General features: G+C 35.6%; 1 long non-coding RNA gene across 2 annotated transcripts; it reads left to right on the top strand.

The window, feature by feature from the left end:
- The first annotated feature begins 13759 nt into the window (after nucleotides 1-13759).
- LOC140509280 (uncharacterized) lies at nucleotides 13760-53514 on the top strand. 2 transcript variants are annotated; one of them, XR_011968626.1, is made up of 5 exons: nucleotides 13760-13845; nucleotides 28947-29098; nucleotides 41015-41117; nucleotides 45116-45278; nucleotides 53346-53514. It is a non-coding gene; the product is annotated as an uncharacterized lncRNA (long non-coding RNA). The 2 variants fall into 2 exon arrangements; XR_011968627.1 differs by lacking the exon at nucleotides 53346-53514 and having other exon boundaries at nucleotides 45116-45488.
- Nucleotides 53515-72089: the final 18575 nt, after the last annotated feature.

Consider the following 72089-nt stretch of genomic DNA (forward strand, 5'->3'; position numbering starts at 1 on the left):
ATGGTGACTGATGGTGAGTCTTAAATATTTAATGATAACAAGAAAAATCAAATTACTATAGAAACTACTTGTAAGGATGATCTCCTTAGAGACAAATACTAGCTAATGATCAAAAGTATAAATCATCTTTTCCTGAGTATTTTTAAGGACAAGATCAATAACTAGCTGCTTATCATAGAATAGATGAAATATTATTTGGTATGATAAACATGGTCTAAATCAGTGTTATTCCAGCCAGTATGAACCCGAATCAATGCTTCTCCACCAGTGTTAAGGTGGTTTGCTCTGATTGTTAGACATTGCTTTTGGGCTTTGAGAAATTATGTTACAATTTATTATTAGATTAAAAGAAATAAAATTATATTCCTTCATCAATAGTAATCATTATAACAATCATTACTCTGATTATTTGTATTGTGTTGTGCCATTGCACAAGTACTTTATACTCTTAGAAAAATTCTAGGTCAGAGAGCAATTAATCAGCATGTGAATGTAATATTGGACAGTTTCTACAAATTCTGGTATCAAATTAAAAAAAATGCTCACATTAGGAAAAAAAAAAGAAACTGTAGTTAAAACTAGGTGTTAAATCCCTGGACCTAAAGATGTTGCTCCAATCAGACAGACAGGGAATTAAAACCATGGGTTTTAGGAAATGAAAGTATTTTGCCTCAAGGAGACCGGAGAATAAAGCCATTGGGAAAAGAAGGCAGCTGTTGCTGCTAGGAATCCTAATGAAGACATCAGCCACAATCCTAATCTATCTATAAGTAGCATATAAAAGTAGGATAATCGATACCTTGGTGGTTGATGCTCCTAAGCCAGTCCTTGTGCTACATCTGCAGACCTGACTGTGTTGAGAGGAAGAGCAGGAGAGATACATGAACCTTCATTATACCAGAATTAGACAGCCTTAGGTAGTCTGTTTACCTGGTTAACTGACTGGGTATTTGTGTCCCTCATACAATATGTGTGTCCCTTCATCATAGAAAATACCAAAGTCCTGGATGATAGTGACTTTCTGTCACAAGTTCATCAAGTTCATCCTTGACAACACTAATGCCATGATTCTGTGAACTGAACCTTCCCCATTCTTTTGGGTATACCTCTATCAGAGGCTATCTGTCATTGCAGTCATAGGCCCATGATACAGAGTGTCTTCACTGATCTAAAAACAAAATTATTGTCCCTCCTCATAGACAGCTCAATTGTAGAGATATCTAGATAGATAGAAAAGGAGATAGATAGATTTGAACATTAAGTGGTTGCTATGTACAAGGCCAGGTGCTAAGCGCTAGTATACAAATAAAAACAAACAAAACAATCCCTACCCTTGAGAAGTTTCATTTCTAATGGAAGAAGACAACTCACAAGAAAAAAGACAAGAGGAAAAGAAAGAGATTGGGGAGGGGAAAAGAGATTAAGAGAAACTGTAGAAATAGATAGGGGAAAGGGTGGGAGTGACTTGTTAATAGATTATATTTGGTCCATGAATTTAAAGAGTCTTCAAAACAAACACTGGCCAGCTCAACAATTCACTAAGAAGGAGAAAAATAAATCTCACACAGACATCTTTCCTTTCTTTATCTTTCTTTGGTAGGATTGAAGCAGCTGCTGACTGGTTATTTCATCCTATGATCCAGGTCACCCATTTATTTAGGGATTAAATGGGAAACTCAGCAAGATAAGGTCTTTTAGTCTGGTTGGAATTTAATACAGAAAGTTGACTTAATGCAGGGCCTTGACCTTGGGGTCACTTAGACTCTGGATGTGGCTGAAGACAGCAGGGACTTGGAAAAGAAGCTCCTTTCTGATATTCTTTCTGGGTTGCCCTCTATCAGCTGTGCTTCAACAAAGTAAAGCTTTGAACAGTTTCCATGGGAAGTACTATCAAAGTCACTGAAACCCTGGGGCTTAGTGAATAATAAATAAAAAAGTACTTCTTCTTTAGCAAGTGGTTCATGGTTTTGCTTATAAAGTATCGTGCTGGGCAGCCAGAAGGGGTATCATTGGGGCAGCAGGGCTTGAAATTTTGATTACTTTGGTACCCTGAAGCAACATTTTGAATGGGGCAGGTATTTTCAAAATCACACTTGCCTAATAGGACCCATATTCTTTGTAGCACCCTTAGCAGCTTGAAAACTTCCTGAATCGGGTTTCATTACTGGAAAAAAATTCAAATGAAACTTCTGTTTAGAGAATATAGCAGCAACAGGGGTTCCTGATGTGGGTCTGTAATAGAAAGGAAAAGAAACTTAGATCACAGCAATTTCCCAGCACCTGCTCTGTGTTCAGTTCCCTATATCTGAGAATCTTCTATCATATCTCTTAAGATTATAAGACTGAAAAGAGATATGCAGAGAATGGAGTATTTGGGACAAAGGGAGGAGAGAAGAAAGGATCAGAGGTAAAAGGTATTTGGAACAGTTATGAAAAATATGTAACAAAAGTAAAATACAATCCTATTGGGAGGTTAGTTTTCAGTTTATTCTTTGAGTCACAATGGTATGTTGTAGATCATTAACAGCAATGAATTAAAAGTAATTTGTTGGTAATGGCTTTTACTGGTGCTTCTTTCCATTCCACTATAACAATTTAGTGGACACATCCAGATTAGGAGATTTCACATCTTAATGTGAGAATACATTTCCTGTTATCTCTAATTCTAGGGGCCTTTGCAAACTGAGAATCACATCCCCCCTCCCTCCCCCATTAACTATTTTGTTCACTCCATATCGCTTTGAAAGGCAACAATTGGGAAGCATAAACTCACAGTGAAATACACTGCACATTTGCCTTTGGTTTTGATGATGGAAAGAGGGAAGATATTTCAGCCAGTGTGACCTGGCTGTGACTACTGCTAAAAGTTGTGGGCACACTCCAGTAAAGATAGCAATGGAGAAATTCTCAATTTTTAGCACTGGATTTGAAATGTATTTTAGAAATTTGAAAGTGAAATGGCAGAGAATAAAATAGAAACCAAAAGTGGTCATGTTTCCATCTAGTTCTTTTCAGCTGAAAGTATATTTCTAAATCTCATTTCTATGTGATTGTCAAAAGCCATGGCCTTTTAGGAATCACTCTAGGAAAAAATGATGAAGTGGGTAAAGTCTGTTTTTATCTCTTCTCCATTTCCTCATTCATCTCTTCTTCTTGCTCATCAGTCCAATATCCACCCAGAACTCTTACTTTTGTCTCTGTTGAATTAGGCAATGATTCAAAAATATCCTTCCCTTTTCTTTGAATCAAATATTATTTTTACTTAGTGTAGTATTCATAGCTCACTTTTAGAAAATCATTTTCAGCTCCAGTCAATTATTAATTACTGAAAATGAGGATAATGTATTACTGATGACTACATAGAATCAGTTAGCAGGTACCCTAGAGGTCATCTAGTCAACCTAGTACCTGAAAAAGAATAGCAGAGTCTTTGAGTGCATGGAAAAAAAGTACTAAGCTTATAGTCAGGACAAACCTGGGTTCTGTTTCTGCTCTAGCTTGCTATCTGTATAATCATGGTAAAAAAATAACTTCTTTGTTATATCTGTAAAATAAGATTGTTTATTTACATATATGTCATATATTAAAATGTCTTTTTTTTTTTGGTGAATTAGCATCATATGATGAAAAGTGTTCTGGATTTGGAATATAGAAGACCTGGGTTCAAATTCCATTTCTTTCTTTTTCAGATTCCATTTCTGCCACTTATTCACCATGTGACCTTGGGCAAGTTACTTAATTTCTCTGATCCTCAGTTTTCACTCCTGTTTAATGGGAGCGTTTGATCAGATAGACTCTAAAGTCCCTTCTAGTTCTGGAGTTAAAGTCCCTTCTAGTTCTGGAGTTATGCTCTTGTGATCTCTCTGTCTAGAGAATTAGTTATCTCATCTCTATCTGACAAATGTTCAATAAGGAAGGAAACATCTTGAGGCAACCCATTTCACTTTTGGACATCTCTAATTGTTAGGAAGTTTTTCTTTATATCAAGCTGAAGTGCAGTTCTACCCCTTACCTGAAGTTCTGTCCTCTGGGCACAGGTATAATAGATCTAATTTCTCTTTAACCTGACAATTCTTCAAATACATGACAATTTTAACATTCCTCTCATTCCTCTTCCTCAGGCTGAACATGACTAATTCTAACACTTGATCCCGTTTTGACATAATTTTGAGTGCTATAACTATTCTGGTTGCCCTTTTCTAGAGATATTTTACCTTATTGATGTCTACTCAAAAATGAGCTGTCCAGAATATCTCCCTTCTAGATATTTATATGTTGAGACATGGCTCTTCAACATATGGTATATATTTTCAAAAGAATGTATATTTAATTGGTAGGATTCCAGGCAATGCAAGAGGTTAGTAGGGAAGTTTGGGAGAACTAGGAGGTCTTTCCAACTAAACCATTTAGTTGACTATTTATTTTTCTTATATATTTTTCTTACATTTCTTACATATCTTCAATTCTTTCTCTTCCCACACACCCACATAGCTAATGAGAAAAATCTTGTTGACTCTCCACAATTTATGTTGCATCTGTTTTCTTCTCTATATTCACATGATCACCACTGTGGTTCAGGCCCCTCCTCACTGCTTATTCAAACTATTATAATAACCTCCTAATTGTATTCCCTGCCTCCAGTCTCTTTAGACACTAATCCATCCTCTATACAGCTGCCAAATTGATATTCCTAAAGTACAGTTCTGACCATGTCACTCCTCTATTCAAGAACCTTTGTTTCTAAGATAGAATATAAACTCCTGTAATTGCCATTTAAAGCCATCTGCAACCAAGTTTTAATGTGTCATTCTAGACCAGGGACTCTGTAAACACATGCCCCCAGGAAAAATCCCTGCTGCCTGTTTTGGTATCTCCATTGAGCTAAAAATGATTTTTGCACTTTAAAATAAAAAAAAAAACTTTTTTAAAAAATATAAAAGAAAAATTATTATTAGTTAGAGGAGGAACAAAAACAGGGAGCAGACTAGGTTTGTGCTTCAGGCCACAGTTTGTTGACTTCTCTTCTACACTAATTTCACATTACTGCCCAAAAATACTTTGAACATTTTTTCCATAATAAATGGATATTTTTCTTTCCTAGTACACTGCATCGGTAAGTTAGTCATGGGTTACATACACACGTAACATCTATATGCAGCTTAAAGAAGAGAGAGAGACAGAGACAGAGACTGATAGAGATAGAGAGAGAAATAGAAACACAGAATGACAGACAGAAAGAGATAGAGAGAGAGGTAGCCAAAACAACAATGCTTTAGGTAAAATAATTACATCTCTTTAAGGAATGGAAACTCCCACAAAACAGGGCACTTAATTTTATGGCTCCAGATAAAGAAAAGAAAGAAAGTAGGAATCTGAAGTCCTTCTTCCCTCTTTGTAGCTCCTGGTATCTCTGCTGCTACAGTGGCAGCAGATGCTTTGATGCTTTCATCATTTAGTTCCAGAGAAGATGAGTGAAAAACCCTTGATAGATGCTATAGGGTCAAATCTAGACATGAAAGTTGAAGGGAGATTAGAACAACTTTCTTGTGAGGTTCAACAAATAGCAGTCACCCAGAGTATGTGCACTCATAGGCAGTCCATGTGGAACTATAATTGCAGGGTCAGAGAAATGGGCTTTTATACACAAGGGCAAAGAAGTGAGGGGCTTTCCAGGTGGCTCTTCATTGTCTCATGATTATCAGAAATATATACATATATATGTATATATATATATATATATATATATATATATATATATATATATATCAGAAATATAATTAAAACATTGCATATTGGAGGAGAAGATATGGCATCTGGTCGTAAGAACTTTGGCTGTTGTAACACTCATGGGACCATAAAAGGGGTCAGAACCTTTAGAGAGATAAAGACTAGGGACAGGATGGTGGTATTTTATAAAATGGAGCCATTTCACTTACTTTAATACCTATAATTCCCCTCTTTGAGGCAAGTAATAGTCTCACAATTTGTTTTAAACAGTTCCCAAATCACCATCATTCCAAGCACAAATGATATACACCTTATGGAACAGGTGACAGGTCCATAACACAAAACTAATAAAGCAAACAAAATAACAATAAGATCAATAATGAAATCCAACATAACTCTAGTTTTAGAAGAATGTCAGATCAGTTGGCAGCATCCGTGATCTTCAGATATATAGAAAGCATGTCCTCTGTGTTTTTAAAGCATCTGTGGATGGCTTAGGGCAGGTTTGTGGAGGCATTTTCTTGACCATCTCTAGGTTCCATGTTACTTGTGGAGATTCTCTAGATAATGCCATCTAGTTATAAGACAATATAATTTAGCAAAACCGGACAAAATCTAATCAAATTGGCCTTCTAGTTATTAGTTCATGTGGTAAAAAACCATTCAGACCTTATGGAATGAATCTTATGAACAACAGAACTAGAAGAACATCAAAATACCCAATAAGGCACCTTATACTTACCATCCCATTATAGAAATTCAGAGGTACTAGGACACTGCATCAAGATTCATTTATAAAACATTACAGTTTTATATTCCATGGTTAGAGAGATTTGCTGTGAAAGGAAGGAGAGAAAAGGTTGTAACAACAATAAAACTGTTTCAGGCCTAAATCAAGGGCACAGAATAACAACATAGAAGTAACAGGTTAGGGCAGTCTTAATTTTATTTGATTTCAGGTCGGAATCACAACTCAATTTTTGGAACAGCCAATCATTTAACAAAGTTCTACATTATTCACAAGGCATAATAGCCAGATTTAGAATTAACCCAGTAATAAATATTCCTGTTCAAAAATGAAATAATACAATGGGGCAACTGAATCAAGATAATCTTACCTTCCGCTATGCAAGGTGATCTCCTCAGCTTTCTCAGATATAGACATCCATGCATACTAGCAATCATACTTCATTTGGTAGCTCATGGCATTTTCCTTGGATGGTAAATTATTAATTTAATGATCATTCAGATAATTATAAGTGAATTCAAAATTGAGAACAATATCAACTTATAGTCCTAAAAGATTTTTACCTCAGCCAGTTCATTATTTTAGGACTAGATACAGCTATTTTTTCTCTCATGTTGTAATAATGGTTAACAATAAAAAGTTTACCAGGCTTTAAAAAACAATCACTCAACATCTTTTTCTTCCTCACTCCTCTCTCCATGCTTTCTCTTGAGTTTAAAGTCATCTTGGCATAAAAATCAGTAATTAGAAATTAACATAATAACACATCCCGGAATTCCACATGAATAGTGAATATGTGATAGTTCAGTCAACCCCTTCCCCACCAAAACAACAACAACCACAAGAACAGCAGCAGCAACAACAACAACAACAACAACAATCCACTGGCCACTTTCGGTAAGTGTCCAGAATAACAGATATCCGTCTCTTAAGGTATTGTATATCAGCCTTCTAGGCAAAAATAAATCTTTAAGACCGGAAACTGTCTTATAAGCAAACTTGAAAGTCTTCCCCCTATTTCGCCAGTGAGTAATTGGGATGGAAGAGAGAATTCCAGTTTCTAAGTAAACTAGCATTTCACATTTCACATTTAGCAAATTCTTTCCTAGGGCTGATAAGATTTTGCAGCCTTGTCCTAGTAGAAAGGTCTAAGGAACCTGGCAAGTTTACAGGTAAGGAAATTTTACAAGGTCTTTCTCTTCTTCTTTTCTTTTGTTTCTTTACTTTTTTCTCACAGTTAGCAATTTTCATTTTTCCATTTTAAAATATGCCCATTTAAATACCTGATAGGTTTTAATATTATTTCAGGAACTTATAATAATTTCCCAGCATTCATGTCAAAAAGAAGTTAAATATTCAAATGACACAATTGCATTGTCCTCTTATATAATTAGTTTCCAAATTTGCAGTACAAGAAAATTTAGAAACACAATAGCAACATACAAAATATCATGTACTTAAAACATGAAAGAAAACTTTTTCCAAATGATATAAATTCATTTTAATGAATTGTCTTACACAGAAAATCACTTCATTTCATCAGTTTTGGCATTCTACACTGACTACATTCAGGACCAGTGTAGAGTACTATACTTAATATAATAATAGCTAACATATATAATGCTTATCATGTGTCAGGCATGTGCTATGCCCTTTATAATTATTTTCTCATTTGATCCTCACAACAACCTTGAGAAGTAGATGATATTATTATCCCATTTTACAGGTAAGGAAACTGAGTCAAACAGGTAAAATGACTTGTATAAGGTCACACAGTAAATTAACTGAGATTGGATATCAACTCAGCTTTTCCCGTTTCATGAATTCTTCCAAGAATGTTACCTTAATGCCAAATAGCAACTGTATTTTTCATTAAGAATCTGTTTTATCAAAATTATCCTGAGAGGAGAACCCATATCATTGTAAATGATACCATATTATAATTTATTTTCAGCAAAACTTCAACAAAATCAAGTCTGTATTTACAATCACTAATGGTAACATTAAAAACCTCAATCTTCTCAATTTAAATCATAGGGCCTACTATTTTCAGTTAGTCTACTGCCCCAAATTTGAAGTAATATGCTTATGTTCTCAGGTCCCCTTTTTAAGGCTTACGAGGGTTTTATATTCCTCACATATTGACTAGATTAGAATATACCCACCTAATAGTTCTTCAAAGACAGAATTTTAATATGCTATCCTCAAATAATTCAATACTTCAGTTCTATTTATATATTTTCCATATCATAAAGAATAACCACATAAAGCCCTTCAAAGCAGAGTTTTCTTATTACCTTTTTCATATCCTTCTCTGACACCTCACTTACATTCTTTCTCAATTTTCTACTATTTATTTCCAAATACTATCCCAGACTCTCTGTAGAAACAATCCCCTTCACTCCATTGAATTTAACACATTTTCTTTTTTACTATAAAATGCTGATTAATTATAATACTTCTACTTTTGGAGGAGTTCTTAAAAGCTTACAAATGCATGGTTCCTTTCAATTTATTTTAGATAACTTTACTTTTAGTTTACCTAAACAATTACATTCTGTCATTCACAGAAGAAAATACATAATACATTCTCCCAAATTAAAATTTACTTATATTCAAGTTACTCTGTGATTTGAACAAGCCTTTCTCTTTTCATGGTGAAGAGAAAAGTTCATGACAAATGGTTCTTAAGTACAAGATAAATCTGAACTTCAGACTGCAAGTTTTTTTTTATTTTTAAAGAGTTCATTATTTTCCCCCCACTTTGGAACTTCACTGATACTTTCAAACCCAGCTTGACTTCTTTTTGTCAGTGAAATTACCTTTCTCTCTTGCACTTAAACAATATCTCTGTCACTCTCCAGGGAAACAGTGATAAAAGATCTAGGCACTGTTTCCATATAATTTTCACTCTTTATTTTTATTTTTTTTCTTAAAACAAATTCTACAGTGGTACCCCAGAACTCACCAAGATATTTTAGCATTTATTTAGAAAAAAGATTCATAGTGGAGAAATTGCATTTTAGTCACAAATTTTGTCTCTAACTAGTTTCCAGTGCCATAAATTTCTGCATACTGGGGACAAAGATGGCTTTCCTTCTTATCTATATCTTTTGTTTGCCTCTCCAACTTGACTAGAATTAGACAGACAGACAGAGAGAGAGAGAGAGAGAGAGAGAGAGAGAGAGAGAGAGAGAGAGAGAGAGAGAGAGAGACTACTTTTCTGAAGGCTTTGAAAGTTCTGCAGGAATGTTTTCATCACTTTTTACACTAAAGAAATTGAGGGCATTAGGAAAGCAAGTGGTTAATTGTCGGAATTGAGTGAACTACAGTGACTCCATCTTGTGACTCAGTTGTAGAGAGAGCTTAGATTCCTTTTAAGTATGATTCTAGTCTGAATTCTGTCTTGTGAGAAAACTTCATTCAACTGTGGGAACTGGGAGAAAACCTTATTATGTTGTTTGAACCTAGCACTGCATGGCTTGAAAACTGGGCACCTCTTCTGCTGTTTAGAGACTCTCAACCAAAGATCTAAGTTATGATGACCCAGTCAGATTCAAAGATCAAGGCAAGGAGTTTTTTTTTTTTTCAGAATTGTACATCACAAGCAACCCATATGTCTTATCTGAAAACTGACCCCATATTGATATATCAGTTATTGCTTCCATGTTCAGTTGATTGTTTGCAGACCTTTGGGAGATACCCATTTTTCTGAATTCAAGCACTTGTTTGCTCTCCCTCTCCAAATTTGGAAAGTCTCTAATCTTTTAGCCAGTTAGAAATCAGATTACCTAATTATTGTTTCCTTTTAATTAATTGTTTTTAACGTATAAAAGTCTGTCTTTTTCTGTACTTGCTATTTAGGGTTAAATTGAAGAGGTCTACTCCCATTTTGTTAGGCAGTTGCCATGGATTACTCAATAAATTGATATGCTCAGAAGATTGAACCTTTGTTTCCTCAATCATTTCATCTTTCACCAGCCACAACACTCTTCCCTTTGACTGATGAGGCCACGGGAAAAAGTCAGTTTGGATTTACCAAGACATGGAATTCAGACGATGCTTACAATATACTTGACAACACAAAAATGAAAGTTAACACTTTAACTTCCTGAAGCATACCAGATTGGCCAGTTGTTTTTTTAACTTGTTGCTCTAAAGGATTCCCAGATATACCTTTGAATATTCAGATCCCCAAATTATGTAAAGGAAAAAAGAAAATGAGAAAATCCTGAACAAACCAATAAAAATGTTACCATACTTATTAGATTTTTCTTTTTTTCACTGACAAGATAGGAATATTAGTTCCTATTTCCCCAGCTCCTAGATTACAGGTTTTATTTTTTTTTTCAGTCTAGTCTTTACGCAATAGGTATTTTCCAAAAACATTTGGCGAATAGCCCATATCCTTCTGTTTTATAACGGTAAGATCCATTTCCAAATTTCCCAGTTTTCCTATAACATTTGAACTAAAGGCCCATCAAGTATTTGATATTTGCTGCAGCCCTAGGAAGTCTTCCTCTAAAGGAGGTTAATTCCCACCAGGGCTAACCCCCAGACTGACAAATAAACCTGCCAGCTGCTCTATCTGTACAGAATACAATGGCCTCCAGCTTGCATAATAGGGCATGTCCTAATCTTAAGCAGTGTGCCTACACTCCAAACAGATACATGATCTAGGTATAAAGACTAAAAAATTTAGGTGAGCAAGGAATAGTGTATTTGTCAGACTTATGGAGAATGGAGAAATTTATGACCCAACAAGAGATAGAGAACATTATGAAGTATAAAATGGATAATTTTGATTACATTAAATTGAAAAGTGTTTTCACAAACAAACCTGATGCAACCAAGATTAGGAGCGAAGCAGAAAGCTGGGAAAGAATTTTTGCAACTAGTGTCTGTGATAAAGGCCTCATTTCTAAAATATATAGAAAACTGAGTCAAATATATAAGAATACAAGTAATTCCCCAATCAATAAATGATCAAATGACATGAACAGGGAATTTTCAGAGGAAGAAATTAAAGCTGTCTATAACCATATGAAAAAATGCTCTAAATTACTATTGATTAGAGAGTTGCAAATTAAAACAACTCTGAGGTACCACATCACACCTATCAGATTGGCTAACATGACAAAACAGAAAGACAATAAATGTTGGAGAAGATGTGAGGGAGTTGGAACACATTCTTTGTTGGTGGAGCTGTGAGCTGATCCAGCCATTCTAGAGAGCAATTTGAAACTATGCCCAAAGGGCTACAAAAATATGCATTCCCTTTGACCCAGAAATATCGCTTCTGGGACTCTATCCCAAGAAAGCATAGAAATAGGAAAGGATCCCACATGTACAAAAATATTTATAGCAGCTCTCTTTGTGGTGGCCAAAAACTGGAAATAAAGGGGATGCACATCAATTGGGGAATGGCTGAACAAGTTGTGGTATATGAATGTAATGGAACTCTATTGTGCTATGAGAAATGATGAACACGAAGACTTCAGTGAAGCCTGGAAAGACCTACATGGACTGATACTGAGTGAAAGGAGCAGAACCAGGAGAACTTTGTACACAGCAACAACCACAGTGTGCAAGGGATTTTTCTGGTAGACATAGTACTTCATTGAAATGCATGGACTTAAAAAATTTTCAATGGATTCTTGAGGCAAAATGCCATCCACATCCAGAGAAAGAACTATGGAATTGGATCACAGATAGAATCAGACAATTTCTTTCTGTATTATGTTTTCTTTTGTTTTGTTTTATGGTTTCTCCCATTCATTTTAATTCTTCTATGCAGCATGTATTTAATAGGAATGTATGTGTAGAACCTATAGAAGATGGCAAGTTGGTCTCAGGGAGGGAGTGGAGGGGGAGGGGACAATGAGGGAGAGGGAATGAAAAAAAATCTAAGATATATGGAAGTGATTGTTGAACAGTGAAAACAAATAACATAATTTAATTAAAAAAAAAGAAGTGTGCCTACATTTCTGGCTTGTTATATTTTTCAGCCATTATTGACAGAGGAGACCCCAACAATAACCTGACTAACCCCCAAACAGTGATTGCTATAAAAGAAATTTGCCCTTCCTATCCCTCAGGGTTCTTGGGATTCTGCCTCAGCACCCCATTGGGGAAAGTCAAGGTAGAGACTTTTTCAGAAATCACAAGGTCTCTTACCTGCCAAAAGTGTTGCCACTTTATCACCTTATCCCTTCCTAGCATCCAGCTACCTCACCTGAATCCCACTACTGCTTTCAGAATTGTAAGGCCAAATCTAGACATCAATGTTGGAGGGAAATTAGAATGATTTTGTTATGAGGTTCAACAAATAGCAATCAACTACATTACATGTGTGCATAGGCAGTCCACATGGGACTATGATTCCTGGTTGGGATAAAAGAGCTTTTTTACATAGGGGTAAAGTAGTGAAAGACTTTCCAGATGGTCCCAGGCTGTCTCATGATTATTAGAAAAGCATACAATTAAAACATTGAATGGTTTGGGGGAGAAATTGTAGCATCTGTTCAAAAGAACTTTGGCTTTACCTGCACCCCTCCTAGCAGCTTGAAGCAGGCTGGACACCACGAAGAGCTTTGGCTGTTGCACTACTTATAGGGCCATGAAAGGGATGGGACCCCAAGGTAGATAAGGACCAGGGATTAGATGGAAGGACTTTACAAAATAAAGTCACTTTGGTTACTTTGATACCTACAGCACAAAACTTTGAATATTGACAGCCCAGAAAATTGAGCCTTATGCTCATGAAAAACATGAGACCTAACCAAATTGAAGAGAATATAAATCATGCTATAAGACTTCTCTATTTTGCCTTTGGGGAGCAATAATTACTTGTCATGAATTTACATCAAGGCCATTCATTGTTCCTTGCTTTGACATGCCCACCAAATTTTCCTACTTACTCTTCACTATTTGTAATATTCCACAGCTGGAATATTTATATAAAGAATTTCATATGTGGTTATATATAGAAAGCCCTTTCTACTTACCTCTATATTATTTCTATTTCTTTTCTAGGCTAAGCTCAAATGTCAACTTCAATAAAAAGTAGTAGGGTTAATGGAATATAAGATCTTCCCTATTTATTAATAGGCCTCTGTGATTACATGTGAACCCCTTTTTCCTTGGAACATGGGCTGTGTTCTCAGGTCTAAAGGTACACAGGTATTTGTCTTGCTGCTTTGCTTTCCAGCCTGCTTCACAGCTGTGACACATCCTGAGTCATGTAGAGCCCATCAGGTGAAAACTATATATTCAGGGAGATTTATATTGCCTTGGGGAGGAACTTGCCTCAGGGGAAGCTTGCTTACTGGGAGATTACTTTCAGGAAGGCTTTCGCACCATATTGAGAGGTTAGTATTTTACTCATGGGAAGAATATTTCTTTGTGATTTGTCCAGATGAGACTGAGTGTAACCATTGTTAAGGAGCGCACCCTTGCTTTGTGAATGCAGATGTTGGTACTCCCTAGTCTGGCAATTAGTTATCTATTACTCTGTTTAGATAGTAAGAGTTCTGTCTATTGGATTCTTTCTTGGATACTCACTTCTTTCTATGTATCTGACTACATTGTGTAATTAAAGTAAGATTGTGGACTCCTTTGAAGCTAACTTTCCTTTAGAAAAACAGATCAAAATACCTGTGCTAACAGACCACCCTACGTGCTAGTGTGGTTGCTAATACAAAAGCATTCTCCCCCATTTATTTATGATAATTCCCTGAATTTTTTCTCTTATTTCCTTCCTTCCTCCCTTCCTCCCTCCCTTCCTCCCTTCCTCCCTTCCTCCCTTCCTCCCTTCCTCCCTTCCTCCCTCTCTTCCTCTCTTCCTTCCTTCCTTCCTTCCTTCCTTCCTTCCTTCCTTCCTTCCTTCCTTCCTTCCTTCCTTCTTTCCTTCCTTCCTTCCTTCCTTCCTTCCTTCCTTCCTTCCTTCCTTCCTTCCTTCCTTCCTTCCTTCCTTCCTTCCTTCCTTCCTCCCTTCCTTCCCTTCCTTCCTTCCCTCTCCTCTCTGTATCTGTCTCTATCTCTATCATTCTCTCTCTCTCTCTTTTTCTCTCTCTCCTTACATATTTTGCACCACTACATTGTAGTCTCCATGGGGTCAGGAATATTTTCATTTTTGTCTTTGTAACCTCAGCACCACGGGTTTCTGACATTAAGCTCTAACCAGATTTAACTAGCTTGGAAGAATATATTGTTAATTCTCAGAGTGAACTTTTATACCTCATATTGTTAATCTAAAACTCAAGGCTTGATTTATTGTTTTGTTGATTGTTTAGATTTAAGAAAATATTAATAATGCAGATTAAATTTAAAAGCATAAGTGCACACATTCACCCTGTCCTCCCCATTCCAGTAGTTGGATATTTAGCAACACAATCCTGTATTGCTCTTTAAATATTGCTTGAGCAAACTCAGAAGGAATGCAATAGAAGACTCAGGAAATAAAGTCATCACCAGACTGGATGCCTGATGACTGGAGACTAATAATAATAATAATAACAATAATAACTTTCATTTACATAGAGCAAAGTGCTTTACGTTCGTTCTCTCACATGAGCCTCACAATACCCCTTCCCAGAAGCTAACACTATGCCTGGCACATAGTAGATACTCGATGCTTGTTGAATGTACTTGAATTTGTAATTCTAGTTTTGATTTTAGATCTTTCTAGTATCTAAACCCTAATTTACTACCCTGCCACATGGTTTGGGAAAGATATTTAAATTCTACAATTATTTTATTTTATCTTCAGTATATGGTACTCTTTCAAAGGAAACTTTTGACAGATATTTGGAATATATACTAATTTTGAATATATTTTGAAATATATATATATATATATATATATATATACACACACACATACACCAAATATATGTATATATTTATATGCACACACATATGTATACACACCCACACATCCACATGCATATATATATATATGTATGTATATTTCCTTCCCAATAAAATGTAAGCCCTTTGACCACAGGAAGTTTTTCTTTTTTACCCCCTTTTCTTCTTATCATCTAACACAGTGGCTTACCCTTGGTAAGTGACAGTTGATTGATTTGTTGATTGGTTGAATGATGGTAATGTGTGGTTCGAGAAAAGCTAATATAATCCTCAAAGAGGTCTAAGGGCAATTCTAAGCTACAGTTCAAACAGAAAAGTCACTTTTCCACTGAATATTTGAGTTACATTCTCAACAAGCAAGAATGAAGTTATCAGAAATCTAGTTAAAATGGTTTTGATTCAGGTAAAAATTCCACTAGACTTCTTTTATTATTTGTGGCAAGTAGGAAAAATGAATTAAAAAGAGATGTTCTACTAAAGTTATTCTCAAATTGAAAAGAGATGTTCTACTAAAGTTATTCTCAAATTGAAAAGGTCAAGGACTACTGGATATTAAAACAGTCTGAAGTAATCTGAAAATGAGAAATAAGGGAAGAGATGTTTAGTTGCACAACACAACTTTAGGCAAGTGGATTAAGCAGATTTGGCATGTTCATACACAAAGCAGTTACACTTGGTAATCTTCAGGAATACTGTCAAGCAGACAGAGAAAGTGTCTCATTGAGTTATAGAGTTGATCATAATAGGAAGTCTGGAGGACTAGAAGGGAAACAACTTAATTGCATCCTCTTTTAGGGCTTTATTCAAGTTCAAGTTCACTGAGCTGAATTGATAAACTGTAAAAATGGATGTAGCACTTGGACAAAGAATAAAATGTTCCCACATCTTCCTCCTCACCCTTTCCCACACCTTTTCCATACATCTAATTATATGGATGAAATAGAAAGAGGGAAAATATTTAGATAAATCAGCTAAACTAATTGCTAGACTAATTCTCCATGGGCTATGGACTTACCCCAAAATTGTCCTTGGCAAGTCCCTTACAAACAAATTCCCTTAACATAAGTATCTTTGTGATATAGCAAAGTAGTTGGTCTCTTTGGGCCCCAGATGCTTTTGGGATGACTCAGGGAGACAGTGGGTGGGGGAGGAATCTACAGTTGCAGCCTGTCAGCTTGTGCTGAAAGAGATATGAAGCCTACATATGAAGATGATTACCATGCTGGAGCTGGCTAGCTGCCTGCCCATCCACCCTTTCACAACCCCCATATACGTACACCACCAAACAGAATGTTGGCCTTTAATGACATCTGTCTTTTTCTTCTTCTTTGATAATGTCTTTGGTATTCATTTCAAGCAGATTTCACCTATGTACAACTGTTGCAGTGAAATGGAAAGGGGAAAAAATAAAAGGATGTTATACATTGTTACTTGTCTCAGCCTCACATCTACCTATGGATTGCCCTGAAGGTTTGTGAAAAAGATACTACGTAATTCCCTGTTATGGAAATGTCAGGCAGCATTTGACTTGGAAACTTTAAGCATATGTATGTAGGTGGGACAGTAAAATTTAATTTCTTCCTGAAATGCTTTCCTTTCCTATCCCACTCCCACTCAATCTCATCCCACTACTCTGCATATCTTGGAAGTAGCTTTTGGTCATTTGAATAATTCCAAACATTTGGTGCTAGAGAACGATTGAGGATGGAGAATTGTGGGTCCATTGCTGAGGCTATAAAGCTCTGATAGGTGTCAAAATTGGGGCAGGGGGAGACCCAACGACTAAATGCCAAGGAAATGAGAGCATCAGACTGTAAAATTTACCCTTACCCAACTTACTTCTGGGGCTAGAGGCCAACACGGGAGATAAGAGTAATGATATGTTCTTGGCGACTAGGCAGACATTTGTGAAGCCAGAAGTTAGCAAAATTGTGGAAGAATCCCCAAAACATTATGCTTTTTGCTTGTTACTATGTTGGTATTATTACAAGATTGTTTGGGAGGTGCAAATGAAGCATAGAATTGAGAATTCTCCTAAAGAATACCTAGGACCTCTGTATCATGTAAGACTATTTGAATTCATCAAATAGTCAAGCAATTATAAAGCTGGAAGGAACTTTGGTGATTATATAATCCAGAGATTTCAAACATGTGATCATGGCCTATGGGGATACCTTGTGGCCTGTATCACTCCTGAGTGTGATGTGAACCAAATTAAAATTTATTAGGAAATACTTAACAAAATAAATAAAAATGCAATAAAATATAGATAATGTTAATAGGTAGTTTTCTAAGTCAATATAGGGATCCTTATGTAGGATTTAGTGGTCCCCTGTTTCTATTTGAGTTTGATACCATTGATCTAGTTTCTTTGCAAGTTTTCATGATATAGAATTGAAATAGACCTGTAAATATCCAACCTCTTTTCCTGAAACAAATCTATTTCAACCTCAACCATTTTTCTTTTTTTTTTTTTTTTGTTGCAAAGATTTTCTTTTTTTTCCTTTTCTTTTTTTTTTTATTAATTTTTTTTATTTTTTTAATGTTTAACAATCACTGCCATACAATTGCGATTTTATCCCTCCCCACCCACCCCCCACTACCTCCCTCCCTCCCCACGACTGCATACAATTCTGTATAGATTCTACATATACTTTCCTATTGAGTATATTTTCACTATAGTCATGCTGTGTAGTCAGACTAAGATAAATGAAAGAATCCGTATAACAAATCAGAACATGATACACAAACAGATACACATACACAAACATGATCTGCTACATTATGTGAGTGACTTCCATATTTCTCTCTCTGAGTGTGGAAGGCATTTTGCCTTGAGGTCCACCATTGGGATTTTTTTTTTTTTCAGAAGTTCTTGTGTTATTACAAAAATCTAAGTCTACCAGAAAAAACTCTCACACACTGTGGTTGTTGCTGTGCATAAAGTTCTCCTGGTTCTGCTCCTTTCACTCAGCATCAGGTCATATAAGTCCTTCCAGGCCTCTCTGAAGTCTTCTTGTTCATCATTTCTTATGGCACAATAGTACTCCATTACATTCATATACCATAATTTATTCAGCCATTCCCCAATTGATGGACATCCCCTTGACTTCCAGTTTTTGGCAACTACATAGAGTGCTGCTATAAATATTTTTGTACATGTGGGACCCTTTCCCATTTTTATGATCTCTTGGGGATATAGTCCTAGTAGTGATATTGCTGGGTCAAAGGGTATGTACGTTTTTGTAGCCCTTTGGGCATAGTTCCAAATTGCTCTCCAGAATGGTTGGATGCGCTCACAGCTCCACCAACAATGAATTAGTGTTCCAACTCTCCCACATCCTCTCCAGCATTTATCATTTTCTTGTTCTGTCATGTTTGCCAATCTTATTGGTGTGATGTGGTACCTCAGAGTTGTTTTGATTTGCATCTCTCTAACCAATAGTGATTTAGAGCATTTTTTCATATGATTATAGATAGCTTTAATTTCTTCCTCTGAAAATTGCCTGTTCATATCCTTTGACCATTTATCAATTGGGGAATGACTTGTATGATTATACATTTGGGTCAGTTCTCTATATATTCTAGAAATGAGGCCTTTATCCCCGAGCTTAGCTGTAAAAATTTTTTCCCAATTTACTACATCCCTCCGGATTTTGGTTGCATTGGGTTTGGTTGTGCAAAAACTTCTCAGTTTAATGTAATCAAAGTTATCCATTTTGCATTTCATAATGCATTCTATCTCTCCTTTAGTAAAGAATTCTTCCCTTCTCCATAGATCTGATAAATACACTATTCCTTGCTTCTCCAGTTTGTTCATGGTATCAATCTTTATACCTAAATCATGTACCCATTTGGACTTTATTCTTGTGTACGGTGTCAGGTATGGGTCTATGCCTAATTTCTGCCACACTGTTATCCAGTTTTCCCAGCAATTTTTGTCAAACAATGGGTTCTTATCCCAGAAGCTGGGGTCCTTGGGTTTATCAAACAGAAGGTTGCTATATTCCTTGCCTACTGCGTCTTGAGTGCCAAGTCTATTCCACTTGTCTACCTCTCTGTTTCTTAGCCAATACCAAGTGGTTTTGATAATTGCTGCTTTATAGTACAGTTTAAGGTCTGGTAGCGCTAGGCCACCTTCCCAAGCATTTCTTTTCATTAGTCCCTTTGATATTCTGGACCTTTTGTTTTTCCAAATGAATTTTGATATTATTTTATCCAGCTCTAGAAAGTAATTGTCTGATAGTTTAATTGGTATGGCACTAAATAAGTATATTAATTTGGGTAGAATTGTCATTTTTATTATATTAGCACGGCCTACCCATGAGCAACTAATGTTTTTCCACTTACTTAAATCTGACTTTATTTGTGCAAAAAGTGTCTTGTAATTGTGTTCATATAATCCCTGGGTTTGTTTTGGCAGGTAGACTCCTAAGTATTTTATACTGTCTACCCTAACTTTAAATGGGATTTCTCTTTCTATCTCTTGCTGTTGAACTTTGTTGCTAATATATAGGAATGCAGAACCTCAACCATTTTTCAAGAGTGCCTATTATTGGTGGTGCTTGGTTGGTTGGTTGTTGTCCTTTGTGTTTGAAGAGACCCAAAATGCTATGTCAAAGTACAGTGTGTTTGACTATGGCGAATCAGTTCAATATGAGCTTAAAAGACTCCACCTCAGGTTTGGCACAAATAGTTGATATGTATATCTGGAGTGGTATTGCCTCTAAATTTGCACATCTCACTTTTCTTTTAAGTTCTTCCTCAGTTCACCTCTGGACTCCAACACTTAAAGTCGCTTAATCTTGTTTGTCTCAGCCTACTGACTGATTCAAAAAAAGAAGAACGTGACCTAACAGAAGTATGATGCAGCAAAAGGAGCAACAAATCTGATTCTAGTCCCAGTTCTGCTTTGAAGCAGAGATGTGACCTTGGACAAGTCTCTTGACTTCTTTTGGTTCACTTTAATTACATGTGAACCTTATAGGTATGGTAAATGATGGGGCTGGATGATCAATCAGTCAGCTACTATGTGCAAGACTGTGCTAGATTCTAGGAATTCAAATACCAAAAATTCAAACACTTTCAACTTTCAAGCTGACATTGTAAGCTCCAATAATCAATGGATCTATGAGTTAATGATGTAGCCTGGCTTAGTCTGAGAGGGAATTCCTTAATGCTAGCGTGCAGCCTTTCAGACTGATTTAATGGAATTGCTGATAGGTACTGTAACTGTGCATACTTTAGGAGCTCTGACAAAAACACTTCTACCATATGCTTAAATACTTAAGTAAAATTATGAACACATCTCTGTGACTACTCTTTCCACCTGTTTTACATGGTAACCAATATGTAACCTTTTATTTTGTGATTCTTGACGCTTTATTTCTTTAACTTGCAATTTCTATGCAGAGGATCTATTTATCTTCTTGGATGTTCTCCTCTTGGGATAGCTTCATAGTTGTTAAACCAGTCATTAGGCACAATCAGATCTAGAAATAGAAGAGAACTCAGAAGCCTTCTAGTTTAATCCCTCTCATTGTCCAGATGAGGAAACTGAGGCCCAGAGCAGTTGAGCTACATATAGAAAGTGGCTGATCCAGGAGTCAAGCTCAGGTTCAGTGATTTCAAGTTTACTACTCTTTCATTATCATTGATGCTCCCTAGTTCCTTGTAAGAGTATTGGCATTAGAATGCCCAGCCCTAATGTTGAAAGTGGTGAACAAATTATGGTATACAAAAGTAACAGTTGTGACATTGTATAACAAGTAGCATTGAATAACATTTTAGTGTAAGAAAATGACAAGAAAAATTTGAGAGAAATATGTGAAGACTTGTATGAAATGATAGTGAGCAGAACCAGAATGATTTGTACAATAACAACACTGTAAGGAAAAAAAAATTTTGCAAGACCAAAGAACTCTGATACAGTGATCAACTATGATTTGACAGGACAGTTGATGAAGTATGGGATACACCTTCTGACAGAGATGATGGATTCAGGGTGTACAAGCAATACACATATTTTTAGACATGGAATATGTAAAAATTTCTGCTTAGCTATGCTTATTTATTCAAAAGAATTTTGTTTTACTTTTCATTTTTTTAAAGATGTGATCTTATCCTATTCAATTCACCCTGTACTCTCTGTCTCTCTCCCTCTGTGTGTGTGTGTGTGTGTGTGTGTGTGTGTGTGTGTGTGTGTGTATAATCCCACCAACTACCCAGATAGTGAAAAAAGTTTCAAGAGTTACAAATATTGTCTTTCCCTGTAGGAATGTAAATAGTTCAACTTTAGTAAGTCCCTTATGATGTCTCTTTGCTGTTTACCTTTTCATGCTTCTCTTTATTCTTTTGAAGGTCAAATATTCTTTTCAGCTCTGGTCTTTTCATCAAGAATGCTTGAAGGTCTTCTATTTCATTGAAAGACCATTTTTTCCCCTGAAGTATTATACTCAGTTTTGCTGGGTAGGTGATTCTTGGTTTTAGTCCTACTTCCTTTGACTTCTGGAATATCATATTCCATGTCCTTTGATCCCTTAATGTAGAAGTTGCTAGATCTTGTGTTATCCTGATTGTATTTCCACAGTACTTGAATTGTTTCTTTCTAGCTGCTTGCAATATTTTCTCCTTGACCTGGGAACTCTGGAATTTGGCCACAGTGTTCCCAGGAGTTTCTTTTTTTGGATCTCTTTCAGGAGATGATCAGTGGATTCTTTCAATATTTATTTTGCCCCCTGGTTCTAGAATATCAGGGTAATTTTCCTTGATAATTTGATGAAAGATAATGTCTAGGCTCTTTTTTTGATCATGGTTTTCAGGTACTCCTATAATTTTTAAATTGTCTCTCCTGGATCTATTTTCCAAGTCAGTTGTTTTTCCAATAAGATATTTTACATTATCTTCCATTTTTTCATTCTTTTGGTTTTGTTTTGTGATTTCTTGGTTTCTCATAAAGTCATTAGCCACCATCTGTTCCATTCTAATTTTGAAAGAACTCTTTTCTTCAGTGAGCTTTTGAATCTCCTTTTCCATTTGGCTAATTCTGCTTTTGAAAGCATTCTTCTCCTCATTGGCTTCTTGAACCTCCTTTGCCAGTTGAGTTAGCCTGTTTTTCAGGGTGTTATTTTCTTCAGCATTTTTTTGGGTCTCCTTTAGCAAGGTGTTGATCTGCTTTTCATGCTTTTCTTGCATCTCTCTCATTTCTCTTCCCAGTTTTTCCTCCACCTCTCTTACTTGATTTTCAAAATCCTTTTTGAGCTCTTCCATGGCCTGAGACCACTAAGTATTTATTTTGGATGTTTGGGATACAGAAGCCTTGACTTTTATGTGTTTCCCTGATGGTAAGCATTGTTCTTCCTCATCTGAAAGGATGGGAGAAGATATCTGTACACCAAGAAAGTAACCTTCTATAGTCTTATTTTTTTACCTTTATTAGGGCATTTTCCCAACCAGTTACTTGACTTTTGGGTCCTTTGTCAAGAGTAGGGTATACTCTGGGAATCTGTAAGATCTCAGTTCCTCCAAGGTGGCACAATCAAGCATGTACACTGGTCTGGGAGCAGGAAGAGATTTTTGTGCCCAGAATCGTAGCAGAGTTTCCTCTCCACAGTCATCTGGCCTCCAGTTCCACCAAGCCAGCACTGGGGGCTGAGATTCAGATAAGCTGCATGGACAAACCTGCCATTTAGTGTGAGATAAAGATTGGCTCCCTCAGGGCCTCTACACAAGGCTGAGGTAATAATCAGCTCCTCAGTATCCCCAAGGACTTTATGATCCAACAGTGGGCTGCTGTAGGGGTTGCTGTTGGAACTGCTGCAGCCTGCTGGATGTGGCCTCTGCAGCTGCTGTCTAAGGTGGGAGCTATGGGAAGGCCCTTCTCCTTTCCTGGCCAGCTGAAAAAACCTCATCATTGACCTTTGGTGCCTGTGGGTTGAGGGATCTGCGAACTGCTGCTACTGCGCCTTGGGATTCTGCCCCTGAGGGCTGTTCATGAGCTGCACTGGGCAGCCAAGTTTGGACTAGGCTCCACTCTGTGATCAGTGCAACTGATGTTTGGGCCTTTCAGATCACACTGGGCTGGAAATCTCCTCCACTCTGTTGTTCTCCACTTCTGCTGCTCCAAAATTTGTTGAGAGTCCCTTTCTATAGGTATTTTATGGGCTGTGTGAGGAGAGCCAGCATATGTGTGTCTTTCTCCTCCACCATCTTGGCTCCACCCCCTTACTTTTCATTTTTGGAGAAGAAAGGATGGAGAGGAAGAGGGAAGCAGGAACAAATAGGGTTTCAAAAAAAAAAAAAGAGGGTCACTGAGGAATTTTCACATGCACAGAAGACAATAGAAGCAAGACCATAAGGAAAAACAAAAAAGTAAGATTGGCTTTCAAAATTATATGCTGAATTTATTATGTGCTTAAAAGGAAATGTAAACTCTAAATAGAGAGTCATAGGTCTGTTTATAACCCTCTGTTTCTCTTCTATCTTGTGTGTGGAAATGTTCATTTTCTTTGGTGCTTGTTAAGTTTAGAATGCAAAATATTCAATTGAAAAAGGAAACGGTATGGACACTAATTTAGGGTGAAGTTTCAAGTATCTCATCTGCAGATTCCATTACTGTTACTGGATTTCATGTATCTGGATGTCTGGGAGTAAAGAATAATTTTCAGATAGTAATTTTGAGCAAGTCATTTCATTTCTTTCAGCCACAGTTTCATCATTTGTAAATCACTCATCACTCACTACTAAGGGACATTGAAGGGGTTTGACTAGATAATTAATAAGGTTCCTTCAAATTCTAAATCTTATGATCTTACTATAAATTGAATTCCAAAAGAGAGAGGTAATTTCCCATCTCCACCAGTTAGCATACATGTAACAGACAAAACATATGAGCAAATTAAAGGTTGCATATCAGCCAATGTTATTATTATTTTTTGGATTATGAAGCAAAGCAGCGTGAAAAATAAATATATTAAATTTACATAAACATTTTTCTTTCGATCTTGATCCTTTCAGTAGGCATAACCCAGTCGTTTGTTTAGATGTAGCAATATGGCCATAGATGCAAGGTTAACTAGTTTAATTTATGTCGATGTTTGCTCAATTTGAATAATTAACTATTTTTACTCAATTTGAATAATTAACCATTGTGAACTGTATAATACTTTATTTCTCACTTTTTTGTTCTCTAGTTGATTGAAAATAAATTATTTAAGATTTTTACATAATCTGTTGTCACTCCCCACAAATTTTTCCTATTATAATATTAACCAAAAAAGTGTTTTGTTTTGTTTTTTGGTGCTGGGGGGGATAGTTGGGAAAGACTGTGGCACATATGCTGGATATATGAATCTAGTTCTGTGAGCTCTCCAAAGAGAAAATGTCTAGTTTGATGGCTAAATTTTCTTTCTTTCTTTTTTTTTTTTATGGAAGGGGATATTAACCCCTCTAGTTAGCTTATCAAAGGTGAGGAATAATTTGACTTCCCCTAGTAATTTTTATAGGACTAAGAAAAAAGCTTTCGTGACTAAAAGAAAATCCTCAAAATAAAACATCTTTTGAAATCAGAGAGGAAAGTAACAGAGAGCAAGGTAGAAGACCCTTGTGGGAACTGCACTAAGAGGATTCCTGCATGAAAGAATGATTCACTCTTAAATTACATTGAGGAATGAATGTTCTTTGTGGAATCTTATGTGACTTTGGATTACTATAGATTATTTTTTGCAGAATGTAAATGGTTGCTTTTTCCTTCCTTTTAATAGGACTTGCTTTAGATATATTTTCCTATTAAGTTGCAGAGTGGAGAGCTTTTTTTTTTTTCTCCACTTTTTTTTGAATATTTTAACCCTCTCAACTCCTCCCCTCAAAAAATGCTGATGGTGCCAGAGATGCCTCTGACCTCAGAATTACAAAAAAGGATGCCTAGTAATGATATACTTAGTTTCTATGGAAATCAGGACTTCAGTGTTTCTTCTGAATTCCTCTCTCCCTTTAAGAAGCCCCTTGCTATTGTGGACATCTTGGTTTTAAGTGACAAGATGTATAAAGCTACTGCTCACAACGATAATATAATGATTTCTTAATAGGGCAATGACTCAGAATTGCAGCCCAGGCTTTGGAAAACCACAAGTAACTTTAAGCTATTTTACACAAGTTTATATTTTGTCTCATTGATTCTCTAGCATATTACTTTCCTTTCTTACCTTTTCTTTCCCTCTCTACTGACTCCACATTACCAGACAGAGGTACAGCATGTTAGACTTGTAAATCATTAAAAACAGAATCACCAGGCCTGCAATATCTGTATTTGACTGACCACACTTACAGGGGCCTTCTCAATGTCTCTTAGTCATATGTCATAGTCTCCTTCCTTCTGCTGCACTCCATCTCATTAAGCTAAGAGAACACACATATCTGGCTGACAGCAGTAAACACATGTTGGTCCCCCACATAACCCCAGTTCCAGGAAAACTAAAGCAAAAGAGAGCAGCAGAAAAAAAATAAAACGTAGCCATATCTGCTAGGCTCACTGGCTGATTTCCATTAAGCTTATCCTGATTTCTTTTAGGCCCCAGGCATACATCTCAGTGCTTATTTTCATGACTACAGGGTGCCATGTGAAGAAGGAAAAAAGGCAGGACACTGAGAGTGTTACAAAATCTCTCTCCAGACATTTTTTCCTTAAATCATATTTAAATCATTTCTTCACACTCTGGCTCCAGCCCACATTGAAAAAATGAAGTATCTCTACTGCTCTTTTTAAAGTCTTGAAATGAATGACATTCCATGGCTCAAAACAAGGAGAAATAGAAGTACCAAGGTAGTGAGAATTCTTATTGGCAGGAGCTAGAGACAATATAATCTGATCTCCTTCATTTACAAATAAAGAAACTGAGACCCAGAGAGGGTAACTTGTCCAAGGTTGCAGAATGACTAGGTGGAAGATCTAGGTTCCAAAGATAGTTCCAATGGCTATAAATCAAGACTTTTTCCCAGTATATCTATCTATGGTTATATCCATATCTCTATCTTTCTGTATTGCTCTACCTATTTATTATCTATCTGTCTGTCTGTCTATCCATCTATCCTCCTTCATCTTATATACATTAGGTATTGTGAAGTTCTTTGATATTTATAGTGGACTTGGAGGGGCAAATTATCTACCAGATTGAAAGTTGCTAGTTCCTATTGCTGGGCTGTTATGAAGTAATCATGGTAATTCCAAAGTGCCAGGGGTCTCTCTGATCTGAAGTGTCATAAGTATTTGTACTGGATGTAATTGGATATGACTCTTGCAGACCTTTCAGAAGATAAAGCTTATTCTAGGACTGAATCACTTGCTTTCCTGTATGCTTGTCCCATTTCACCTTTTACCCATAAACAACTGACACGCGGTAGGTAAAGAGTAGTCACTAACTAAGACTAACGCTTGAAGTGAAATGGACCTTTCTGCTGGACTGGAAAACTCCACTAGAACTATGTAAATTTTCCTTGTTCTGAAATCTTTTATTTCAGACCATTTACTTCCTCTCATCCCCACTACTGCTTTAGCAGGAATGATGTTCATGTATGTATTTAGCCTCTGCTGCCACAGTGCCTTTTTCTGTATCTTTTTTTTTCTTTTCACTTTATCTCCTGTAGTCTCAGTTTCCTCACCCATAAAGTGGGGGTAGGGATGGGGTTTAGGCTAGAGGACATCTGAAACATCTTCTAGCTATAGAATAAAAGAATTAGGCAAGAAACCATGGAGTTATTTATGACAGATAATTCATTTTCCCAGATCCCTATTGAAAGAAAAGATGAAGAGCCTTCTTATATGGGGAATTTTATCATAGATAAGTATAGAGCCTATAAGTGAAGCTGACCTTATGAGTAAGGTAAATACTTTGGTGAGATTTGAGGGGATTTCAGAAGTCCTTTGCTCCTCCCAAATCAGTCTTATCATCACTTATTCTGCCATTATATTTTTTTCTACATCCCAGAATCCATAACTTCAACAATGGCAACATCAAGAACATGTCTCAGATACCCTTGAGAAAAGATCCAGGCAGGAATGTGAAAAAAAAATGAGTCTTGTGGGGAAAAGGGAGATATTACACAGGGAAGCGAAAAAGGGGAAGAAACCAGACAAATTTTGATTCATAAGCTGGAGTCAGGACAGGTGCCTCTTGGCTTGGAGGCAATGCTCACCTTTTGTTGCTTCAGCATTTAGACATTCACTAATCTAATGCTGCTTTGAAGGGGGGAGTCACCTTCTTCACCTTCTTAGTCATAGGTCTTAAATGAGAGAGGGGTAGAAAATCCAGATGGCATATTGATGTTCTGAGAGGGAAAAAGTTCCATTAGACTGCATCTAGATGACCCGGAGAAACTTTTGTATAGTGGCATTTAAGCGACTGGATATTTGAAGAGTGAATGCTGGTGCTCTTATTATGACATGTATTTTATGATGGTGCACATTCTTGTAATCACTACATAACACATACATCAAACAAATGAACATAGGCACTTTATGAGCAGAGCCTTAACATTCTCTAGAAAAGTGCTTTTTACAGGTGCAGGGACAGAGTTATAGATAATTGAAGTGACCTGTCCAAGTTCCTACTGTGACTCAGAAGTAGATCTGTGATTAAGTATCTGTGTTAATGCTTCTTTATCCCACTCTAACTTCACTGGGCAGCTTCCCTTTCCTGTGTTCCCTCTTGACTGGGGCTACATGACATAAACTATTTTCTGATTATGGTCAAGTAGTGTGTCTGCCATTGGGGTTGCCTTACTTTTTTTTTCTCTCAATCCATGTTGAGGGGAATCATCTGGAGATAGCTTCTCAGTGAAGGAGGAACAGGGGTCAGACTGGAGGCAGAATACATGAACGACAATAACAACAAAATAGAAAAGGAAATGACAAGATTTTTTTATGGGGAGGCATTCTCTAGAGGTCTGTCCATTAGAAAAGAAAAATATGTATAATAAAATATGTATGTATAATAAAAATGTTGGAAATATTTGAGGGTAAATGAATTCCAAGAAGGAATGCTTATTTCTAGCTTGGGTCCTCTGTTGGAGGGTAATCTGAAGCAGGATCAAACAAAAAATGCTATCCTAGAAAACAGAAAAAAATCAGACTATTGATAGAATGAAAAAAATAACAGAATGAAGTCCTTTAAGTGAATAATGTTGCAATAACACTCTCCACTTTGCTAATACTTTCTCTTAGAAGCTTGAAAGTACTTTAGCATCTGAACTCTTAGCCTTTCAGAACTTATGAAGTTTCAAAATGGGACATTATATGATAGTAATACATAGCATAATCAGCTATTTCTTTCAGCACTCTCATGGTTTAGAGGTAGGTATCACCTTTTGTTACTTTGCATCCACTAATCAAGGGCTGCCTTGAAGAAAGGACTCATATCTTTCTAACTATAAGGAATCCAAGCAAGGACCACTGTCTGAAAATATTAGCCCTTCTCTGCTGCCATTCCACAAGGACAGCCTCAACTCCACTTTTAGTGTCTTGTACATATTGCATTTTCTTGCCTCTGTATATTTGATCTCACTATTCCTTATGTCTAGAATGTTCTCTGGGTTCTGATTTCCCCAGGATAGAAGAATCACAGGATCTCAGAGTTGAAAAGTCTGTGGAAGAGACCTATCTAGTCCAACTTATACCTCTAAAGAAGAATCAGCTCTTTTAATGGCTACCCAGCCTTGGATTACAAATCTTCAGTGAGGAGTAACATGCTATCCTCAGAGGTATTCTAATTATTTTTTAAAGAATTTATTTTCGGCTTAAATACTAAAATTTTTAAACACTAAAAGTTACAAAATAGGAAAGAAAAAAAAGCATTGACATGGTAAAATGTAAGAGAAGATTCAAAATATACAGCATTCAATTTCCATTTCAAGAAAGCCTACGTAATAAATACTGCAAATTGTGTTCTGAGATGTTCGTGTTTTCTTTGCTTCCTTGTAAATTTTCTTTTGTTCTCTGCTGTGCACTTTTTATTTTGTTGTTCTTCCCCCCCTTCTCTTACCCCTCCAACAAGAAGGCAGCAGTTAAGCTCACACACATACAAACATATATATGCATATATATATATACGTATACTTACCAACACATTCATATACTTAGATATCAATAATCATACTCATATGTAGACATATACATTCATATACATCTGTATAAGACCATATTATACTTGTTTGTTCTTTGTTTCTCTGAAGGTGACCTTTCTCTGAAGGACCTTCATAGGTTGAAGACTTTCCATATTTTTCTAAGTCCATCAACATCATTTCCTCTACCACAACAATATTCCAACCTTTTACTGTGTAGTTATTTCAAATAATCTAAAAGAATATTGGTTAATATGACTGACATATGGTATGGTTTTCCTATTTTTCTTTTTGCTAAATCTATTTTAGCTTTAACTTTGTCTGAGATCATGATTACTATCCCTACTTTTTTCCCTAATAAAATCTATTCCCAATCTTTATTTTATATTCATATTTATCTCTTATTTCTTGTCCCTCCTAACTCCTCTGCTTTATTTCTACCCAGTACCTTACCATCCTGTTACTTAATCTACCCTGCCACCAAAGATCTTTCCTTTATCCTTTCTCCCCAATATTAAAATTGCTCCCTTATCACCTTCCCCTTACCTATCCTCTTAGCCTTTTATTTATTTCTGAATTTAGAAGACTTGTGCCCTTCTTGATATATATTCAGTGTTCCCTCTTTAACCCATTCCCAAGGAAATGAGGGTTCAAAAACTACCAGCCCTCCTCCTCCATCTAATTCCTTCCTGTCAATTTTTTCTTCTTGCACTTCATTTATATAATTACTCTTTCTACCTTTTCTTAGATAGTTTACTTTTTAGTATCACATCACACGCAGCTCTATCCCAATCTTTCTTTCCAACTACCCAATTACTAGTAACACTCTCAGACATATAATTTTCATTTTCTCATACAAAAAGTGAAGTCTGTCCTTACTGAGTCCCTTGTAATTAGTCTTTGACATTACCTTACATTTCTCTGTGATCTAGTATGTCAAATTCTCTATTAATTTCAGGACTTTTGTAACAAAATCCTGAAAGTCTGACAATTTATTGAATATATATATATATATATATATATATATATATATATATATATATATATATATATATATATATATATATATATATTGTTCAGGATTATGTTTAACTTTGCTGGGTATGATATTCTTAACTGCAACTCCAGTTCTTTTGCTTTTCATTATATTGTGTTCCAAGACCTGTGATCTTTTCGTGTAGTAACAGCTGGGTCTTGTGTGATTCTGTGACTGTGCCATATCTGAACTGTTTTTTTCTTGCTTCTCATATTTTCTCCTTGAGTTGGGAATTTCAGAATTTAGCTATGATATTCCTGTAGGTTTTTCATGTAGGATCTTTTTCAGGTGGTGATCAGTGGATTTTTTCCCATTTATACTTTCCCCTCTTGTTCTAAATCTTCAGGACAATTTTCTTTAATTATTTCTTGTATCATTATCAAGATTCTTTTTTTGTTCATAGCTTTCAGGTAGTCTAATTATTTCTACATTTTATCTTCTTGATCTATTCTCCAAATCAGTTGTTTTTCTTATGAGATGGTTCATTTTCTCCTCTATTTTTTATTCATTTTATTCAGTTCTTGGCCTCTTATGATTTCGCTGGCTTCTCCTTGCCCAATTCTGATTTTCAAGGAGTAGTTTTCTTCCTTAAGATTCTGGATCCCCTTTTCTAGTTGGCTGACTTTCTTTTCATAATCTTTTTGTTTTCTTGGATTGTTCTTATTTAAAAAAAAAAACAACTTTCCTCAATCTTTCTCATTTGATTTTTAAAGTCTTTTAAAAACTTCTTCTGTGAATTTTTTTTGAGCAGGTGACCATTTGACATTTCTCTTTGGGGTAAGAGAGATTTTTTTTTTTTTTGCTTCAATATCCTTCTCTGAAGATGAATTCTGTTCTTTCTATTCCCATAGTAACTTTCAATGGTTGGGTTCTTTCTTTTTTGCCTGCTCATTTTAAAAATATTTATTTGTAGTAGGTTGTTATTATAATCACCTCTAGTCCTTGAGTATGGGGGATGATATCTCTGCCCTCAGATCCCCCCTGGCCTGGAACCAAAACCAAGAACTCTGCCCTTCTGTAAGTACCCATAGCCAGAGGTGTCCCTGCCTCACTGCTTCTGCATTCACCAGATGTGTGCTGATTCCTTCTTGCCCAGGAACTTGTCTCAGCCGCATAGCTGAACCTGGTGTCCCTTATTAGCAGAGCTTCCCTCAATATTCCCCTGCTCAGATAGATGCTAGATCTTCCATACTGTATGGGAGGTAAAAGTTCCTGTGACTGGGGCAGAGCCTACCTCCTAACTCAGCTAGCCCCAGGGCTCAGTGCTTGCTGTTTAGAACCAAACCTCTGTCCTGGAATTTGTCTTCTGGTTGTGCTAAGAGGACTACTGTCCTGTCTCAACTCTTGTTTATTTATTTATTTTTTAAACCACTCTGTGTTTGCTCTGAGGCATTATTTTCTCTTGTCTGGAGAGCTTGGAATTTTCTGACTTACATTATCATCTTTCCAAAATCCTCTCTGACAACTCTAATTATTAATTTTTTTCAATGCTCTAAATCACTAATGATTAGAGAGATGCAAATTAAAACAACTCTGAGGTAACACATCACTCCTATCAGATTGGCTAATATGACAAAACAGGAAAGTGATAAATGTTGAAGGTGTGGGAAAGTTGGAACACTAATTCATTGTTGGTGGAGTTGTGAGTGGATCCAACCATTCTGGAGAGCAATTTGGAACTATGCCCAAAGGGCTACAAAAATGTGCATACTTTTTGACCCAGCAATACTACTTCTAGGGCTGTGTCTCAAAGAGATCAGAAAATTGTGAAAAAGACTCACATGTGCAAAAATATTTATAGTAGCTCTTTTTGTGGTGGCCAAAAATTAGAAATTTAGGGAATGCCTATCTATTGGGGAATGGCTGAACAAAACTATAACATTATAACAAATGATATATAGGTAAACTTCAGAAAAGCCTGACAAGACTTAATGAACTGATGCTGCGTGAAGTGAGCAGAACCAGGAAAACACTGTACACAGTAACAACCACGGTGTGCAATGGCTGACTTTGATAGACTTAGTTCTTCTCAGCAATGCAAGGTACTTAAACAATTTCAAAGGACTCATGATGGAAAATGCCATCCACATCCAGAGAAAAGAACTATGGAGTCTAAATGCAGAATGAAGCAGACTATTTTTTTTGTGTATTTCATTTTGTTTTTATCTTTCTCATGGTTCCTCCCATTCATTCTAATTCTTCTATACAACCTGATTAATGTGAAAATATGTTTAATAGGAACATTTATGTAGAGCCTATACCAGATTGCATGCCATCTTGGAGAAGGGAGAAAGGGGGAAGGGGGGAGGATGGAGGGGGAGAAAATTTAAAATTTATGGAAGTGAATGTTAAAAACTAAAAATAAATAAATTAACATAAAAAAGAAAAGGGAAAAAAATTCTCACATTAATCCTCAATCCACCTCTCTGAAGCTTCCGGTCATGATTTGTAGTTTTGCCTTCTGGGGCCAAGTAGAACAGGTCTAACCCTTTCCCCATACGACATCCGAAAGGATGTGCTTTGAAGACAGTTGTCATGTGTCCTTTACATCTTCTAGTCCCCTTGGAAAACATGGCACTTTCTTTCAATTGATCATCATACTTATTCTTTCATTAGCATTATTTAGTGTCTACTAAGTATCAGGCATTTTCTTGAGCTCTGGGAAAAGAGAGAAAAAAAAAACCCAACAAACTAAATAGCACCAGTTTCCAAGGTGTTTACATTCTACTGTACCTCCATTTTGAGACTAAACTCCCATATCCTTTCCTTCCTTCCCTTATTTTTTCTTGCTTTCTTGCTTGCTTTCTTTCTTCCTTCCTTCTTCCCTCATTCATAATAGTTGGCTTAACTTATAATTTTATTGCCATCTTTTTTCTTACACTATACTGTCATTTCTATCTCTCCAAAGAAACAAGGAAAAACAGTCAAGCAAAAATGACCAATAAAGTGATTGTGTCTGAGAGCATAATAATTAACATGAATAGTACTTCACATTTCTATTAAGAAAATAACTTCTATTGTTTCTTAGTGATTCTTCCCCCTCTAGGATTACAAACTTATTTCCAACCTTCACCTGTCAAAATAAATAACCATCTTCTCTTGATTAAGAACATCTTTTTATTATGCTTCTATGCTCCAGCTCCCTCCTTGTGAGTCGTTTTAGCCTCTAGTTTCACCACATTATATGAACTCTACCTGTCTACCATGCTGGGGATCCCTTCCCTCACGCTTTCACTTTCCACTGTTTGTCCTGAGAACAGTTACCAGATCAGTATTAATGTTTTTCAAAATGATGTGTCAATCAGTCACCAAATATTCCTGTGACTTCCCAAACCAAAATATTTCTCCTTGACTACCATAAGTCAGCTTTACTTCTTAGAATGTAAGTGTCATTAAGGCAGTAATAGTATTTTTTGTAAGGGTATTTACAGCACTTAGAATAAGTATTTAAGTCATTTTTTCAGTCTTTTTTTATGTTTTACCACCTTGTTCTTTGAATGTATTGCATTGATTTACCATTAAATATAATTACGTACCTCTTTGAAAATTGTATGTACTCTATATATGTGTATACACACATATGTATATGTATTTATACACACACACACATACACACACAATTTCTATGGCTAAAATCTTGGCCAGTATAGCAGCAAGCACCCTGGCATACATCAGAAGGCCTTTTGTATAGGTTCTTAGATCTGCTTTTCTAAAAGAAAAGCAACTTTTGAGGGGTCAACAATCTTCAAGCACATATACCAACAGAGAAAATACAAGCAGAGAAATAAAGAACAAGATAGGGCTTCTAACTGTTTGACCGTAAGGAATACATACATCAGAGACCAACAGACACATTCAACTGCCTGACCAGTACATACATACATAGTTACCAGAGAGAGAAGCACTAACATCTCGATTTCCAAAGTGTGTGTGTGTGTGTGTGGGGGGGGGGGCAGGAAACACAGCTACTCAGAGTCTCATCTGCCACAGTAACCTTCCTCCAAAGAAGTCCCCAAAGCAAAACCATGCCTGAGAATATATATACACTTTTCAGAACCTGAGGAAAAGACCTTCATGACCTGGTGCCTCATTAATTCGGAGTGTGTGTTCCTATAAAACAAACCTCCCCTAATCAAGCTCCCCTTAATGGCCTCTAAGTGAGGCCTATTAATGAGTAGGGAAGATCTTTTACTCTAATTAACATTACAGCCAGTTATCCAGGGAGATATTGATCTCCCTCTTCAGTCTTCAGAGCTATATTAATTACATCCTACAGTTGTTATCCTCAGTGGTCAATGGTATTCACCTTCCTCTTCCCTTCTACCCACATCTTTGATTTAGACTTCATACTGCATACCACTTGCACCTGCATACTATTCTGACTCAGTTATTTGTATATGAATTATTTCCACTTATTAGATTAAAAGCTTTATATAGACTCTATTTTCACTTGAAATATTCCTTAGCGTGTAGCACAGTAGCCTGCCCGCAAAAAAGCATTTCATAAATATTTTTTGCCTTTTATTTTTCAAAGTGTCATAGATTTTTCACTTTTAAGAGTCTTTTATTAAGATGAATGCCCTTGGGAGGTGTTAAGTTTGTTAACTAACACTTTAGCTGGCAGCACACTGAGAGTAAGACAGGGTGGCTATGGAATAGCATACATATGTCCTAGAGAATGTGTGGTGAGTAATTATTTATTGGAAGTATTAATTAGCATCCATATCACATTCTGTAGTTTCCAGGACTCTGAGATAACAGCTCATGTTCAGTGAAAATGTTGTACAATGTCTGTCTCAACAATTTTTTGAATTTTGACTTCTTCCTCCCCTTTCCTCCTTCCTCCCTCCCCTTTCCTCCTTCCCCCCTCCCCTTTCTCCTTCTCCCTTTCCCTTTTTCCTTCCCCTTCCTTTCCCCCTCTCCCTACCTCTGCTGCATCTGAAACAAGCATGCAGTTCACAGCCACTCTTTTAGGTCATCCTAGTTGCAGAAGAACAGACTGGGGATTTATTGTAGTAAACAAAAGTCTTTACAGACTCAAGTAGGAACTATCTCTGGTCTTCACTGACATGTAAAAACAGCTGAAACTATTAGTTCTTAGTCTCATTTCACTGACCAATCTCTTGGTTCTCATCCTTGACATCCAGATCTCTCCTATAAAGGAAAACTATCCAAGCAAAATATTAATGGATTTTTCATCTGAAGGTAACAATTCTAGCCACAGATTGCTTTGGCTGGCACTGCTTATGGGACTTCTACTCCCCAATTTTATTCTTTGCCCCAGTCTTTTGTAAATTGTGCATTAGAGCAAGCTATTCAGAATCCCAAGGCTGAAGTAGGTTCATTCTGGCAATGCTTCTAGTGTTAACAAGACTGCTTAGAGCCAAGGGACTCTGTAATCTTTAAATAAAACTGTACCAAGAATTCTCATCAGAGGCAGTACTGTGAAACTCAGACAAGGGATATTTAGGACACAAGATGCTCTTCTCAATCTGAAAATATTCCTTACTCAGATACAAATCTCTTTAAATGATGGTGGGGGTGGGCTATATTTAACGAGGATACAGGAGATAAAAATGCACTTCAAATGTGAAAATCTATCAAATTAACTGATTTGGATGGGGAATCTATTGTTTACTTCTAAGCTTTAGAAATTCAACCATATTTATGTGTGTATTCACAGAAAAAATGAATCTGGATTTGATTTTACTATAATCCCAGTTCACAGGCAATAAATACCTTTGAGTCATAGGTTGAGGAGAGGTCTTATGTATCTTGTTGCATATATACCCACATTGTGATAGCCAGAGATACAGCGTTTTGCTTGCTCTCCAGTCTATAACCACAAGACGAGAGAAAGAAAAAGCAAACATTGCTTTTACTACCCCTAAAGAGCTTGGAGTCTGAGAATATTTACACAGCTTGCAATTGCCTCCTGGGAAAAAGGTGAGATTAGGACAACAGGGAGACTGTGGCCTCTGGACCACTATCTTGGGGAGTTCTGGCACTCAGGAGGCTTTTTTTTTTTTTTTTGGTTTATTGAATTATTTCTGTTTGTTGAAGATTACTAAGTTCATAATACAAGATGACAGATCTAGAGATGGAAGAGACCTCAGAGTCCACCTAGTTCAATATTCTCATTTATATATAAGGAAACTGAGGCAAAGGAAAATTATGTGAAAATAAATTTCACATACCAACAGAAAGGAAGAATGAACTATGCTCATTCTCTAATACAGGAGTTCTTAATATTCTATGGGTGTGGGTGGTGGGTGGTGGGGAGAATCTCTTTGCAACCTGTTCAAACCTATAAACCCCCTCTAAAAATAATGTTTTTAAATAAATTAAATAAAATACACAGGGTGATGAAGGAAGCCAGTTGGGTTTAAATACAGTTATCAAAAATGAAAAAAAATGAGCAAGTTCATGGGACCCGGGTTAAGAACCCATGTTCTAGCATACATACTTGTGAGAATGTCCAATCTATGTTTAGTTTAAGGTTTTGGATGTCACAGTTATTTATCAGCAACCAGTAAACAGTCAGATGTCTATTCAAGATCATGCTGCTTCTAGGTTCCATTCCAGAACTTCCAGAATGCAGTATACCACAACTTTGAAGGTCAGTTGTTCCATTTGGCCTGTTTCCCAGCTCCTCTTTAAGCTTCAGGTCAGAAGCTATAACCTCTACATCTCAATTTTAGTGCCCTTACTTACTTTCCCCCCCCATTTATTCTGTATTTATATTTGTTTTCTTACTGCTTCTTCCATTAGATCATGAGCTCCTTGAGGACAGAGGTTGGTTTTTGTCTCTTTTTGTATCCTCAGCCCTTAGCACAGTAGTACCTGGCACGTAGTAGGCACAATCAATGTTTATTGATTTTCTCACTGACTGACCATTTCTGCCCCATGGACCAATCCTGATTACTTGATTGTACATTTTTTCCCCCATGTATCAGCTCAGAATAAATGAGAAAAAAGTGAGGGCACTAGAATTGAGAGGGACTAGTAAAGGCTTTCTAGTTGGGACTTAAAGGAATCCAGAGAGACCAGTAGACAAAGATGAAGGAGAAAAATCTCAGGCTTGGGGGACAACCAGAGAAAATGTCTAAGGCCAAGAGATTGAATGTCTTGTTCTCTAAATAAAACTGTGGGACCATGCCACTGTAACAAAGAATACATGACGGAGAATAAAATATTATGAAGACTTGAACAACAGGAGGAAACTAGTCTATCGAGGGGTTTGAATGCCAAATAGAGGATCTTATATTTGATCATAAAGACTATAGGGAGTCACTTGAGTTGGTTGGTCAGACACGCAAGTTAGAAAAATCTCTTAAGTAGAATAAATATCCTAAAAATCTGTATTCCCTGTTTACATTATTCAATTTGTTTGGCAACTACCTTCTTCATAAATAATGCATAGCCAACCTATCCTAACTCACGAGTTTCATTTCTACTTTTTGGGTGCCGAGTTGGGATTTGTTCTTGTTTTTAAAAGTTTAATTAGGGATTATAAGTATATACTTATGCTTCAGTATTTTAGTGGATCTGTGATGTAAATATTCCTTCCAATGATGCAAATCACAAGCCATTCACACTTTCTTTTTCTGTGCAGTTCTTGTTTATGCATCTCCATAAATCTTTCATAAAGAGGCATCTGTGCAAGGACAGGTGGCCAAGTATGGTGGAACCTTCTATTCTGACAACTGTGTGATCAGGTCCCTTACCCTTTCAGTGCAGCAGGCTGTTTTCTTAGACTCTAGTTGATAGATGACCTGCAGATCTAAATTAGTGGGAGAAGTTTTCACACTAAGATTTCCCTAGTGAAATCAGAGTTTCAAACCAATATTCTGGAGAGCTTTCCCTAGGTCTCTTCACATCTCATCAGCAATATTCCTGGGGTGGGGAACCTATGGCCTCATGGCCACATATGGCCCTCTAGGTTCTCAAGTGTGGCCCTGTAACTGAATCCAAACCTCACAGAACAAATCCCCTGAGTAAAATTATTTGTTCTATAAAACTTGGACTCAGTCAAAAGGCCACACCCAAGGATCTAGAAGGCCACATGTGACTGAGACTGCAGTTTCCCCACCCCTGATTGGCCATATATTTGTTTTTGCTTGCTTTTGCTACATGACTAACCCAACTCTCTTTTTTTCAAACTCATATTCTCCTGGAATATTAGTAAAAAGTTGATCGTTTGCCAGAGCATCTAAGATCCATTTTGGGTGGAATGATTAGATGGTCCCTTAATGTTAATGTATCTAGGTCATTAAGATAACTGAATATTTTTTGTGATTAATTTAAGCTGTGAGTTTATTACAAGGTGATTATTGTTTCAGAGAGAAAGGGATGTGGGAAGCTGGGATAGATTTCCTAGAATGGAAAGACATTTCCCCCCTAGTATTTTCTAATCCACGTTATTGTGTTGCTGTGAGATGCTCTTTAACTTCTAATTCTTGGATACCTTGCCTGAATTCAGCTTTTGGTGTTCTGGGCACTTTATTTACTGGACTATTAAATCTAAGTCAGTATTTTGGAAGCTGCATTAGATTGCAAAGGTGTTGGAATGAGACTGGATAATAGATTGGACAACCTGTGTTAATGATGCTACTTATATGAAGCAACTTATATCAGATATACAATGAAAGGAACAGAGTTATGTTCATTTAAGCAAAATATTTCTACAAAATTGTGGTGAATCTACTATTTTACAAACTTAAGTACTATTAAAGATCTTGACAAGTCAAACTATGATCCCTTTACTTCTCTCTTTCACCTTGCTTCCTCCTGTCTAGATTAGGCATTCTTCTTTGGAAAGAGGAACTGGAAATGGCCTTAGCTATGTGCTCATAAGCTATATTAGCTAGAATCTGATCTTATAGCTATAATTAGTGCTCAATTGTATTTCTCCCTTCTCCCTCCTATAAATTATGCTCCTTGAGCTAGAGATTATTTTGTTTTTGTCTTTGTATTTATCCCCAACACCCAGGACTATGATTTATACAAATTAAGTGCTTGATAGATGTTTCTTGAATTGTAATGTACTGAATTGACATACCTTGGATGGGGGTGAAGTTTAGTCAGCTAGATTCTGTTCCCACAAAGAACCAGGTACTGAGAAGTCTTTTGTTCACTTTGGCAGCTATACACTCCTCTCAACAACACAGGGAGCTTTATGGAAGTGCCAGGTTCTTTATTCTTTCCAGAGAGTAGGCAACCTTCTATTTCTCAGCTCTACTTCTTTTACCTGAGGGTGGCTGCCTTCAGATCATTAGTCTAAGGCATGTTGTCAGTGTTAATGAATTCAGTCAGAACAATTCTAATCCTCTATTCAATGGAATCCTACCTCCTCCTTGGATATCTGGTATTTCATGTGGATAAGCCATAATGGATCTGCCACAAGAAACAGATATGAACTATATGAAGTTTTGTTCATAGGCATGGAATCAATATAAATGAATCAAATAAGAAATTCTTTTAAATAACTTCTCTGTTGATGTTTTTCCAAGACCCAGGCCACATATAATCAGAGCATAGGTATACTACCCCAAATTCAAGAACTTTTCAGGAATATTTCAAGGTCCATAGCTCAAAGGGCAACTATTTCTCTTTCCTCATACCCTAAGGTATCATTTCCAAATCCTGATGTGCTTATGCTCTCTAGGGTTGGCATATTAAGTTAAGGGAAATTGTGAGTCAGAATGAATTGGTTTTCTTCTAAGAGGAATGAAACCTGAAAATATAGAAAGAAGCTTCTTCACTAGCTTTTCTTTCTTCCAGCTACTCTGCTTAGGGCACATTTCATTTAGTGAGGTGTACCTGACCCCAAAACGTTAAAGTCTCATATGGAAAAGCTCTGCTCATGCCTTCTTGATCTTTCTCCTTGTAAAAGGTCCAGCCACTCTCCTTTTGGTTGCTTTGCATCTTGGCTCCTTGGCACACTCATTTTCTACACCCCCTGCCAAGGGGAAGGAGCCAAAGAACAAGAAATGTGTCTTATACTCCTTCTAGTGATGCCATTTCAATCTTGAAAAGATTGAACATCTGTGAACATGAATAAGCATCATGCCTTTGTATATAATATTCATAGGTAATCACCCCAATTACAGAATAGATATGTAGATGCTACAAACATGCCATTCACACTAATAGTTTTGCTGTAACCAAGGTAATACAAAATAACTGATTATATATGCCATTATATATATTGAACTAAGAACACAAATCTAACACATACTATCAAACCATATATTGTATCAAGCAAGCAAACACAAAGATCACATACAGAAACATATACTGCACATATAAGGACAGTGAATGTTGAAGAAAGCATAGCATTGTATGTATGTGTGTATGAATATGAAGCATAACAATAAAAATCACATTGTATGATAAACATGTTGGTCACATATAGCACATAAAGCTTATGAAATAGATGCAAAAATGATATTACATGAACTACAACAATGGGCATTGCTTGGATACATGTGTGACCATTTCTCTCATTTCTCCTAAAGCATCATTAGGAACCTTGGTTACTGAACTTGGGGATGTCTCAGATTGACTTTCAGTAAGCAGCTGGCCATAACTCTCTTTGTACAAGTCTTTGTTTCCTTCCAGGTAAGTATCAGTGAGTGTCCTAGACAGTTCTTTTTTTTTTTTTCTTTTTTGAATTTGCCCAATTAGTATATTAGTACATTCTAGGGACAGTTGACCAAGTCTTTAAAATCCTTTCCATGCATCTTATGTCAGTAACATCCAAATGATATGGAAGGAATCAGGCAAGATTGCTCTTCCTTCCCTTCTAATACTTTCCAACCACAGACTCAGAGGGGAGCTTATTAGGTAGTTTACTGGTGATAGTATAATCTTCACAAATTTTAGATAATTGCACCAAAACCTACAGAAAGGCCTAGTTTAGAGAGATTGGTTGGATGTAGCCAGATGGCAAACACTCCTATCTTTTCTAAATCTGTACTCATTGCCTGCTTAGGCACTATGTGACCCATCTATTTGAGAGAGGCCATACAATTGGCCTGGAATTGACAACTTGAAACCAGCTACTCACTGATCTAATCATTCCTTTAGCTTTTCTTTAGTCTTTTCTCTTGTTCTTCCAAGGTCTTCTCAAAAATTATGTCATCATGATCATCACTGTTAACATTTGTCTAGCATTTGAATGTTTGCAAGCACTTTACTTATACTATCTTATTTTATTATTATTTATACTATCTCATTTTTAGCAACCCTGGGAGGGAGATGCTATTGTTATGTACATTTTACTGATGGGGAAACTAAGGCAGACAGTTGTTAATTGGTTTGTTTAGTATTAGACAGCTAATAAGCATCTGAGGTTGGATTTGAAATCACTCCATCTACTGTGCAACATCTAGGAACACCAACATTTCAAAGCATTTAATAGCTCCAATCATTTTCTCCTTAATTTTTTGAATATTGATTGGTGACCCCAAATTCCTTGTAGTCAATGCAAATCTTACTGAGACTTGACTATTGTCACTGAGGGACTTGTTCTGATCTTTTAAAAGTTTAATTAGAGAATAAATGTGTATAATTGTATTTTTATATTTCACTCCAACTGGGATGCAAATATTCCTTCCACCAGTCCACATCACAACCCATTCATCCCTTCTTGTCAACTCTTTTCCATATACTCCTAACTATCTTCAATAAAGGATCCTCTGCAATGGAAATGCCGCATGATGTAGTGAATAGAGAAAGGCTCTCTCTAGAGTCCAAAAGACTTGGGTTTAGGTTCTGCCTTTAAAACTTCCTAGCAGAGTGACCACAGACAAGTCACTTAATCTCCAGGGTTCTAGTGTAACTAAGACTCTAAGATATGGAATATATATTAGTGGAAGAAATTTTAAATTTTCACAACAGATGTCAGTGCACATGACTTCAGCTTGCCTCAGTATGGCTGTAAGTAGAAGTGTGGTTTCAGTGTCCTAGTGCAGCAGTATACAAAATGGGAACATGAGTTTCTTGGAGGGTTATGGCCAACTGCAAGGAGTATGTCATTAACAGAATCAGATGGTGAGAAGATGGATCTTATTCCACCATTCCCATAAGAGCCAATAAGTAGACTTGTTTCCAACAAAATCAAATTTAGCCTTAATTCCTGACTTCTGTATAGTGTCTCCTCCTTCTGCTGTGCAAACTCTGTTCCTGTTCCTTTCTGTACTAATCCTAGGTTTCTCAGAGTTGTTATAATATAACTATTTTCTGAGATTCTTCAGTTACTGTGAAGGTGTTACTAGGAAAATCCCTGTCTTCAAGAGCGTACCCAGTTCCTGTGCCCAGATCACTTTAAGTAGGTACTCCTTGGAGTTTGGGCTGTTGAGTAAGAGCCAAGCTCCACACCTTTCTTTTATGTGGAGAAACACCTACTCACAGAATAGTAGGCATTGATGGATTGTCATCTATGTCAGTAATCATGTTACATTATCTGTTCTCCAAGTCATATCCTTTCTTTGGAACTTTCCTATTTATGTTGAACACATTGCCTTTCCTCCATGTTTTGTGTCCACAGCCTCACTGTCATTTTTGGACTCCTTACTCTCCTTTACCTCATATATCTAAAAAGTTGACAACTCTTATCCTTTCAATCTCTATAACATTCCTCTCATGCATATCCTTTCACTTTTGCAGTGACTGGCCTACTTCAGGGTCTCATCTCTTCTTACTAGGACTATGGCAACAGCCACCTAATTGGTCTCCTTGCTTCAAGTTTCTCTCCAGTCTAAACTATCCCCCCTTCAGAGTGAAAATGATTTTCTTAAAATGAAAAGAGGAGGGAGTTTAAAATGGAGCATGGATGAGCAGGGAAGATAAAATTCATGTTTAATTATACATTACATATGTATGTAATGTGTGTGTCTCCTGAGTTTCTCTCTCCATACACATATGTATATATACACATATATGTGTATATATATATATCTTCAGACATGTATATTGCTATATGTAAAGATATATATTCATATATAGACATTATCTGTTTCTATCTATTGTGAATTTGAAGAAGACATACACATATTATATGTATGTGTAACATGTATTTGTATATACAAATGTGTATGTATGTATGTATATGTATATACGTATATATATGTGTATATATATATATACGGGCACCATTAGAAATTATGAAAGTAACAATTTTAGAGAAATCTGGGACAATTTGTATCAAATGACAAAGAGTAAAGTGAGAACAATTTATAGAATTACCACAACATTGTAAAGACTAAAGAAAATTAGACACAATTTAGAATTTTGGTCAATGCAATTGGCATCTATGATTTCAGAGGACCAAGGATGCTACGCAGTTCCTAACAGAGAAGTGATGTGATTAAGATACATATTTTTGAACATAGTCAGTGTGGGACTTGTTTAATTTAACTACATATTTGTTATAAGATTTTTTTTTTAATGAAACAGGAGGTGGCAAGGGGGAAGAGAAAACTAATGCTAGTTATCTAAAAATCTTTTTTTAATTCAAATTTTTCTTTTGTGGGACTCCTTGCAGAGAGTGTACATCACAGCTTTTTATCACATATTAGAACATACTCAGTTGAAAAATTTAACTAATTAAAATTATGATCTAGTGATGATTTTTTGTTTTAATCTCTTGAAATTTATCTTGGCCAGTTCTTGATCAGTAGACAGAGAGCCCATCACAGAGTCTATGTTCAAAGTCTTTCAGTTTTAAGAAGTGAATTTCCCCTCCCCCTAGTTTTATATTCCGTTGTTTGAATCTTTAGGAAGCTAAAAAATAGACAAACTTTGATTAGGTAATGTAGTTTGACTGAAGGAAACACACACATAGAATATATGCATTGCAACATGCATATGTTACATGTATATATATGTACACATATATAATATGTATATGTAATATGCATATAATATATGTATTCAAAAAGGCAAAGGCCATTGGATGTAACTTTTTAGTATTGTTGAAAAATAAAATATTTTATTGTATTAGACTGGGAATTTAGGAAACTTTAGTTTAAAGGGAAAGAGATAATTACATATATAGCTCCTTAGCCACACATTTAATCAGATGTAGAATAATTCATGAAATTCTTGGAAACATAAGTTGTAGAGAGATTGCAAAAGATTTTTATTGCTAAGCATTTTTTTCAATTAAACAATATGAAAGCACCAAATTTCCTTGAACAAATTAATTACAGGCCTACACTTCAGGAATATACATTGGCAGTTGTTTGGAAGCTGGGTTTGAGAGTGAATAAAGTGGGAAAAGGGAGAACGGTTTGGAAGTTAATGTAGCAGTTGAGGTTAGAAGTAAGGAAGGTCTCAACTAGAGTGGTAGTTGTGTGAATGTAGAGAAGAGGATAGGTGTAGAAGATTCGGTTGGAGTAGAACTGACTAGACTTTGCACCTGATTGAATGTGGGGCTAAGGTTGTGAAAATGAGTAACTAGAAGGATGGTTAACCTCAGTACTAATGTTTATGCTGAGAAATAAGTAAATGGGGGGAATTTTATTTTGTTGTTCAGTCATGTCCAACTCTTCATGACCCTTTTTCAGTGTTTTCTTGGCAAAAATACTAGAATGGTTTGCTATTTTCTTCTCCAGATCATTTTACATATGAGGAACTGAGACAAAGAGGGATAAGTGACTTATCCATGGTCACATAGCTATTGTCTGGGGCCGTATTTGAACTCACCAAGATGAGACTTCCTGATTCCTGATTCCTGAATCCAATGCTAAGTGTGCCACATAGCTGCCTGAGAAATAGGTAAATAAGGGAAAAAAACCATTGCAAATTTCTGTAATAACCCCTAAATACTTGTTTCTTTCTATGTGGAAAACAAGTATCATCTATATCTCTAAATATTCATATAATATTTGAGTTCACTGAGATTAAATTAAAATAGAACACATGGATTATAAATTTAATTAATTCTGAATTTATAATAAAAGTTTGAATTACAAAGGGTTTTTAAAATGAAATTTTAATATTTTCTAATATGTGGAGAAACAAAGTGAAAATTAGTTGGTAGTGGGTAATAAAATGATTAAATGAACATATAAATGATCTATAATTAATAAATTAGTTAAAGCTACATCTAAAATATTTAAAGAGATAAAAAACTCCTGAATATTTTTAACACTTTCCCTGTGCTAAGTATGTGCTATTTACAAAAAAAAATTGCCAAAGGTAACATTCAGCTCAGTCGAAAATTATCAAATAATCTAAATTAGTGTTTTGAATATAAAGTATTTTCTTTTAAATTTGAGTATATATGCATTTGTTTTTCTTTAGAAAAGACAATGATGACAAGCCTTCCTTAAAACAGACAATAATCATTCAACATTGATAAAAAAAATCAGAGACCAGTGTAGCTGAATTTTACTTCTGTACTACCTAGTTAAGAAGAGTTTACTAATGAAATGCTTATCATAAATAGAGTTGCCACAAGAATATTTAAACTACTCAAAGAAACAAAGGGGTTTGTTATGACATATAATAAATCATTCTTAGGTTTACTGTAATGTAGGCTCCTAGTAGACCCTAGTTGACAACATTTTGATTCTTCATCAAATAATTTTTTGATGATAATAAGTAGGAGTGAAAAAAATCACTAATTTCATTAATTCAGTCTCCTCACCTACCCTCTGTCCCTCCACTTTGAATTGGTGATACATAATGATATATATATATAAAACATACAGATAAAAAATAATGGTTTTGTAATGGCATTTTTACATTTTGTCCCAACATAGAAACTTGTGTGAGGAATTAGGTTTACGTAGAAACAAGAGTACCAAGTTTCAAAACTCATCTCTCATTGCATCATGGCCTTGTTCCATCCAAACCAATCTGCTCACTGTTTGCTGCTATCAATTCACAGATATTTGCTTCTCTGCTTTTTTGTCTTCCTCAAAGAAAATATCCTTTCCTTTCCTCTCTATCAATCTATGCCCATCACTCCTTTCACCACCTAATCTTTCTCAGGAAGGCTTCTTATGTGAAGCACTGGTCACATTCAAATCAGTCTTGTCTGAATCCCTTTAACCTTTAAGATGAAGATTTGATTTACAGAATATTATTTTGTGCTGGCTAAAATGGGTGGTTTGTGAATGTTTTCAATCAGTGTTGGTGACATATGGTTCATCAATTCCAACTCTACTGTAAACTTATGGAAAACAAGGGCTGTGTCTTCTAATTCTTTTGTGGCCTTCCGTAGTGCCTAGTATGGTGCTTGGTGCCCTATGATGTGCTCAATAAATCCTTGCTAATGAACTAATTTTCAGTAAATTACTTGTTGTCCTATTAAGGTATGAATGGTAGTACCTTCCTGGGATTATGTAATATTGTTAGATCACTAGATTGGAAACTCAGAGACCTGGGTTATTCGTATTCTTTGCCTTGTGATTATTTTTGTGATTCTAATCACATTAGCTTCCTATACTTTACTGCCTGCATCAGTAAAATGAAAATGATGACACTTTCCAGGTACTTATTTCACAGGAGCATCAGGGGGCGTAGTTCATTTAATTTTGAAGATGAACTCCTCCAGGAAAAGAAAAAAAATACATTAGTTTGACTTCATGTTGCATCTTTACTCAAATAAGATTACTATAATTCCAGTATTTTATCTCCTATCTGAACAATTTAACCTTGAGATAGGAAAGGATTTTAATTATTTATATAAGGAGCATTTCTGATGGCTTCAGTTGATATGACTTCTCACCATAGCTCAATGAGTTTTGTAAGGTGAACTCATCCCTCACTCAGACTTTAAGGTTATTATATTCTTCTTTTGGTTTATTATGTGAAACATAGAAATATTGGGATTTTATGTTGCTTTAGTTCAAATACGCAAACATATATGTGATGATATCTTTGTAGGTATTACTTTCATGCAGGTCAAGGCTCATTCATATGTTCTCATGCTGTAGGGTATTATCATATATTCCCATAGATTCTCAATAGGTGATCTGTCCAATATGCCTGTAACCTTCTTCACTTCCTCTTGATATCAATTATCCTTTACTCCTAATATAGGAATAGTCCATCTTCTTTTGCTTGGATACTTATTTGATTTATTTGAAGTTTTCCAAAGTCAATCTCTTCTCTGTTTTCTCTGTTCTCTAAGTTTTTGGTCCAACTTAACTTCTATTTGAAGTTTTCAGTATTTTCTAAGATATAAAATATATATGTATATATATATAATATATATAAAACTATGAATATGTACATGTATACAACCATATATGATACATTTTCCATCTCTCCAAGATATGTACATACATTCACACATATAATAATATACTATACAAATGCACACATGGGTACATACATATATGTATGTATACATATACGTATATGTATATATATATATATGTACATATGCCCACACATCTTGGAGACACTGAAAATATATCAAGTTATTTATACACATACACACATATTATTATTTATTATCCTGGTCAAGTCACCTCTTTTCTAGCAAACTTTCTTTTTTTATTTTTTTATTTTTATTTTTTTAAAAATTTATTTATTTAATTTTTAAAATTCATTTTCACAAAATTTTGGGTTACAAATTTTCTCCCCATTTGTCCCCTCCTCCCACCCCAAAACACCGAGCATTCTAATTGCCCCTATCACCAATATGCCCTCTCTTCTATCATCCCTCCCTTCCCTTGTCCCCATCTTCTCTTTTGTCCCGTAGGGCCAGTTAACTTTCTATACCCCTCTACCTCTATTTCTTTTTTCCTAGTAGCAAGAACAGAACTCGACAGTTTTTCCTAGAACTTTGAGTTCCAACTTCTCTTCATCCCTCCCTCCCCACCCCTTCCCTTTGGAAGGCAAGCAATACAATATAGGCCATATCTGTGTAGTTTTGCAAATGACTTCCATAATAGGCATGTTGTGTAAGACTAACTATATTTCCCTCCATCCTATCCTGCCCCCTATTGCTTCTATTCTCTCTTTTGATCCTGTCCCTCCACAAGAGTGTTGACTTCAAATTGCTCCCCCCTCCCACTGCCCTCCCTTCCATCCTCCCCCCCCCCCCTGCTTATCCCCTTCTCCCCCACTTTCCTGTATTGTAAGATAAATTTTCATACCAAAATGAGTGTGCATTTTATTCCTTCCTTTAGTGGAATGTGATAAGAGTAAACTTCATGTTTTTCTCTCACCTCCCCTCTTTTTCCCTCCACTAAAAAGTCTTTTGCTTGCCTCTTTTATGAGAGATGATTTCCCCCATTCCATTTCTCCCTTTCTCCTCCCAATATATTTCTCTCTCACTGCTTAATTTCATTTTTTAAAGATATGATCCCATCCTATTCAATTCACTCTGGGCCGTGTGTGTGTGTGTGTGTGTGTGTGTGTGTGTGTGTGTGTGTGTGTGTGTGTGTAATCCCACCCATTACCCAGATACTGAAAAGTTTCAAGAGTTACAAATATTGTCTTTCCATGTAGGAATATAAACAGTCCAACTTTAGTGAGTCCCTTATGACTTCTCTTTGCTGTTTACCTTTTCATGCTTCTCTTCATTCTTGTGTTTGAAAGTCAGATTTCTTTTCAGCTCTGGTCTTTTCATCAAAAATGCTTGAAAGTCCCCTGTTTCATTGAAAGACCGTATTTTCCCCTGAAGCATTATACTCAGTTTTGCTCGGTAGGTGATTCTCGGTTTTAGTGCTAGTTCCTTTGACTTCTGGAATATCCTATTCCACGCCCTTCGATCCCTTAATGTAAAAGCTGCTAGATCTTGTGTTATCCTGATTGTATTTCCACAATACTTGAATTGTTTCTTTCTAGCTGCTTGGAATATTTTCTTCTTGACCAGGGACCTCTGGAATTTGGCTACAATATTCCCAGGAGTTTCTCTTTTTGGATCTCTTTCAGGCAGTGATCTGTGGATTCCTTGAATACTGATTTTGCCCTCTGGTTCTAGAATCTCAGGGCAGTTTTCCTTGATAATTTCATGAAAATAATATCTAGACTCTTTTTTTTGATCATGGCTTTCAGGTAGGCCCATAATTTTTAAATTGTCTCTCCTGGATCTGTTTTCCAGGTCAGTTGTTTTTCCAATAAGATATTTCACATTATCTTCCATTTTTTCATTCTTTTGGTTTTGTTTTGTGATTCCTTGGTTTCTCATAAAGTCATTAGCCTCCATCTGTTCCATTCTAATTTTGAAAGAACAATTTTCTTCAGTGAGCTTTTGAACCTCCTTTTCCATTTGGCTAATTCTGCTTTTGAAAGCATTCTTCTACTCATTGGCTTTTTGAACCTCTTTTGCCAATTGAGTTAGCCTATTTTTCAAGGTGTTATTTTCTTCAGCATTTTTTTGGGTCTCCTTTAGCAAGGTGTTGACCTGCTTTTCATGCTTTTCTTGCATCTCTGTCATTTCTCTTCCCAGTTTTTCCTCTGCCTCTCTTACTTGATTTTCAAAATCCTTTTTGAACTCTTCCATGGCTTGAGCCCATTGGATATTTATTTTGGATGTTTGGGATAGAGAAGCCTTGATTTCTATGTCTTTCCCTGATGGTAAGCATTGTTCTTCCTCATCTGAAAGGAAGGGAGGAGGTATCTGTTCACCAAGAAAGTTACCTTCTGTGTTCTTGTTTTTTTTTCCCTTTTCTGGGCATTTTCCAAGCCAGTGACTTGACTTTTGAGTTTCCTTTCCACACCCACCTTGCCTCCAGATCTGCCCAGCCAGTGCTTGGGGTCTGAGATTCAAATGCTGCTTCCCAGCCTCAGGGCTTTGGGGGGAAGTGGGGTTGCTACTCAGTGTGAGATTAAGTTTAGGTGCTCAGGTGGGGGCAGGGCTGCCTCATGGGGCTTAGTTCCCTCAAGGGGTTTATGTGGAGACTTTCAACAATGGATCCAAGGTCCTGCCTGCTTTGGGAGCTCCTGTCCACTGCTGTCTCCCAAGGGGGCCTGAGTGATGGGGACACCCTGCTCTCCTCTCGGTGGGCCCTCTCACTGACCCCCAGCCCAGCACCTGTGAGTGACAGGACCTGCGTGGCTGCTGGAGATTCTGTCCCTGAAGCCTCCTGGGATCTGCTCCTCTTGGTGCTGCATGGCCAAGGCAGGGCTGGGCTCTGCTCCAGTCTGGTGCACGAGGGATGTTTCAGGTCAGTTTTTCAGGTCTCTCTGGAACAGAAATCTGCTCTCCTCCGTTGTTCTGGGGCTTCTGCTGCTCCCGAATTTGTGGGGAGTTTTTCTTTGCTGGTATTTTATGAGCTGTGGGTTTGGAGCTAGCATATGTGTATCTTTCTACTCCACCATCTTGGCTCCTCCCCCATAAAGTTTCTAAGAGTATAAGAGAAGAGTACATTCTAAAAGTACATTCACAATGTACATTCATTGCTAGAGTGAGTTCTTTCACCTGAATTCCCTATACCATTGAAATCATAGGTGCTGTTGATATCTACAAACCCAGTAATCTGGAGAATAATTAAAAAGAGGAAGGAGTGTAATCAGTGTAATCAATTTCTTTTTGTGTGTTCAATGTTATTTAGTACTTTCAATTATTGTATTAATGAAAATACTCATGATATATAGGCATTTGTGTAGTTTTCTTACTTTGTGTTATTTCTAAGCCTTTGGAGTCTCTCATTTCTTATTTTAGATCCATAGTTGTCACATATTTTTTCATCATCATCAGTTTCATCAACCTTTGCATTGACATGGCTAGGTTTCATAACTTGTGTTGATATAGTGTGGAAAATTTTAGATTTTGTAAAATTTTTTTACCTCTTGATCTTTTGCAGTTCCTACTTAAGATATAATTATTATCTTGGTTGTCTTTTTTGCAAATGATAATGAACACATAGAGGGCAGCTCCATCCTCCCAGTCCCTCAGACTCACAACCTAGGAATTATCTCTCAACCCCCATATCTAAACTATTTCCAGGGCCTATTGATTTCACTTTTGCCACCTATATCAAGTATTTTGTATTCTGTCCTTCGACATTGCCATTATTCTGGTGTAGGCCCTTATCACTTCATGCATAGACTGTAATATGCTGATGAGTCTTCCTGTCTCATCTCTCCTCATCCTCCAGTCATTTATCAAAGTAATTTTTCTAAAAGGCAAATCCATTCATATCATATACTTCCCACACCCTTGCCCACTCTATGAACCCAAGTGATCAAACTGTCTCTAGTATCAAATACAAAATGTCTTGTTTGTCAATCAAAACCCTTCATAAAATAAACCCCTCCCATCTTTCCAGTCTTATTACACCTTACTCCTAGGCATGTATTCTTCAATCGAGTGATACTGGTCTTCTGTCTGTTCCACAAACAAAACACTCCCATCTCCATGACTAGAATGATCTCTCTCCTCCATTCTGCTTACTGCCCTCCCTACCTTCCTTTAAGTTCTAATACCAATTGCACTGTTTACAGGAAGACTTCCTTCTTAATTCTAATACCTCTCTTCTCTTAATTATGTCCTGTTTATCCTGTATATAACTTTCTTTGTTTATATTTCTTTGTATGTTATCTCTCCCATTAGATTTTAAAGTCTTAGATGGTAGGGATTGTATATCTATGTATATGTATGTAAGTATATATATATATATTTTATATATATGCACACATATATACATACACACACACACACACACACACACACACATATATATATATATATATATTTGTGCATCCTCAGTACTTTGGCACATATTAGGCCATTAATAAATGTTTATCAATTGATTAATTTCACAGAACAAAAAAATGAACAAGATAAAGAAAGAAAATGAACAAATTTTACTGGTTCCCAAAGCATTTATGTGGTGATAGGTTGGTTTTACGTTTATGCTCCCTCACATACTCTTTGTGCTATGCTGATGGTGATGATGATGATGATGATGATGATGATGATGATGATGGTGGTGGTGGTGGTGGTGGTGGTGATGGCCACAACAATGGCAATGGCAATGACAGTGATGACTATCTGTGTTTTCCTTTCCTTTGTAAAAGGCTTCTTAATACAATTGTCTCACCATAAAGGATAAAAAGGAAGGGTAAATGGACATAACAATGCAATTCAGTTTAAGATCCATGAATAGATTGAATCTTTGTATATGAACTCCTTTCTGGATACCCATTTTTTTGTCCTCACATTTATGCATTGCTTATTAATGAGTAACTGTGATCTTTGCTTTTTCATGACTTATTTGGTAGATGATTTAAACGAAAGAGTCCTATTGGTACTGCCAATAAATAGCACTATGTTCCTTCTTCTTCCTGCCTCCGAATGTACCGATATAATCCTGTATATTTTAGCTGCTCTATTGCTTTTCATCTTAGCACCTAAGTACTTTACAGACAGAGCACACTATCACAGTGAAAATAGGAAATGCTGTGCTGTCGACTAAGCAGATTCCTGAATTCCTCTCTAGGGCACAACCCATAAAACCACTCTCACACAACATTTTACTGATATATTCATCAGCAGAAAGTGGCTATGCAGGGGGGAGATAAAGTTATGTTTGCTTGGGTAGAACATGGTCTTTGTCTACAGGAGATGATCATGTGCCAATTAAATGTCCTGACAAATATAGAAACAACTAATATTGTTGTAGGGTAGTTGTCAAATCCCATGAGTTATGGCTTCTTACAGAAGTACTGATGGTGTGGATCAAAAACTCATGGTGGATAAAGGGCTTGAGGAGGGAGGGAATCAACACAGAAACTGCTAAAATTGAGTCTCAGCCATCTTATCTAGTTATAGTCCCAAATCAGAATGTTTAGTATTTGAATCAGTATGGATAGAAGAGTAATTTGAATGCCAAGTCTCATCTATTAATGCTTCTTTCTGAAATCGCCTCATTGCAGCTGGTGATGCTTCATGTCAGCTTGATTGCAAGCCCATTCCCCTGAATCCCAGCTCCTGTTTCTCCCACACAGTTTTCACAACTTTTGGAGCCCTCTGCTTTTGGAGTGTATGATGAGTTGAATCTGCCTCCCAATGTTCAACACTGTATTTGGATTAAAATAAAAAAAATTGGCACAATGTTGAGTGTACTGAGGTTGGTCTTTTTTTTTTTTTTTTTTTTTTTAGCATTGTCTGTCATCCATTAACACCACTCCCATCCTCCCTTTATGCAGATTTGCCTTTCTTGAGCTATTAATAAATTTCAAGCACAACGATCACATTATTAATTTAGTCAACACTTGAGCAATGTGCAACATCAATAGAAACAGTCTGTGTTATACTTTTCAAGGAACAGATCTTTAATCCTTTGAACCAAGGTGTTGCATTATACTATCAATTCCCGTGAAAGGACAAAACCTCTCTATTCACCTGACATCTTCCTTCTGTTGTACTTTATTGTAGCTAGTTGGCTACAATGTAATGATTTTTCATCCCAACAAAATCTAAACTTTGCCAAAATAGGAGTCACAGAAATACAATGGGATGGCCAACGGTACTCCTTACTCCCACTAAGACATGATTTTAAAAAGTACAGATGATAAGACAGTGGGATTTCACACTCTCTCTTCTGTCTAAACACTGCTAAATATACCAGAAGCCATTTACAGCTTAAATATGTCTTCTGATTACTTTGAACATGATACTGCATATTTATTATCATATTCTCTTATTCTGGCTCCTCTTTTCCATAGACTATGATGCGCAAGCTAAGTACTGGAGTTAAAGTAGGGAGACTAGTTAGGACCTGACTTTGATTCTGATTAGAGATTAAGATAACATTTTAGAAATGAACTACAAGACACACACACACACACACACACACACACACACGCACACACACACACACACATACACCCCAGAAGCACACCTTTCTGATGTAAGCTTTTTTCAAATCTTATGAAGTGCTTTTAGAAGAATCTAAGTAGATAAAACAATGGATTACAGTATTTTAAGTACTAGTCTTATAGTAAGAAAGATCTGGATTCGAGTCTTGCCTCTGACAAAAGCTGCCTGACCCTGTTCAAGCTGCTTAGGAGGAGTCATAGACAGTGGGAATTCTCCAAATGGAAGAAGTCACAGACCTTTCATGTTAGGGGCTCAATCTTTCAATCACATTCATTTATTTATAGTTGGAATGGTGGATACAGTTTTAAAAATGGAAACATGAAAACCTGAGTCAAATACTACATCAGACTATATACATATACTAGCTATATTACTCTGGACAAATCATTTAACCCCTGTAAGCCTCTGTTTCTTCATCTCTAAAAGGAGGATGATAATAGCATCTTACACATATGGTTATTGTGAGAATCAGATGTTATGATATTATGTTAACATAAAATATTTTGCACTTTCTCTTTTTCTTTATATATGTATATATACACACTATAATATGTGTATACATGTGTGTATATATGTGTAGACACACATACACATACACATATGTGTATATACACACATACATACATACATACACACACATACACTATTATTGTTTTATCTGGTCTCAACTCCTAATGTGTCATCTCAAACAGAAAAGATGATGAATAATTTTTAAAAATCATATCCTTAGCTAGATAGTAAAAGTGTCTAAAATGAAAATGGATAAATTCACAGATATCTAAAATCTCATTTTTTTTCCCAGAAAAGGTCTTTCTCCACTAACTATTATATTTAGAGTCAGAAGATCTATTTTCAAATCAAATTAAGCACTAGTTTTTGAATTTAATCTATTTTCATAAAACCAGCTCCTAGCTTTCTATATTTGTTCAGTGGTTTTGTTTTGTTTTTTTAACTTTCAATTTTATCATTCTCTACTTTGATTTTTAGGATGTCCACTTTTGTGTTTATTTGGACATTTTAAATTTGTTCTTTTTCTAGTATTTTTAGTTGCATGCTCAATTCATTGGTCTGCTCTTTTTATATTTTGTTTATGTATGCATATAGACATATAAAATTTCGCCTAAGTACTACTTTGGCTGCATCTCACAGACTTTGGTTTGTGTCTCATTGCTGTCATTCTATAATGCAATTGTTGATTGTTTCTATGATTTGTTCTTTCACTCACTCATTCTTTAGGATTAGATTATTTGGTTTCTAATTAAATTTAAACTATGTCCATGGTTCTTTGTTGAATGCTATTTTAATTCCATTTTGTTCTAAAAAGGATGCATTGAGTGTTTATGCTTCTCTTCATTTCTTTGGGAGACTTTTATGCCCTAATACATGGTCATTTTTTTTTCCTGAAGGTGCCATGTAGAGCTGAGAAAAAATTATAATCCATCTCCAGAAGTCTATCATATCTAACTTTTCTAAAATTCTATTTATTTCCTTGAATTCTTTTTCATTTATCTTATGGTTAGATATTTATCTATTTCTGAGGTGAAAGTTGAGGTCTTCCACTTGTATAGTTTCACTGTTTGTTCCTGTAATTCATTTAACTGTTGCTTTAAGCATCTGAATGCTATGCCATTTGGTGTATACATGTTTAATATTGATAATCCTTCACTGTCTATTATACCTTTTCCAAAATGTAGCTTTCCTGCTTATTTTTTTAAATTTAGAACTCTTTTTTCTTTTGCTCCATCTGAGATCATGATTATTACCCTTGATTTTATTTTTACTCCAGCTAAAGCATAATAGACCCGGTTCTAGCCCCTTATTTTTACTCTGTGTCTTTCTATTTCAAGTGTGTTTGTGTGTGTGTGCATGTGCATGTGTGTGTGTGCACGTGCACGTGTGTTTGTGTGTGTGTGTGTGTGTGTGTGTGTGTGTGCTGGAAACTTATTGTTGGATTCTGCTATCTGCTTTCATTTTGTAGGTGAGTTGATTCCAATCTCTCCCTTTTCTCACCTCTCCCTTTCTCCTTGTCCTCCCTCCCTCCCTCCCTACCTTCCTCCTCCCTCCCTCTCTTCCTTCCTTCCTTCCTTCCTTCCTTCCTTCCTTCCTTCCTTCCTTCCTTCCTTCCTTCCTTCCTTCCTTCCTTCCTTCCTTCCTTCCTTCCTTCTTCTCTTCTCTCTCTTTGCATCTCTCTCCCTCCTTAAAAGTCCTTATCTTCCTTTTTTCTCTATTCAAGATTCTTATGCCACCCTTCTGCCACATTATTATGAGACTTTATAAAATATTTTACTAAGAAAAATAGAAGACATTTACCATGAGATACTTTTTTTTCCTGCTGTTCTGTCCCTAAAACCTCTTGACATCAACTTCTAACATCTGCTTTATTCATATCCACCCTTCTCAACATTTCTACTTATGTGGTCCTATGAATGAGAAATGGGAAAGAAGATTCAAGCAATGCTACTTAGTGATGGGATCTAAACAAAAAAACAATTGAGAGTAGGGAATGTTTATAAGATGTAGGGGGTAAAGGAGTCAGGATATAGTAGAAACTGAAAGGTAAAGAAATGGTGTGAATATAGAGATCAGTTTCTGGAGGAGAACTAACATTGCTTGAATCTTCTTTCCCATTTCTCATTCACAGGAAAATTTCTGTATAACTTTTTTCACATGTTAGCTCCACTTCAGCAACTCTCACTCACTTTGCTATGCCTTAGAACCATCTCACCTTATTCATCACTCAACTGAAACCATTTCTTCCTCAGTTACCAATGAACTCTCTGTTCATAAATTAAATGACCCTTTCTCAATGCTTAACCTTCTTGATTTCTTTGCAGCATTCAATATTGTTGTGTCACCTCTTCCTAGATATCCTCTCCTTCCTGTGTTTTCATGATCATAGCACCTCTTATTTCTCCTCTTACATATTTCATATTATTCTTTGATATTATTCATGCTTCCCCTGTTCCCTATGTTGGGACATAAGGAGCACAGCTCAGTGTCTTTTGCTCTCTTAGTGATCTCATTAGAACCTGATTGTAATTTCTATGAAAATGATTTCCACATATAATATATGTGATGTATGGATAAATACATACATGTATATATCCATATATGTATAACATTTATGCACATGCATAATATATTTATATGTGTATATGTAAAATGTACCTTTATATGTACCTGTAAATATATCCATATATATGCATATATATTTATGTGTGTGTGTATATATATAATCTGTGTGTGTCTGTGTGTGTATTCATCTCTAGTCTCTATTCTGAACTCAAATGCTGCCCTCATTATGAGACATTTTCTACTAAATGACCCAAAGACATTTCTACTAGATCTAGATCTATTCTAAAGGTCAGTTATTTTATAAGATATTCATCATTTTCTTCTATTTTTCATCCTTTTGATTTTGATACCTTGATATCTTATGTACTCATTAGTTTCCACTTCAGTTCTAATCACTAAAGAATTATTTTCTTCAATGAATTTTTCTGTCTCTTTCTCCCTTTGGTCAATTCTCAAACTTAAAATGTCCAAAATAAAACTCCTTATCTTCCCTACATCTCATTTTATTTTCTTGATTTCTGTGGAGAATATTATGTTCTAGAATTGTATGTTCTAGAGAATATTATGTTCTAGAATTGTATGTTCTAGAGAATATTATGAACTTGTGTTATTCTTAACTCTTCACTCTTATTTACCCCACCTGTGTAACTGCCCAAATCTGATCAAATATACTTTTCCAGCAACCATCATATCCATCCCTTTCCTATCACTCACAAAGTCACCACCATAATTCAGATCTTTATAACTTCTTGATAGAATTTTGCAACAATACATTCCATGGAGATTGTGTAGCAGAATAATAGCCATTAGTTCCTCCTCTCCCAATTCGCCCCCAATTTTCTTGCTCTGTTTTCCAAACAATTGTTAAAATGCTATTACTAAAGCCTAGGTTTGACCTACTCCTTTTCCCTACTCAGGAAGTGCAAATGGCTCCCTATTTTTTCTAGGATACAATACTAACTCTTCTATTTAGCACTTAAAACCTTTATCATCTAATTTAAAATTCAACTCAAAACCTACCTTTAGCAGAATGAAGTTCTGGATTTCTCAAGCTGTTAATTGTTCCCTTCTCATATCACCTTCCATTTAGTATGTAAATATCTTATATATACTTAGCTATTTACAATTTGTCTCCTTCATTGGAAAGTGAACTCTCTGACATCTGGAAGTCTTTTTGTTGTTCTGTATATTCTCAGTGATTAGCATAGTGCTCAACTACCATTCTACACTTTTTGCACATTTTACCATCCATACACTCTATATTACAGCAAAATTGGTTTTCTTCTTGTTCCCTTTGAACAACATTACACTTCCTGTTTTTATGGCTTAGCACAACCTTTTCTCCATGCTTGGAATGGACTCCCTTTTGCCTCAAACTCATTGAATCTTTCATTTCTTTCAAGGTTCAGTTCAAGTGCTACCTCAGTTAATCGTTAAACAAGTATTTATTAAGCACCCATTACATGCAAGAGATTGAAGAACAAAGAATGAAACAATCTTGAATTAGAAGAAATTCATATTTTGAGGAAGAGAGAAAAATATTCACAAGATATATACAGCATAAATGTAAATTAAATTATATCACAAGTACTAAGTGCCAGGTAGTTCGGTAGGGAGACCATTAGCAGTTAAGGATTGAAGTTGAAAAGGAAAAGCCTTACACAGAAGATGATGCTTAAGCTGTGTCTTTAAGTAAAAGAAGGACTTTATAGGAAACTAGTTGACACAGATAATAGAGATCTAGGACTTGAGTCAGGAAGACCTGAGTTCATATCCAGCCTCAGATGCTTATAATAATCTGTGTGATCCTGGGCAAGTTACTTAACTTCTTTTACTTCAGTTTCCTTATCAGCAAAAAGAGGATAATAATAACACCTACCTTCAAGGGTTTTTGTGACAATCAAGTGAGATAATATTTGCTAAACACATAGCACAGTGTCTGGGCACTATATAATTGCTAACTATTAGCTTTTGTTAATATTACTTGGTAGAATTAAGGAGAGTGTACCTTTCAGGCATGTGGGAAGGTCAATGTAAAGGTTCAGAGATTGGAGATGGAGCATTGTCAATGAAGAACAGAGAGAACACCAATTTGACATGATTGCAGAGTGTAGGAGGCAGAGTAATCTCCATTGAAACTGAAACGATAGGTTAGGGTCATATGTATAGTTGTACTGGGATTTAAAAGATAAATGGAGGAGATGTTATTTTATCTTCAAACCAATAGGAAGCCACTGTAATTGATGAAGTAGTTGAGAGACACATTTAGATCTATATTTAAGGAAAATTACTTGGACGGCAAATTGTACAATGAGTTGAAGCAATGTGAGACTTGAGACAAGGAGATCAGTTGGGAGGATGTTGAAATTATCTAGGTGACAGAAATGGAGCCCTGAACTAAGGACTGTGTAAATGGAGAAAAGAGGACGTTTGTCCTCAGTGAGGTTGTGAAGGTATAAAAAGCCAAGTTATTCAGTTATTTTCAGTCATGTCTGATTCTTTGTGACCCCCATTTGAGGTTTTCTTTTCCAGCTCATTTTACAGATGAGGAAACCTAGGCCAACAGGGTTAAGTGACTTACTCAGGGTCACGCAGCTGGTAATTGTATGAGGGTGCATTTGAACTCAGGAACATGTTTCTTCCTTGACTCCAAGCCTGGCACTTTATCTACTATGCCACCTAGCTTCCCCCACAAGGTCAAGTGATTAGTCAATACTAATTTATTAAGGACCTACTATGTGCCAACCACCATGTTAGGTGCTAGGGATGTAAGAAAAGATTAAAAAACACACACCTATTTTCAAGGTGCTCACAGAATTTTTCAAGTGATTGACCATGTGGAGTGAAGGGAAATAAGGAATTAAAGATAATTGTGAGGTTATGAGTCCATGAGACTATAAGAATACTGATGACTTCAATAGATTTAGTGAAATTTTGAATAGGGGAAGGTTTAGAAATGAAGCTAATGAGTATAGTTTTAGACATATCTAACTTAAGATATTTCTGAGAAACCCAATTTGAAATGACAAACAATTATTTGTGTAAGAACAAAGCTTAGGAAAGAGATTGGCCGAATACATATATTTGTGCTCACAAGCACACAGACACATACATACACATATATACGTATACATACACATATATACTGATACACACAAAACAATGCATGCATGTACTCATTTGTGTATGTGTATATACGTATTGGTTTCTATATTTTTAGTTATAGATACAAATAATTCTCTATACCTGTCTCTTTCTCTCTATATATATCTACCATTAATCCTCATTTTTCATAGTATTTGTGAGTTTATCTACTTGTTAAAATATATTTGTAACCTTGAAATTAATACCTGTAGTGCTTTCTCAGTCTTTCAGAGACACACAGATGAGGTCAAATGAGGTCATGCTTTGCCTTCCTGTATCAGTTCTCATACTCATATATGTATTCTTTCGTTAATCTTTTTAATGTTACATTTTTGTGCTTTTTGTTAGTGCTTTGTTTAAAATAGCCCCCAAGCACATTGATGAAGGGCTGTCAAGTGTTCCAACATGCAAAAATGTTGTGGTGTGCATTTTGAAGAAAATACATGTGTTAGATAAACTTCATTCAGTCACGAGTTATAATGTTATTGACTTCTTAGGTCAACATTAATGAATCAATAATACAGTACACCCGAAAAAAGGAAAATGAAATTTGCCTATTGTGAAGCTGCTTTGAAAAGTGTTAAAGAAAATATTGTGACCAGAGGCTTCCAAGAACCTAACCCTGTATTTCCCTAGGAGCAATTTTTCAGTATTCACTAATTCAGTGTTCACGGCAACTTTATAGAACATAGGTACCACAAATGATGAGTGTGGATGAGTATAGAGTATTGATGACAGAGATGACAAATAAAAATCTGTGAGTTAATGAATATTAATTTACTGTGGTAGCATGAATAATAATAAGAAAAGAAGGCCTAGAACCTTGGATCACACTAATAGGGTGGTTGATGTGACTGGTACTTCAGCAGAGACTGAGAAAGAGAATGGCCACACAGGAAGAAGATGAATGAATAAAGAGCAATAGTCTCATGAAAACCTAGAGAGAGAATATCTAAATGGTCTTCAACAATATGAGATGCATCAAATGAGTTTGAGAACAATTAGTACTAAGAATCTCTTGAGATTGAGCAGTTAAGATATCATTAGTCATTTTGAAAAGAGTAGTTTTGGGAATTGAGGGATAAGGTAGGAAGTATTTTAAATGATTGAAAAATAAGGGAGAGGAAGTATAGGCAGCATGTCAACATAGCTTTTTTCAAAGGGTTTGAGAAAAGGAGGAGACATCAAAAAATAATAGCTTGGGTTAGTAGGAGATAGTCAAAGTTTCTAGCGAGGGGGGAGATCATGTTTGAAGGAAATAAAGAAGGTATCAATTGATAGGCAGAAGTTATAGATTTAAGAGGTGGAGATATGATTAAGGACGTATTTTGCTGGAGAACATAGGAAGAGATGGAATCAAGTCCGCATGTAGAGGCATTAACCTTGGTAAGGAGAAAAGCAGTCAGAGACTGGAAGAAAAAATGAAAGTGGAAATTGATGCTAAGGAAATTATGAAATGAACTGAATGGGTGAAGAGGGAGATCACATTAAATTGAAGAGGAAAGGAAACTGGTGAGGCACACACAAAACTCATTCAGAAAGAAGACAGAATAATCTGGGGTTAGTGTAATCAAAACCATTTTACTTTCTATGATCCTTTATATCTCCTGCTTGTTCATAAATTCTTACCATATCCATATCTGATAGGTAAAATTTTCCATACTTCTCAAATTTACCTATGATATAATCCTTTATATCTAAATCATGTATATATTTTGACTTTTTCGTGGTATATGGTGCAAGCTGTTAGTCTATACGTAATTTCTGCCAATTTGCTCTCCAGTTGTGCCAGGAATTTTACCAAATAAAGAGTTCTTTCTCCAAAAGCTTAGTTCTTTGGGATTATCAAACACTAGAGTACTATGGTCATTTACTATTATGTTTTATGTACCTATAATCTATTTCACTGTTCCACCACTTTATATCTTAGGCAGCACCAGATTGTTTTGATGATTACCTCTTTGTAATCTAGTCTGGTTATACCAATTGATATAATCTGGTTCTGCCAAATTGCTTTCATTGACATCCTTTTCTTTGATACCCTTTGCTTTCTTGACCTTTTGTTCTTCCAGACTAATTTTATTATTTATTTTATTCAATAGAGTAGAATTTTTTAGTATTTTGTATGCTTTTTGTATTTGTATTTGAAGTATGTAGCACGGCACTGAATAAGTAAATTAATTTAGGTAGAATTTTCATTTTTATTCTATAATCCCAGACTAATCATGAACAATTAATATTTCTTCAGTTTTTTAATTTGGTCTTTATTTATGTGAAAAGTGTTTTATAATTGTGTTCATTTAGTTCACTTAGTAAGGTAGACACACAAATATTTTATATTGTTCGTAATTATTTTATTTTTAATTTATGGAATAAAACAAGTATTTTTGTAATATAGTACAATAAAAAAGATGATTTACATAAAACTGCAAATATGCTATATACAACTTGCTCTTTCTTTCATATATTCAAGAAAATTATTATATAACTTTCTTACTTTTCTTCTCTCCTCACCCAGGCAAGAGATGGTTACCATTAGACAAAAATAGGTTGTATGTGTGTGTGTGTGTGTGTGTATGTGCATAAACATGTATACGTGTAAATCTATTCTATACATACTTCTTTTTATCAGTTCTTGCTCTGGATTCACATAACATTCTTCTTCATATGTCCTTTATAATTAACTTAGGTACTAATAATTGAAAAAATAGGTTATTCACTCAAAATCATTCTTAAAATATATTGCTGTTACTGCACAAAATGTTCCCCTGGCTCTGCTCATCTTGCTCTTCGTTATTTTGTGTGTCTTTCCATGTTTTTTCTAAAATTATTGAGTTCATCATTTCTTATAGTATAGCAGCATTTCATCACAAACTACAACCTGTTCAGCCGTTACCCAGTTGATTGGCATCTGTGCAATCTCCAAACAGTGTTGTCACAAAGAGAGCTGCTACAAACATTCTAGAATATACAGGTTCTTTTCTTTTTTCTGTTAATCTTCTTTGGAAATAGACCAAGAAGTGGTATTGCTGGGTGAAAGGGTATATATAGGTAATTTAATAACTCTTTGGGGACAAGTCAGATTGTTCTTAGCTATATTTGGTTTATTTGTAGAACCTGTGTTTAATCAAAATTATCCATTTCTATCTAATTTTGCTCTCTGTCTCATGTTTATTCATAAATTGCTGACCTATTCATAAGTCTGATAGGTAATATATTTTTCTAATTTTCTTTAAAATCTCTCCTTATATCGAGGTCATGTATCCATTTTGACCTTATCTTGATAAATGATATGAGACATTGGTCCATGCCCAATTTTTGCCATGCTACTTCCCAGTTTTCCCAACAAATTTTTAACAAATAAGGAATTCTTGTCCTGAATCTTTACACTTTTCTTTACACTATCCCAAATCTTTACACTTGTCAAATACAAGTTTATTTTGTTTATTTGCTGGTGTAAATTGTATATCTACTCTTTTTCCATTGTTATACCTTTCTATTTCTTAGCTGGTACAAGAAAATTTTGATAATCACTACCTTATAATACAGCTTAAGATCTGGTACTGCTAATTCTTCTCACTTTACTCTATTTTTCTATTATTTCCTTTTATATTTTCAATTTTTTCCAATAAATTTTGTTATTTTTTCTAATTTAGTAAAATAATTTTTGGTATTTTACTTGGGATGGCATTGAATATATAAATTAGTTTGGGTAAAATTGTCATTTTTGTTATATTGATCCTGCTTAGTCATGAACACTCAATATCTCAAATTATTTAAGTCTGATTTTACTTGTATAAAAAGTATTTTTAAAAATAATTTTGTTTATATATTCCAGGTTTTATTTTGGCAGATGTACTTCCAGGTATTTTATACCATTAGAGTTATTTTAAATGGGATTTTTTTTTGTTTCAGATGGGAATGCAGTCTCAATACTGACCTCTTTGGTACAGTGTTTTGGATCTTGTCTCCATAGAAAGATTCTATGGTCTTTTCCTTCCTCCTTTGCTTCTTGCTTATGATGGTGAGGCTTTGTGTGTTGTGACCTCTGGTTCTTTCAGCTAGAAGCTGGAGAATCTGATGTTGAGCTGGCTGGTGTGAGAAAGCTAAGGGAAAGTGCTTGTTTTTCTTTTTAGTTTGTGTTTCTCCAGATTAGCTCTGGGGCTAGCTTGGTAAGTGTGGGAGAGGGGTGGTCTGTTCAGGAGAGAACTCCTAAGCTGAGTTAGGATAAAAGCTTTTATAAATAAAATAAAACAATCCATTTGTACCAGTACTTTCAAATATTTTTAATAAAAAATTATTGAATTTTTTTCAAAATCTTTTTCTGAATCTAGTGATATAACTGTGAATTTACAAAACCTCATTATTGATGTGATTAATTATGTTAATAGTTTTCCTTAAATTAAACTATCCATGCATTCATTGTATAAATGTCACTGGATCATAATATATAATCTTTGTAATATGTTGTTACCTTTAGACAGTGTTTTATTTAGGATTTTTGCATCCATATTCATTAACAAAATTGATCTGTAATTTATTTTTTTTTGTTTTTACTCTTCCTGGCTTAGTATCAGTATCACACTTGTTTCATAAAAGAAGTTTTGTAGAATCCCTTCTTTGCCTATTATTCCAAATAATTTATTTAATATTGATATTAGTTTACCTTTAAATGTTTAACAGTATTTATTTGTAAATCAATTTGGCCCAGGTGTTTGTCTCTTTGGAATCTCATTTATAGCCCATTTTTTTCTTCCTAGAATATGTTTATTTAGATATTCTATTTCCTCTTCTCCTAATCTAGGCAATTTATATTTTTGTAAATATCCTTCCATTTGACCTAAATTGTTAAATCTGTTGGCATAATAATTAGCAAAGTAACTCCTTATAATTGCTTTAATGTTATCTTCATTGGTGATATGTTCACCATTTTCATTTTTAATACTAGTGATTTGGTTTTCTACTCTTTTTTAAAAATCAAATTAACCAATTGCTTATCTATTTTATTTGTTTTTTTTAAAAATAAAACCATTTCTAGTTTTAGCAATTAATTCATTGTTTTTTTTTTTTTTACTCTCAGTTTTATTAATCTCACCTTCAATTTTAGGATTTTCAATTTAGTGTTTATTTGGGGGATTTTAATTTATTCTTTTTCTAGTTTTTTTTAATTGCATGCCCAATTAATTATTCTGTTCTTTCTCTGTTTTATTAATGTAAGCATTTGGAGATATGAATTTTCCTGTAATCACTGCTTTTCCCGTTTCCCATTGATTTTGATATGTTGTCTCGATATCCTCATTCTCTTCAATGAAATTATTAATTCTTTCTATGATTTGCTCTTTTACCCACTCATTACTTAAGATTAGGTTGTGTGATCTCCAATAAGTTTTTAATCAATATTTCCTTGATCTTTCATTAAACATATTTTTGTATTATGATCTGAAAAGGACACTTTTAATATTTATGCTTATCTCTTTTTAAATATCAAAATTCTAAGTACTAAATATATATGCAATCTTGTGCAGGTTCCATGAACCACCGAGAAAAAGGTATATTCCTTTTTATTTCAATTCAGTTCTCTCCAGATATCTATCATATCTAGTTTATCTAAAATTCTATTCTTTTCCTTAATTTCTTTCTTATTTATTTTTGGGTTAAATTTACCTAGTTTTCAGAGAGGAGGATTAAAGTCCCCTGTTATTATAGTATTACAATCTATCTCCACTTGTAAGTCATTTGACTTTTCTTTTAAAAATTTAAATGGCATCGTATTTGGTGCATATAGTTTCAGTGTTGATAATATTTCATGGTCTATGTAAATTTCTAGCACTCATTTTTATGAGATTTTGAGTTCCAAATTTTTATCCCTTTCTCCTTTCCTTCTCCTCTTCTCAAAATGGAAAGTAATTTGATACAGGTTATATATGTGCTATCATGCAGAAGATGTATTGATAGAGTCACAGTTATGAGAGAAGAAACAGATCAAAAGGGAAGGAAAAACATGATAAAGAATAAAGTGAAAAAAGTATGCTTCAATGTGCATACAAGAGCACATCATTCTTTAACTTGATGTAGATAGCATTTTCTTTTGTGAGTTGTTTGTATTTGTCTTGAGTCATGTTGCAGAGAAGAACTAAATCACTCATAGTTGGTCATCACGCAGTGCTGATGATACAGCATTTTTCTGGTTCTCCTCATTTCACTTTGCATCAGTTCACACAAGTCTTTTCTGGTTTTTCTGAAATCTGTCTCTTCATCATTTCTTATTGCAAAATAGTATTCCATTGCATTCACATACCACAGATTGTTCAACTATTGCCCAATTGATTGGCATCCCCTCAATTTCCAATAATTTACCACCATGACAAGGGTTTCGATAAATAGTTTTAAACATGGAGGTCCTTTTCCCATTTTTATGATGTATTTGGGATACATATTACATAGTGGTATTGCTGGACCAAAAGATTTACACAGTTTGGTTGCCCTTGGTTGTAGTTTCCAGTTGCTCTTGAGAATGCTTTGATCATTTCACAACTCTACCAATTAATGTTCCAATTTTCCCACATCCTCTCCAACATTTATTATTTTACTTTTCTGTTATATTAGTTAATCTGATAGGTCTGAGGTGGTAGCTCAGAGTTGTTTTAATTTGCATTTCTCTAAACAGAAGAGATTTAGAGCACTTCTTTATATGACTATATGTAGTTTTCATTTCTGTACCTGAAAATTGCCTGTTCATATCCTTTGACCATTTCTCAATTGGATAAAGGATTATTTTCTTATATATTTAGTTCTCTACATATTTGAGAAATGAGGCCTTTATCAGAAACACTTGTAAAGATTGTCTCCCACCTTTCTTCTCTCCTTTTATACGTAGTTGCATTGGTATTGTTTGTAAAAAAAAAAAAAAAAAGCTTTCTAACATTATTATAAAGTCACCCATTTTAAATTTTATAATGCTCCCTGTCTCTTGTTGATCATGAATCTGTAACTCACTGCACTTCTCTTTTAAGAATTTGGATGCTATACCACTTGGCACATATATGTTTTGTATTGATATTACCTTATTTTCTATGATACCTTTTAGCAAGATATAGTTTCCTTCCTTGTCTTTTAAAATTAGTTTGCTTTTTCTGACATCACCATTGTTACTCTTGTTTTTTTTTTGCTTCATTTGAAGCATAACAGATTCTGCTTCAGTCCCTTACCTTTACTTCATGTGTATGTCTGCTTCAAATGTGTTTCTTGTAAACAAAATGTTAGAGGATTCTGGGTTTTGATCCACTCTGCTATCCACTTCCATTTTATGGGAGAGTTCATCCCATTCACATTCACAGTTATGATTACTAACTGCATATTTCCCTCCATCCTACTTTTCCTTCTGTTCTCTCTCTCCTTTAACTCTTTCCCTTCTCAGTAGCATGTTGCTTCTATCTATCACCTCCCTCAATCTTCCCACCCTTCAATCTATCTTTACTCCTTCCCTTTACTTATTCCCCTTTCCTCCTAATCCCCTTCAGTGTAAGATAGGTTTCTATATTCAACTGATTGTGTATATTAGTCCCTCTTTGAGCCACTACTGATGAGACTAAATTGCAAGTGGTATCCATTGCCCATCCTCTCATCTTCCCCTGTAATGTAATAGATTTTTTTCACTCCTGTTCATGTGAAATAATTTACTTGATTCTATCTCTCTTCTTTTTGCACCCAGTATATTCCTCTTTCTCATGTCATTCCCTCAAATTCACCTTAAAATTGTACCTTCTATGTATATTCCTTCTAGCTGCCCTGTTAGTGGCACAATTTTTAAAAATTAGAAGACATCTCCCCAGGTAGGGATGTAAACTGTTTATTCCATTGAATTACTTATGCTTTCCCTTTTGGGCTTCTCTTGGCTCTTGATATTGGAAATCAATTTTTTAATTCAATTCTGATCTTTTCTGTATGAAAACTTGAAATCTCTCTATTGCATTGAATGACCATTTTTCCCCCTTGACGTGTTATGCTCAATTATGCTGGGTAGGCAATTCTTGGTTATAGCCCTAGCTCCTTTGCCTTTCAGAATATCATGTTCCACGACTTTTGATCCTTCAAAATTGATGCTAAATCCTGTTTAATCCTTATTGTGGTTCCCTGATATTTGAATTGTTTCTTTCTGTCCACGTGCAGTATTATTTTCCTTGACTTGATAGTTCTGAAATTTGACTATATGGTTCCTTGGAGTTTTTATTTTGGGGTCTCTTTCCTGAGGTGATGGATGCTTTCAGTGCCTATTTTTGCCTTCTGGTCCCATGAGATCAGGACAATTTTCCTTGCTAATTTCTTCAAAGATGCTGTCCAGGTCTTCTTTTTGATTATGGGTTTCAGATAGTCCAATGACTCTGATACTATTTCTCCTGGATCTATTTTCCAGGTCACTTCTTTTTGCAATGAGGTATTTTATATTTTCTTCTATTTTTCTCATTCTTTTGAATTTGTTTGATTGATTCTTTATGTCTCAGTCATTATCTTCTCCTTCCCCAACTGTAATTTTTAAGGTGTTGTTTCCCTCAATTAACTTTTGTCTCTTTTACTCCCATTTGGACAATTGTACTTTTTAAGAAGTTATTTTCTTCAATGGGTTTTTGTATCCTCTTTTTGATTTGACCAATTCCACTTTTTAAGCAGTTTTTCAAGCTATTGACTCCTTTTTTCATAATTCTTTTTATCACTCTCGTTTCCTTTCCCAATTTTTATTTTGCCTCTCTTATATGATTTTTAAGTTCCTTTTTCGAGTTCCTCTATAAGCACTTTATGGGTTTGTGATGACCTCTCCCTTTTCTTTGGGGTTTTACTGTAGGTTTTTTTGGCATGGCTTCCCTCTTCTGAGTTTGTCTTAGTCTTCCTTATCACCGTAATAGCTTTGTATGGTCAGATTATTTTTTGTTTGTTTTTTTCTCATCTTTTTTTGACCTTTCTCCTTTCTTTAATTTTGATCTCTGTTCCCAGGATAAAGGGGCTCTATCTTGGGCTTCTTGTGCCAGTCTGCAGCCCCTGGCTGTTTACCTGATACTTCAATGATGTTGCTCTGAGGTGGGGGAATCTGGTATCTGGTGCTGAGCTGAACACATGGAGTAGGGGTTGGGAGTGGCTAGCACTGCTGGAGGCCCTAGGGGTTTTGTAGTTTATTTGATACCGAGCTGGGATCCTAGTGCTGGTGTATGGTGTCTGCTGAGGCTCGTAAGGTGGTTCTGTTTTCCTGGGGATACACTGAATCTCATGGAGGTCTGGCTACTGGAGGTTGCCTGTTTGCCTAGGTCTATACTAAAGCACATGACAGTTCTTAGAACTGGAGTCTGCCTGTTTCCTTGACTATGTTGAGGCATTTGTTCTCTCCTGGTATAATGGTAATTTAAAATGGGAAGATCTTTCTTGCACATTAATAGGCCCCATGTGACCTGCTTCGGTCACATGGAAGCCTGAGTCAGATGACTCTGAGTCACATGGAACCTGTGGTGGGAGAAGTTTACTGAATGGGTGGAACAGGAATAGGAGGAGCTAGAGCAGAGCTGAGAGGAAGTTAGACATGATAGCAGTCAGAACTGAAGGATGCAGGCAAGAAGGCCTTTGAGTGTGATAATGGCATTTTGTTTAAGGGAAGTCTGTTTGTGATTTGTTTAAGGGACCTGGTTTGTGGGAAGCTTACCAGGGGGAGGCTTGGGGCTGGTGTGGTCCTCTGCATTGTTACTGTGTATAGATTTTTGTCACCATTATGGATTTAGCTTTCTGGTGTCTGGATAAATGTTTTGATTCTGTGTTCCATATGGAGAGTCTATTATATTTCACAATTCAGACTTGTGCTATGATATTCATGGCCACCATGGGCACTGTGAATATTGCATTGGTGCTACATCAGGTTTTGGGGATTGCTTGTTCCACAGCAGTGGGACTCAGGATCTCCTGCTGATTTGCCGAGGTGAGGCTTGCTGCTGACTTACTGGGATGCTTTCTGTCCTGGACTGCGTTCTCCCTTTGACCGAGTGAGACACACCTTGGTGATCTTCCATGTTTCTTGGGCTAAAAGATTGTTTTACCCCATCTTTATGCTGGTTCTACTGTTTTAGGATTCGTTTCAGCAATCTATTTTGTGGTTGTTTCAATGGAAATATGGGAGAGTTGTGGTGATTTAATGCTTACTTTGCCATCTTGGCTCCCAGAAGTCCTAATTAAATCTATTTCAGCCATAAATTTGCCTGATCAAATCCCTGCCTTTTTTTGCATCAGCTGAAGTCTCATAAATTCTCCTCCAACTTTCCTTTTTAACTCTCTATCTCTGATTTTTTAGGGTGTTTCTTATAAACAATATATTGTTGGGTTCTGTTTTTTACTCCATTCTGCTATCAATTTCTGTTTTATGGTTGAGTTCATCCCATTCACATCCAACATTATAATTACTATATGTGAATTTCCCTTCATCTTATTTTTACTATTTTCCTTCTCAGCCGGTATTTGTACCCTATTCCTATTGCCTTATCTTCTCCCCTTACCCTTTTATTCCTTATTTTACCTACCCCTCCCTCATCTATTTACCCTATCCTCCTAATCTTAATCTATGCGTTTTTCTAAAAGTCCTTCCCTTCACCTATCCTCCAGTTTTCTTACCTATCTAGAAGTCCAAAAGACTTCTTCAGGTGGATATATTGTTTCCTTCACAATCTAAGTGAGAGTGAGTCTCCAGTATTACCAGCCCTCCACTCCTGCAGTTACTTTAATTTGAATTTATCTTTCTTTTTCTTCCTCCTGATCTTTAATGATAATATAAAAAAGTACTACTAGTTTAAGTGGGATTATTTTATATCCTCTAAACTTTCTAAAATTAATTGTTTAAACTAGCTTTTTAGTTTGATTCTCTAGGATTTTCTAATTATAGTATCATCTTGTCTGCAAGGAGCAATAATCGTATTTCCTCATTGCCTACTCTAATTCGTTCAATTTCATTTTCTTTTGTTATTGCTATAATTAGCATTTCTAGTACAATATTGAATACTAGTGGTGATAATAGAGACTCTTTTTTTTATTCCTGATCTTATTGAGAAGACTTTTAGCTAATTTCCGTTACAGATAATGCTTGCTGATGATTTTAGATAGATAATACTTATCATTTTAAGAAAAGATTCATGTATTTCTATGCCTTCTTCTATTTTTAACAGGAATGAGTGTTGTGTTTTGTTGAAAGATTTTTCTACATCTATTGAGATAATTAGTGATTTCTGTTTTTATTATTGATATGGTAAGTTCTGCTTATAGCTTTCCCAATATTGAAAAAACCCTACATTCCTCTTGTAAATCCCAATTGGTCATCATGTATGATCACTCTGATACATAGCTCTAATCTCCATGCTAGTACTTAATTTAAAAAATTGGCATCAATATTTATTAAGGAAATTAGTTTATATTTTTCTTTCTCTGTTTTTGATCTTCCTGGTTTAGGCATAAGAATCATATTCATATTCCTTCCATTTTTCCAAACTGTTTGCATAGTATTGAAATGAATTGTTTTTAAATGTTTGGTAGAATTCACTTGTGAATCCATCTGGTCC

Source organism: Notamacropus eugenii, chromosome 5 (assembly GCF_028372415.1).
Source record: "Notamacropus eugenii isolate mMacEug1 chromosome 5, mMacEug1.pri_v2, whole genome shotgun sequence".
NCBI classification, from domain to species: domain Eukaryota; kingdom Metazoa; phylum Chordata; class Mammalia; order Diprotodontia; family Macropodidae; genus Notamacropus; species Notamacropus eugenii.